This window comes from Salvia miltiorrhiza, chromosome 7, assembly GCF_028751815.1.
Source record: "Salvia miltiorrhiza cultivar Shanhuang (shh) chromosome 7, IMPLAD_Smil_shh, whole genome shotgun sequence".
Taxonomy (NCBI): domain Eukaryota; kingdom Viridiplantae; phylum Streptophyta; class Magnoliopsida; order Lamiales; family Lamiaceae; genus Salvia; species Salvia miltiorrhiza.
In genome coordinates, this window is record NC_080393.1 from 33,080,585 (window position 1) to 33,152,673 (window position 72,089).

Sequence of the window (72,089 nt, forward strand, 5' to 3'; positions counted from 1 at the left end):
TCTTTAATCAATTGTTTAATCGTAAAACCAATTTTCCAGACTATTACTTATTTAATTGGCTAATTTGTTGTGTGTACAAATTAATAAGGTAGCCATGTTTAACCATGAATGTTTCATGATTGCTTCACAAATCACAAAGGAACAAAATTATAATTAGTCCACTAGATTCCCACATCGAGTATGATGAGAAAGTTATCTTAGAAACACGAGGTATAAAAACTGAGGTCCGTAGAATTCAAAGCTCATACCTTTCTCGGCCTTTTGGCTAAGATCAAGTGTAGTATCTGTTCTTATCAGTTTAATATCTGATATGTGGGCCATCGGCTTACACGATATTAAATTAATTTCTTGAAGGGGAAGGCCCATCAAGGTAGCTCGCTATCTGGGTCTTCAAGCGTTGCCCGTGCGTTGCACCACTGCACGGGCCTGGCGCACCCCATCAATTCTAGTAAAATTTTAGTAATCCACATTTTGATACATTTGTTTGTATTTATGATCATTTGAATCAATTGAATTTCAAGTACTTAAATTTTAAAAAATTTAAAATTGAGAATTCAGTAATAAATTGAGAATTCAGTAATTTTTATTTGTTACTTCACTTGTTTGTTATAATCTCGCATGTATCTATTTATCGTTTTTGTGGAAATGTATTATGCTATCTAACATATGCTTGGCTAAAACACAGGTTTGCGTATTTATTGTCGAATGAACGAAAAGTTCGGGTGTGGAAGAATAACGTTGAAAAGAAGAGAGCAATTCCATTTGGTGGGTGTGAGGCACTCCAACATTCATGGAACACTTTGGTTGATTTTGCGCGTGCAGTGTCGGATGAAACCAAAGTTGTATTTTCGAAGCATGCTCAAATTCTGAGACCACGCTCCCAATTTAGGATCAACCCAAAGCCCATCGAAAAGTGGAATGGAGGATTTAGTTCGGTCCAAAAGAAGCTTATAATGAAATCCACATTTGCACCCTCTCCTATTTTCACTCCTCATTTCAAACTATTCTGCAACTCATCCTTATCTTCATGGTGATTCCTGAAAATGTTTTTATTCTTTTATTTGATTTTGTATTCGAAGAAAATTGCATTGTATTTGTTATTAGAAGCGCTTGCGTATTGAAGATACAATTAATTAATTAAAGACTATCGTTGAGATGACCTTCAAACTAGTAATATATTCATTCAAGAATTAGAGGAATTATTGTTTGGGATCCTTCACCCCTCCCCTCAGCCCATTGCTAACTCTCGTCTGTCCAGCTGCATCATCACTGCAGCAACGCGCACCATAACGGTCTCCACACAGCCCACCACACCCTGGACCCTTCTCCCGCGGCTACAGGATACGAATGGGAACAAGAACGACACACGAAGCTTCTTGTTGGACCCAGGCAGTGGCGGATCCAGGATTTTTAAATTGGGGGTACGAAAAAATAATCTCATAAATATAAATACAAAAGATACTTTAATATTAAAAATAGCACATCTTAAAAGACTGTTGAAAGATTATGTGTATTACATAATAGCTTTAATTAAAACTAAAGACATAATAATGCCTTAAAGTTGGATGAAATTCACACCCTAGGCTGCTGCATGAGTGAAATTTTCTCTGACTCATAATTCTATCTCGACTCTCACCTATTTATCTCTTTAGTTTAGTTTGTATCTTTTTAAATTAATTAACTTCTGCACATCACATCCGCCTTTTTTTGGGAATTAAGGAGCCCTCCGTTTATAAAATAAAATAAACTTTAAAGTTGGGCCCCAAGCCCAAATGAAATATAAGAATGGGGATAGGGAAGGTGACTCGCTTCTCACGTTCAGTTATTATTTAGGAGTACAAAATATATTAAACAATATATTTAATACACATTATAAGTATAATACTACTAAAAGATCAAATTTGGGGAACAGCTGTACCCCCATTGCCCCATGCTGCGTCCGCCACTGGACCCAGGGCCTGTCCTAATAAAAATGAGGCTTTGGGCGAAATTATAAAAATGAGGCTTCAATATATATCGTACACAGTACATTGAAAAACAAAAAAATGTCCATTATTTATAAAAATTAACTTCGTCGTCTAGCATTTTTACTTGTAAAATCATCTACAACATAGTTAAAATCTATGTTATCTAAAATCTTTTTTTCTCTCTAGGATATTGACGATCTCAATATGTTTTTAACAATTTTAATTTCGAGAAGCTCCTCTCAGCTGATGCTACAATAACTAATATTGTTAGCATAATTTTGTTTTCGAATACACTTTCAAGTTCCAATTTTCCAATCTTTTTGATAATATGCAAATTATAAAAATTATAAAAAAAACTTGCATCAAACCGACAAAACTATTTAATTGCATTGCACAGAAAATCTAGAAACAAAGTTTAATAAAATATGTGATTATATGAATTTACTTACCTATAAAGCTCTTGTCTCAATTATTAATTTGATATGTATATTGAATATTTTATTATTAATTAAAGTGCATGATTTTTAGGAAAAACAAAAGAAAAAGATCAGAAGAAAAAAGCTAAAGGGAAAAGTACAAAAAATTCTAGAATTTAGAAAAATTTTGTTAAAATTAAACAAAATAAACAGTTGAAAAGATTCATAATTTTTAAATATATAAATAACCCTCATTCATTGTTATAATTACAAAATCACCGTCGAAATTGATTTCAAATTAAACTTTGACCTTTTTATTATAATATTGATTTGATAATAAATTATGTTCTCTAATATTGTTTTGGTATACATAAAGTCTATGGCTAATGGAATATATTAAAAAAATTTAGGCCCTCAAATTTTCGGGACCTTGGGCCGTCACCCACCCCCGCCCGCCCTCAGGGTCGGCCTGATTCGATCGACATGAAGATGGCGAAGAATGAGATAGAAGACACGGGCTTGCTCGATCACACAAGATTCAAGAACAACAACCAACTTTGGTCTTCTCTATTTCACTCCCACAGCGCCACTCTAATCCCAATAATTAAACCATCGACGACTCTCTCTATTTCTCGACTAAGAGGGAGCAAAACATGAATGGGCCTCCCTAGGGGTTGCGCTTAGGTGTGTGGGCATTGAGCCCCCATGGAGTTGGGCCAAATAAGATTACAATTATGCCACAAAATCATAAAGAACTAGACCCGTCGATCGGTTTAGTTATCTGAATCGATAATTTCGATTACTCAAAACCTGGTCCAAATTTATTAATCAATCCCGAACCGAAATGGTTGTTTAGTTAACCAATAACCGAATCGATTAATTCAATCGATTGTTTAGGGTAACAAAACACTCATTTAAAAAATAAAATTCACTTAAATTGCTATTTGGAGGATTTGAACATGGATCTCCAATATATACAAAGCTCTACTTATCCATTGCACAATAAATTTTTCTATATTTTTAGGACAAGATAATTTTATTTTAACTAAATACTACTCCCGTAGTCCACCAATTCGTGCCATAATTTTCATTTTGGTCCGTTCACCAATTCGTGTGCTACCCATTTTTATTAACTATTTCATTAACAAATAAATCATTTTTTCTTACAAGTCGTGCCCATTTCTCCACTCAACAAATAAATAATATATTTTTTCTTAAACCCATGCCCCTCCCCCTAGGACACGATTTGGTGGACAGAGGGAGTATCAATTTTTATTAAATAATAATAATTATAATTAAAATATACTATTAAATTATAAATTTAATAAAAATCGGTCGGGTTAACCGATACCCGAACTTTTTAGAAATTTAAAAATCGAAAAAATTGGTTATCTTAATCGAACCCGAATGGTTCAGTTCAATTATCAGGTTATCCAATACTCAATTAATCGTTTAGGCAACCGTATAAAGAACTATATGGAACATTTATATGAGGCACATTGATAGAATTAAGGGTTATTGGCGCCTAAATACATGAACTTCGGGCCCATTTTATTTTTTTCCACGAACTTTTAAAATTGTCAAAAAAATATACGAATGATTTGGCGTATTTTATACGCATATTTTGAGTGTTTTTTGATTGATTTTAATGCATAGTTCCTGCTTATTATTATCTTTTGGAGTTAATTATGGAACTAATGAATTCTTTTAATGGTTTTGATAGATTATGAAGAAGAAAGCTCAATGTTAGAAGATGTCCGAAGTAATGAAAATTCGTGAAGAAAAAGCTGTTGCGCGTGTGCTGAGCGATATGCCCATACCGCACGAACATCCGAACTGATTTTGATTTTTTTCTAGAATGACAAGAGATTGGGCTGCTAATGTCCCATTGACTTTTATTAGTGGATCAGTTTTATTTTGTTTTGGGCTGGAACTTAGTTTGTTGATTGGAGGGCTTAGCGCCACTTTTCCTTCCATCATTAGAATTAGGTTTGTTTAGTTTATATATATACTTATGTTGTGAGAGAATACACGTGCACACAACTTTTCGAACAGGAGGGAGACGCATTCTTCAGCAATTATTCAAGTTTTATCTTTCTTTTATTCTTTCTCGCAATTCTTATTTGTTTTTCTTGATTTATTTTATTTATGTGTTCTAGCTAACTTCTTTTATTCCGGCAACGATTAGGGAAGCACTAGCAAGATTATTCTGTGAGATCTAGTTTGTTCATATACTTTATTTTATGCTTGTATTTGTGATTCTCTGTGTTTATCGATATTAATTATTTTAATCCATTAGGTAGTGCGCAATATTTAGTGGGTTAGAATTAATTATACAGCCAATTAAATCGGCCATACGTAATCGTGGTTTAGGTTTGATTAGTGGTAAATTGACACATCAGGGTCAAGGGAAAAGCAGTCTTAATTCAATAATCCTGCGTCAGAGTTTATTGGTTTTGAATCGGGTTTCTCTAGAAATTAATGCTGTCGACTCATTAAATCTATAGAGCGTCTCTTACGGTTGTCAGTCGATTAGGGTAGTAACTAGTGAAGCGTCTTCCTGGTTACCGAATAATTAAGGAGAAATAAGATCACGTCAGAAGCGTCTTCGGTGGTTATAACTGGTTTGCTTGCATGAATTAAAGTTATATTTGCATCAATGATCAGAATAATTAAGCTAGGGTTGACTTAATTGATTGCTGGAATTCTTTATTAATTTTTGGATTTTCTATTTATTTATTTAATATTAGAACCTTTGCAATTCTTATAGGTTTTATTTATTTATTTCTATTTTAGTATTTTTCATATTTTCCCCATAAATATCGTTTGTGGAGTTACTTTGCAAGTTGAATTTTAGGAGAATTCTCGCCGATCCCTTGGGAGACGATTTTGCTTACTGCTGTCTGCGCAGTGTAGGCATACCGGCTGACTGCCGGATATTTTTGGTGTAAAACGACGCATCAAATTTTGGCGCCGTTGCCGTGGATCGGTTTTTAAGTAGTAATTTTCCTATTTTTTGATTTGCTTTATTTTATTTTATTTATTTTTGTTTGTTCTTGATCTTAAGCTGAAGTTGAGATGTCTGAAGATGGGGACGATGACCGTGATGATATTCTGCCACCACCACCATTGATAAGAGAGTTGGGCCGCCATAGGAGAAATCATCCTCTATGCATTGTGTTGCCCACAATTAATCAAAATGCTGAAATCAAGCCCGATTTCATTCAAGTGCTACCCAAGTTTGGTGATCTACCTGGAGAGAGTGCACACAAGCATCTGGCTGAATTTGATTTAGTTTGCACTACGTTACGTCCTCAAGGTTTTACAGAAGATCATTTAATTTTACTGATTACTAACTTTTCCTCATACATTGCAGGGTAGAGCTCGAGATTGGTTGTTTGATCTATCATCTCACTCAATCAGAACTTGGAACGACTTAGAGGAGCAGTTCTTACGTAAATTCTTTCCAGAATCAAAGGCTGCAAATCTAAGAATTTCTATTAGTAGCATCAAGCAGAGGCAGCAAGAGTGTTTGCCTGATTATTGGGAGAGATTTCAACAATTGTGTCATAGATGTCCTAACCACGGATTTTCTGATTATCAGTTGCTCATTAATTATTTTTATGGTGGTATGTCTTCTTTTGACAGGAGGATTGTTGATGCTGCTTGTGGAGGAAGTTTGACCAACACGACCTTGGATGAAGCAAAGCAATTGATTTTTGATATGGTCTCCAATGGTCAACAATATGAGGATGAGGATGATGATAGGTATAGGTCAGTCAACATAGTAGAAGATGCAGGTGTGAATGAGAAACTCGATGCTCTAACTTCCTTAGTTAGAGGCTTTGTTGGAGCTCAAATTCAGAAGGATAATCATCCAAATTTCAGCTGGAATCATTCGCTTGAATTTTTCACCAGTGCACAGCCGCAGGCTGGGCGGTATGCCCATACCGACCGCCCAGAACCCAGTATGAGCGATATTCTTCAGAGTCTGGCACAGAGTAGCCAAATTATTAATAATTTGGTACAAAGTCAGCAAGCTTTCCAGCAAGAGACGCAAGCTGCGTTGGGTAGTATGGGCACACAGATCACTCAACTCACCACTCAAGTGAACAAGTTGCAAGCCAATCATGAAAAACCTCCATCTCAAGAAGAAGTACATCACAAGGAATATGTTTATGCTATGAATTTAATGAGTGAGGAAGATTTCTTTGATCCAAAGCCCATGGAAGATGAAAAGGAGACGGAAGAGCAAGAAAGTGCTCAAAACGATGAAGTTGTCGAAGAGGCACAACAATATGAAAATATCTCTTCTTCCGAGGTAAGTGTTGAATCTAAAATTTCTAATTCTAAAGCACTAATTCATTTCGCTTTTCCTTTCAGGTTGGCCCAAAACAAGGAAAAAGAATGTGGTAGGGAGATTCTGGAAATATTCACGATGAATAAAGAACCACCAGAATGTTATGATGAAATTCAAGGGTGTAAAGTGCAGTCGAACTCCACCAATGAAGTTCACACTTGGCATCTGTCGTGCGGTATGCCCATACCGACCAACACTGGACAGATTGTGCCTTCAATTGTGAAACTGCCAAAGCGGAAATTGAAACCACCTGATGATTGATCCAGTTTCAGAGAAGTTTTTGTTATTTTGCTTTCGTTTTTATTTTTTTTTATTTTTTTTTCTTTTTCTTGTCTTTTATGCTTTCTTTGTTTTGTGTCTTTGTTCTTAGTATTTCCCCACACAATGAGGACATTGTGTTGTTTAAGTGTGGGGGAGTTTTTATGTCTTTTGTCTTGAGTCTGTGTGCATGTTTTGTTTTGGTTATTATTATTATTTTTGTTTATGGCAACTTTTCATGCGGGCATTTTGATTTGTTAGGATGAACATATTGATATGGATTGTTTGGTTGTTTTCTTAGATGATACAGAAATGTGTTGAAATCCATGTGTGTTTGAGGATGACGAACGTGCAAATTGATCAATTTTTGTTGAAAGCCACTCATATAGTGAGGATTGAACCTTTAGAGCAATAATTTGAATGCTCCTTATTTGTTTTTGATGAGTGTTATGCATGATGGACTTCTTGATATTCGGTTTGCCATGTTGCCATAATCAAATTTTTTTGAAATTGGACTCATTTGTGAAGATGATTTAGGCATTAGGAATAAACCTCATTGGCCTTAAAAATTTCATGCCTTGCAATATCCATTAGTGAGCCATTTTGAAGCCTTGACCCTTTTTATTGTTATATATGATTGAAGCCTCGAAAATTTTAGCCATTAGCCTTCTTTTAGCCTTGCTTTGTCCCTTTCCAACAAGATGCAAGTGGTTTCGTTTTGTGATATTACTTTGTTGGAAGAATAAGGTTGATTGAAATTTAGTGCTTGGTTGGAATGATTGAGGATTGAAATTAAAAAAAATGAGGTTCTGGGTTGTTTAAGAATGAGGTGATGTTATGATGTTAGTTCAAAAAAAAATCGTGAAAAGTATCATCTGCAAAAAAAAAAGGAAGAAGAAAAAAAAAATGAAAAAATAGAAGAGAAGGAGAAGAAAATATTGGAGTTTGAATGCCTATGTATTGGGAATAAGGGTTGATTTGATTGAGTTTGATTTTGGGATTCGAATGTGGTGAACTACTTGCATTTTATTGGTTTTATTAGCCTTGTTTATCCACTTTTGTTTATCCTACCTATGCACCCTAGCCCCATTACAACCTTGTGGAAAGACCTATTGATTCATGGATAAGTTTAGTTTTCAAATGAAAGATATTGACATAGTGGCAAACTTATAATGGATAGAGTCGAGTTGCATGTGTGTGAATTTACCTTACCTTTTGATATTGAGAGATTTGAGCGAACTTGGTGAGGCTGGATTGATTTGCACACTTTTGATTCGAATGAAGGGTGAATGCACATATTTGTTGATTCCAAAAATGGGTTTGAGGAAAAGGATGATTGTATCTTGTCCTAACTTTGAGATTTACTTGTTGTGATTGTTGCCATGGCTAATCGTTGTTAGTTGAGTCTTGTCTTGTCTTGTTTGTGTCTTGAGTTTTGTTCTTCCTTTTGTTTTGTTTTTCTTATGCTCGAGGGCGATCATTGTCTAAGTGTGAGGGAGTTTGATTGGGCGTATTTTATACGCATATTTTGAGTGTTTTTGATTGATTTTAATGCATAGTTCCTGCTTATTATTATCTTTTGGAGTTAATTATGGAACTAATGAATTCTTTTAATGGTTTTGATAGATTATGAAGAAGAAAGCTCAATGTTAGAAGATGTCCGAAGTAATGAAAATTCGTGAAGAAAAAGCTGTTGCGCGTGTGCTGAGCGATATGCCCATACCGCACGAACGTCCGAACTGATTTTGATTTTTTTCTAGAATGACGAGAGATTAGGCTGCTAATGTCCCATTGACTTTTATTAGTGGATCAGTTTTATTTTGTTTTGGGCTGGAACTTAGTTTGTTGATTGGAGGGCCTAGAGCCACTTTTCCTTCCATCATTAGAATTAGGTTTGTTTAGTTTATATATATACTTATGTTTTGAGAGAATACATGCGCACACAACTTTTGGAACAGGAGGGAGACGCATTCTTCAGCAATTATTCAAGTTTTATCTTTCTTTTATTCTTTCTCGCAATTCTTATTTGTTTTTCTTGATTTATTTTATTTATGTGTTCTAGCTAATTTCTTTTATTCGGGCAACGATTAGGGAAGCACTATCAAGATTATTCTGTGAGATCTAATTTGTTCTTATACTTTATTTTATGCTTGTATCTGTGATTCTCTGTGTTTATCGATATTAATTATTTTAATCCATTAGGTAGTGCGCAATATTTAGTGGGTTAGAATTAATTATACAGCCAATTAAATCGACCATACGTAATCGTGGTTTAGGTTTGATTAGTGGTAAATTGACACATCAGGGTCAAGGGAAAAGCAGTCTTAATTCAATAATCCTGCGTCAGAGTTTATTGGTTTTGAATCGGGTTTCTCTAGAAATTAATGCTGTCGACTCATTAAATCTATAGAGCGTCTCTTACGGTTGTCAGTCGATTAGGATAGTAATTAGTGAAGCGTCTTCCTGGTTACCGAATAATTAAGGAGAAATAAGATCACGTCAGAAGCGTCTTCGGTGGTTATAACTGGTTTGCTTGCATGAATTAAAGTTATATTTGCATCAATGATCAGAATAATTAAGCTAGGGTTGACTTAATTGATTGCTGGAATTCTTTATTAATTTTTGGATTTTCTATTTATTTATTTAATATTAGAACCTTTGCAATTCTTATAGGTTTTATTTATTTATTTTTATTTTAGTATTTTTCATATTTTCCCCATAAATATCATTTGTTAAGTTACTTTGCAAGTCGAATTTTAGGAGAATTCTCGCCGATCTCTTCGGAGACGATTTTCTTTACTGCTTGTTAGGTCCTGAGGGTCTCGAATAGGTGTATGGGGGGGGGGGGGGGGAATACACCTATGAGCTATTTTTACAATTTCCTCAATCAGAGGGATCTCAGTCAGAGATCAAAACGAAACTTTACACGCAAACACAGACTCCTGTTTTACTGAAAACAGTTTTGACCAAACAGGGTTGACGACTGATACTGAAAGCTCTTCAGTAAAGAGTTATCAGTTAAGTTACTGGAACTTAACTGATGCAAATAAAGAGTTATCCGAGGCAAGAAGGGCGTGCCCTAATTTCTCCCTGACATGGCAATCGCCGCTGCCGCCGCTGCAACTCCTAGCGAACAGTCGGGGTCTCGTTCGTTCTCCTGCGTCGGGCTCTTCTTCTCAATCCGATGAAGGGACAGCAGAAGCCCTAATTTCCCCCTTTGATTTTGAACCGTCTCTCTCTCTCTGCTCGGCGCCGCGGCGTTCTATAAACCCGACGATTTACAGTTGCCGTCCAGTTCTCTGTCCATCAATCGGCGAACCGATGTCGTCTCATCCACTTCTCTGAGCCATTCAGGTCCCGACTCAGAAGTCAAGGTGGGCAGGGAGTCGAGCCCTGATTCCTTTCTACCTCCGCCACCATGGTTCTGCCGCCATCTCCACCGTTTGTGGAAGACCGGTGATTCAGCGTCATTGCTCCATTCGCGACGCTGCTACTGTTGTCACACGATTTACTCCAAGGCAGCAGGAGCTGCTGCCGTCGTCGTCGTTGTCTTGGCTCGACCGAACAGGCAGCCGGCCCTATTCCTTAAAGCTAAGTTCTCTAGCCTCATTTGTTTTCTATTCCGTGATGGAGTGTCGATGAGTATGCAATATGAATATTGAAACAACAATGTTGGGACTAAGTCTGTGTTCGATTATGAGCTAAGGTGTATCCCTTCTTATTATCAGCGAAGTCACTAATGCAATAGAGTAGTATGTGAATGGTTGATCATGCTCTGAGGATGCGAGATGTGTATGTTGAGAGGGTGGACTGAGATAGCATAAATACCTTGAAGTATAAATGTTGGTTGGTGATTTGTTGCTGAGTTAGACGAACTGGAAGCTGTTAGAATCTGAAATAGAGTCATAAGATGTTTCTCTTAACAAATGCAGGGGAAGCTTACGGCAGGAGGTGGAAGGAGTAAAGCCCAAGCTTACCTTAAGGTTTTGGCAGGAAACAATGAAGGTATGCTCCCTCCTACTTCTTCGATTTCTTTAGGTATTAAATGGGTTGAAACTGAAACTGAAGTGGATGTTCTTTGTATCAATGCAGGTGGAATCTTGGGGGAGTTGAAGAGAGTTAAGTAAGTTTACCTCGTGGCAGAGAATGAATGAAGGCCCCTGCTGTCCTGAAACTTTCGAAGTGCGGAATGGGAATGAAATGAGAAGGTTGCTGCTGATAAACTGAATTGAAAAAGTGTAGTGGCAACTGCTCTTGAGTAACCTATGAGATTGATGGCAGTAGGGTGGCTGATGTATGGGTTAGATGGGATGGGGGCAGCCATAGGGGTGGCTGAATGACTCCTGCTGTACTTGGCAGCAGAGGGGAAAGGTGGAGAGAGGCTGCCGTCATGCAGCTCACGTTCCCCACTCCCCTTTTCCCTTTTTTTTCTTTTCTTGTGTACTTGCCAGATTATGGTGTAATTAGAAAGATATGAATGAAATTTGATTGTGAGCAAAAGGTTGCAAAGTTTGAGAATGAGATTGTGGTGAATAAACGCAGTATATTCTTATGTCTCGGTGCTTCTGTAATTGTATTATGAATCTAGATTAAATCCGTAGATTTAATTCGTTCGTTGTTCTAATATCTAAATTAAATCCGCAGATTTAATTAACTCACGAGTCGGAAATAATCCACGACTTAAGTAATTATAACTAATAGAATCGATAGTCCCATCTCGTTTAATAAACATCATGACTTCGCTAAGTCAGTTATAACTTTTGAAATAATAACATCGACTGCTTTAACAATATAAATTCAGGATCATAAGCTGAATTCATATCGGGATAATAACCGGGTTTCATTCGCTGATGATAAATAATAATCACGCATTACTGGATCTAATATATATATATAAAAGAGCGGGTCATTTCAAGGGTGCTCAAAAGTCAGAGATGGCATGTCAAGCTCCAAACGAGATTATTCTCATAACTTAACTATAGTTTCACAAACTCTAGACAAAATGATACTCACAAGTTATAATCTTCAAAGCTCCATACAAGATGATGCTCAAAATTCAGATGTGGTATTTCAAACTCCAAAGAATATGATTTTCAAAATTTTGACGTTCAAATGTCATATGCGGTCTTTAGAGCTTCACATGATTATTTGGTCTTATTAGGTCCATATGAGATGATACTCAGATGACATATGTTTAATTAATTCTTATCCATCAAATTTAAAGAATTTGAACAAACTTAATACTCCCTCCGTCCCCCAAACATCTTCCTAATAGAGGATGACACGAGTTTTAATAAAAGTTAGTTATGTATTTGATAAGTGGAGAATGAGTCCCACAAAAAGTGAAATTGTAAGAGTGATCGTTAGTGAAAGTGGAGAACGAGTCCCACAAAAAGTGAAATTGTAAGAATAATAATTAGTGAATTTGTTTCGAAAAATAGGTTAGGAAGATGTTTTGGGGACAAACCAAAATAGAAAAACAAATATTTTAGGGACGGAGAGAGTAAATATTATCGATATGTGATTAATAGCAGATGCGACACATCAATCGTACATCATATCATACGTCAGATTTACATATTCTTTTCTTCTAAAATATTCAATCCCACACCAACTTTTTATAAACTTCATCAAATGAATATTTATATAAAAATATATTTCTATTATCACAAACTACATTTAATTGGCGAAAGTGATTAAGATTAATATTATTTCAAATATTGTACTACTAATTTAATTTGAACATATCAAATTAATTAAAGAAATAATTTATATATAAACTATTTCATATGCTATAGTAATAAAAATAACATAAAATAATTATAAATGATGAATGAACGGATAAATTAGGTACTCCCTCCGTCCCAGATGTGATCCTCTGTCCCAGAATATTGTGTGTACCACATGTACCACTCTTCATTTCTTTGTTTCATAAATTATTTTTTATAAAAATAAAAATTATTATTATATTATAAACTCTAATTAGTATTTGTCATTGAAAAATTCATATTTAAAAAATTATTTACCCTAACTTTGAATTAATGAACCCAAATAATCTATTATTAATTCAAATAAATATAAAAAAATAATTATAAACCCTAAATGGATGAGTGAACCCTTGTTAATTATCTTTATATTATATAAAAGCTTAATAAATTAAAATTGAATAAAAAATAATTTAAAAATATAAAGAAATAAAGAGTGGTACACGTGGTACACACTATATTTTAGGACAGAGAGGATCTCATTTGCCCTCCGTCCCATTCCAATAGGCTCACTTATTTTGGGCACGGAGATTAAGAAAACTTATTTTTTTAGTAGGAAAGTGGTGTGACCCACATCAATTAAATACAATTTTTTTATTTAAAAAGAAAAATGAGCCTATTAAATGGGACGGAAGGAGTAATTATTACGGGCTATGATTCAAAATCTTTAACATTCTCCTCCATTAAGGAAATTGGGTAACTTTTTACTGAAATTTGCATAAATGCTCGTGAGTTTGAATTGTTCTCGACCAATTTTCTATGGATAGACTTTTCTATTTGTAGGTTAATTAAAATCCGTTACGAAAATATATCTTAGTCAGAATCATAAAATATAAAGATCTGCAATCATGGGCACGCCAAGACATCACTTCAAATTTTGATGATCTGAAAAATGAAATCAAATATATAATTCTATAAGCAGAGGAGTTGGTGCGCTAGCTTTCACATTAATTTTAAAAAGGAGAAATAAAGACCAGCTCATCCATAAGGATCATACTTCAGAATAATAATAATGTTTAATTATTTTTAACACGATTATTAAGAAAAAGAGTGATTAAAGAATAAGGTTGTGTTTGATTTGTAAATTGGGTTAAGCCCAATTAAACAAACCTAGTTTAAAGTAACATGACTTGATCTGTTTCGGTAAATGGGCCTTGCGTTTGATTTACCATGTTAAAACTCTTGTTTTGGCCTACGCAGTGTTTGATATTCATTAGTAGTGTCAGATTTAATACACAAAATGACCGCTTTCTCCTCCCAAATCAATTGAAAATTTTAAATAAATGAAAATATATAGTTGGGTAGAAAAAAAAGTGATGCCCCCGATTTTGCTACAGATTTGTTTTGGTTTTCATCTCCAACCCCAGCGCCACCTCCCTCCCTTCACCGCCGCCCTGCCCCGCCCCACTACCAAAAGAATCGACACAGCGCCGCCTCCCTCCGTCCATCGGCGTAGCGCCGCGTCCCCCCTCTCCCCAACCCCCTTGGAAAAATTCATGCTTCCCGTCTAACGCCTCCCATCCCCAACACCCCACCAGCTCAGCGCCACCTCACCCCGCCCCACCCCCAAATTCATGGCTCCCGTCTTCACTAGAAAACAATTGTCGTAGCCCAATTGTTGAAGAGAGAAGGAAGTGGGTGAAGAGAAAAAGCGAAGAGAACAAGACCAAACAGTCCGATCCATTTCAACTTGGACTTGAAGAGGACCGCCTTCGCCTCCCCGTCGGCGCCACCGAGTTTGGTGGGGGAGACCCACTTCATGCTAGAGGGTTTGTCAAGCGCAGGAGCGGTGAGTGCGCTTGGGGAAAATAAAGTCAAAATGAATAGTATTAAGGAGCGATTGAAACGGTGCAGGGGGAGAAGGGGACGACCGGATTTAGAGGGAGAAGGGGACGATCGGTGGTTGCTCTGGCCGGGAAGGGGGCGTCGCCGCCTTTGCATGTGAGTGATACTGATTTGGTGTGTCTGCGTGATTCTCCAGAGAGAGAGGAATAAGAAACCAAGAAGAGGGAGAGATGAATTGGGGGCAATTTTGTGAAAGAAAATTAAACTTGACACTCCAGAAAAGCTAACCAGGGGGAGGCTCGGTTGTGCTTCCTCGGTGAAACAAGGATTTACGCCTGGGCCTAGCCTTTTACATGGGCTTCCTTGCTTATTTTACTTGGAAGTCAAACAGAAATATTAGCCCAGTAAAGGAAGTAATACAGCTATAACAGTAATAAAAAATAATGGAGCCCACAACTTTTAGTGAGAGAAGATTTTTTTTAAACAAACTATTATCAATCAAGAGAGACCAAAAAAGAAAGTTAGCCATTATCAATGGGACAAAAAGGAAGTAGAAAAATAATGTTAGCTGAGAATATTATTTTTGAGAAAATAATTTCATAGAAAATAAATCTTAATAGCATTCTCAAATGATGTAAGAGAGGATCGGTCTATCAAACTACACAAAACGTGTTGCACAAACTCGTCTTAAAAGCATTTACGATGTGAAATCATGAACAGAGAGATAAGGTGTGTTAGAATAAAGAAATGGTGCAGCATGAATCATGCATGTAGTATATACAAGCATAACTGCATAAGTATAATATAGTATTTGAATAAATCCAACTTAATTAATCTTCCATCGGAAAGGACCAATTAAGAGCGACGCGTTGCCCAGTCCCCAAAAAGGGATCACATGGATCACCCTTGAAACTTGCGTATGTAGATTAATATTCTTTTACTAATTTCACTTTTCTTTTTCTTTTTCTTTTTACCCTTGAAATTTTATTACAATTATTCAAACTATAATAAATACTAAGGGAGTACGTAGTTTTTATGAGGGGTTTTGACCTATAAATATTTGAACTTTTCTTATGTTCTGATTACCTGAAAACTAGAAAATGAAAAAAGTTTGAATATTTATATATGCCAATATCATTTTTCAAAATTTAAGTCAGTATGGTGGATTTATGGTGCCCACGGGTGCACTATTATTGTGATGAAATGTCCAAGATGGTACACCCATGTGGGTGTCTCTGCTTTCTGTGCATGTGTAACATACTTATATAACATAATTATTAATTATATACATATATATATATATATATATATATATATATATATATAGTGGTGTTTGCAGTCTGCATTATATATTTAAATGAGCAAAGAAAGCGACAAGAGGGTGCCTCCAATCACTGTTGAATTAACCAAAGATAACAACAAATTCATTTATTCATTTGATGATAGTAAACACGCACCGATACAAATGTTCGATATTTGGCTTTGGCCTGACCTCGCTTGTGTTGCTTGTAAACTTCGCAATCCATGAATTTATGATTATTAGTTTTACTCTCAAAATGAATTATTAAGTCGTACGTAGAGATAGTGAAATGGAGTCACTACTATAAAATGGCCGAACACGACAAACTCAAATTGCTCGAGGACACTAGAGTAGACTTGATTAGTATTATTAATTATAGTCGTGAAACTGCGACGGCCAGCTTGGACTAATAATAATTATAATTTTGAATTGAAAATATGAAATTTGGAAATACAAACTTATTACGTTAGGTGGGAAACGTTGTTGATAGGAATAGCCACATTCCTCATGTGGCCCTATTGATTAATACTCATATATGTACGCCCCACCTAACCCTTTTACGCCATTTTTGTGTACAACATATATCACCCCATACACTTGTACATAATAGAGCTAGCTCCATCACTTTACTAAACTACATTAACTATCTCTCTAATTAGCATTTGTGTTTGTGAAATCAAAATCAATTAATGGAGGAAATCCCATGCTTCCGTCAGACCGATCAGCCCCCGGATTTCAAGCGGTACATCACCGTTCTTAGCATTGACGGCGGCGGAATCAAAGGGATTCTCCCCGCCGTCATCCTCGATTTCCTCGAATCGCAACTACAGGTGATCATAACGAATATATACTGTCTTGATGATTACATATAGTTAAAACTTGATATTTTACAGAATAAATAAATGTGACAGGAGTTGGATGGAGAGCAAGCAAGAATCGCCGACTACTTCGACGTGATAGCCGGAACGAGCACCGGCGGCCTCGTCACGGCCATGCTCACAGCTCCCAGCCAAATCAACCGCCCCCTCTATTCCGGCAAGGGCATCAAGCCTTTCTACTTAGAAAACTGCCCCAAGATTTTCCCGCAGACACAGTTACGTTCTTAATTATTCATCTCTTGATCATACATATGCACACTCTAACCAACTGAGCTAATAAATTTGCGACGTGCAGCTCGATTTTTCCGTTTGGGAGATTATTGAAGTCGCTGATGGGGCCGTTGTACGACGGGAAGCACCTCCACAGCGTACTGAAAGAGGAGTTGCAGAACATCAAGCTCAGCCAAGCCATCACAGATGTAATCATCCCTGCCTTCGACATCAAACGGATGCAGCCTGTCATATTCTCCACATACGAGGTAAATTAATCATCTCATTAAATCATATGAGTGTGTGTAAGAAATTATGTAAATTAAATAACGCAGGCGAAGAGAAACCCGTTGTTGGATGCTAATTTCGCGGACATCTGCATCAGTACTTCGGCGGCTCCCACGTTCCTCCCCGGCCACGAGTTCACCACCACCGATGCCCACGGCAACTTCACAGAGTATAATCTCATCGATGGCGGCGTCGCTGCAAATAATCCCGTACATATATCTATATTTATATAAAATCTAATACTTTTTATTTATTTAAGGATGTATATTGATATTGATGAATAATGTTTCAGACTCTAATCGCCATAACAGAAGTGATAAGACAGATGTTCGACAGCGGCGTTGACTACTTCCGAATGAGGCCCGTTGACTATCCTCGTCTTCTGACAATATCAATCGGCACGGGAGCTGCGAGGGTTGACGAGAAATTCGACATAAAACGTGCTTCAAAATGGGGGATGGTGGATTGGCTGCTGCACGGCGGCATGGCGCCCTTACTCGAGATATTCAGTCAAGCAAGCGCGGATATGGTCGATATTCACACCTCTCTCATATTCCAAGCTCTTCAGTCCCAACACAATTACCTCAGGATCCAGGTTATATATTTCTACATGCGCCCTTTAATTATTTCATTTGTGTCAAATTAATAATCAATTAATTGTGTATATATTTGTAGGATGATGAGCTAAGTGGAATTGAAAATTCAGTTGATATTGCGACCAAGGACAACTTGGAAAGACTCGTGGCAATTGGCGAAAGGCTGCTCAAAAGTCCAGTTACCAGAGTCGATTTGATTTCTGGCCTAACTGAGCCGGTCAAGGATGGAGGCACTAATGACCAAGCTCTCAAGAGGTAAATTTTATAGTCAACTTCATAGTCAACTTTATTTTTTCACACACATTAAAAAAGTGCCATTAATATTATTTGAAAATCTAATTTATATGTAATTGTTCAATTCTGCCCTTAATTATTAATTGAAAGACAAAAATATAAAATTGTGAATTTTATAAATTTTGAATAAGATTATTTTAGTAAGAAAAAATTAAACAAATTTAATTTAGAAAATAGATTATATATTGGGATATCCAAAAAAGTTATAGAGGATTATATATATATATAAATTAAACGTTGTCAATTGGATTGAAAATTTTGTGCAGATTTGCTGGTATGTTGTCGAGTGAAAGGAAACTTCGATTGGCGGGGAAGATCAGTAATGAAATCCGCAGAGAAGTTCCGAAGGCGAGGATGAGGGCTTCGTATCCCAAATCTGGAAAGGGATTCAACATTATGAATAATTATAATAGGGGCAGATTGGCTTCGTATCCTATTCCCATGTGTTCCAGCAATGCATTCACTACACCTCTTAAAGTCTTCCTATGAAACATTTATTTTATGTCAATTTTCTGTTCAATTTTATAAATTTGTTTTATATGTTTGTCGGTGGGAATGAATACTAATATTTGTAATATATTGACTAGTACTCCCTCCATCTCTTTTAAATGTTCTACTAGCGTCTAATTCATCGAATTTCGACGGGAATTTTTTATGTCATCATTTATAATTATTTTTATTACTATAACAAATGAAATAGTTTATATATAAATTATTTTTTTAATTAATTTGATATGATCAAATTAAATTAGTAATACAATATTTGAAATAATATTAATCTTAATCACTTTTGTCAATTAAATGTAGATGTGATAATAGAAATACATTTTTATATAAATATTCATTTGATGAAGTTTATAAAAAGTTGATGTGGGATTGAATATTTTAGAAGAAAAAAATATGTAAATTTGAAGTATGATATGATGTACGATTGATGTGTCGCATTTACTGTTAATCGTATATCGATAATATTTACTCTCTCCGTCCCTCAAACATTTTTTTTTTTTTTTCTATTTTGGTTCGTCCCCAAAACATCTTCCTAACCTATTTTTTAAAACAATTTCACTAATTATTATTCTTACAATTTCACTTTTTGTGGGACTCGTTCTCTACTTTCACTAACTATATATCACTCTTACAATTTCACTTTTTGTGTGACCCATTCTTCACTTATCAAATGCATAACTAACTTTTATTAGAACCCGTGTCATCATCTCTTAGGAAGATATTTGGGGGACGGAGCCGGAGGAAGTATTAAGTTTGTTCAAATTCTTTAAATTTGACGGATAAGAAATAATTTAATTAAACATATGTCATTTGAGTATCATCTCATATGGACCTAATAAGACCAGATAATAATATGAAGCTCTAAAGACCACATACGACATTTGAACATCAAAATTTTGAAAATCATATTCTTTGGAGTTTGAAATACCACATCTGAATTTTGAGCATCATCTTTTATGGAGCTTGAAGATTATAACTTACTTGTAAGTATCATTTTGTCTAGAATTTGTGAAACTATAATTAAGTTATGAGAATAATCTCGTCTCAAACTTTAAACAACATCGTTAAATTTGAAATTATATTCAATCATATATATAGGGTTGCATTCTACAGAAACACAATATTAGATGGAGAATGGAGTCGCAATCTGGTTCGTCAGATCAATCTTAATCAAAGGCTGAGATTAGAAGTTAATATAATTAAAATTGGTAAGATTCATAATATCCCTTAATTTACTCTCTTCTCTCTCCTCTCTCCTCTCTCCTCTCACGTCACCCCTCACCTCTCTCCTCTCTCTATCTCTCTCTCTCTCTCTTAAAATCAAAATACATAATTAAGTTCATGACAAGTTCAACACAAGTTCAGAAGTTCAGAAGTTCAACAAATTCAGAAGTTCAGAAGTTCAAGACAGATTCAGAAGTTCAGAAATTCAAGACAAGTTCAACAAATTCAGAAGTTCAGAAGTTCAGAACTTGTTCAGAAGTTCAACAAGTTCAGAAGTTCAGAAGTTCAAGGCGGCGGTGGCTGAACTTGAGGGGGTTCGAAGGCGTCGGTGGCTCTGAACTTGAGGGCGGCGGTGGCTATGAACTTGTGGGCTGAACTTGGGCGGCGCCGAGTAAGGAGGTGGCGCCTTCACGCCGCCGAACTCGTCGCCGTACACCACCACCCCTCCGGCCACGTTCACCGCCAGCAGCGCCGTCGTGCACACCCCGCCCGTCAGCGATGTCGTCAGGAACACCATCCCCACGGCGAAGGAGATCCCCGCGCCTAGAATACCTGTTACAACCTTTTGTGTGTGTTCTGTGTGTGTGTGTGTGTTCTGTGTGAGAGACGAGAGAGAGAGAGGGAAAAAGGGAAGGGAGAGAGAGAGAAATGAGAGAGGAGAGAGGAAAGAGGGAAAAAGTGACGGAAGAGAGAGAGAGAGGAGAGAGGAGAGAGGAGAGAGGGATGTGAGTAATTTAAGGGATACTAATATTAGCTTTTAATCTCAGCCCTTGATTAAAATCGATCTAACGAACGAGATTATGACTCTAGACTTTGCAAATATTTATGTTCTTGTTGAACTCTTCCCTATATATATATATATATATATATATATATATATTTATATATATAGGGAGATGTTCAAGAAAGAACCATAAATAAAAAAGAACGGAGAACCATTTTCAGTCATTCGATTATCAAGATCTACGGTGGATGTATCATCTTGTTGGATGAATGCAGATCCTGGGTTCGAATCCTTTAGGGAGTAATTTTTTTTTATTTTTTTGAGTGCATTAATTTTAACAGCGAATGCATTAATTTTTACAGTGAATGCATTAGATTTGATGATTCTCACGTTCTCACAAATAATATAGTCTCTGTAGAACCACACCATATATATATATATATATATACATATTAATTTGTGAGTATGATGTGATAAACTTAAACTAATATTATATAATAAAATAAAATACAAGTATAAATCTTTTTTAGATATGGAAATTGATTAAAAATTTATAAAAAAATAAGAATGAATGAAAATTGAAGAAAATTAAAATAGAGTGATTATACGGCGCCACGTAGGATATGATTTATTTTGCTATTATAGATAGATAGATACATAGATAGATAGATAGATAGATAGATAGATAGATAGATAGATAGATAGATTGGGCATAGGCATGTATTTTATTTATTTATAACATTTAGTTGAAGAATATCTTTTCTAAAAAATGAATTGACATTTAAATTGATTGCTTTTCGTGGATTAATTTATTGGTATACTTTATTTAAGTTTTAGTCATACTTGGAACAATCTCAATTAAGTGGGTATAAGGATTCCTATTTTGGATGTCATCATTTTATTAAGTTAAATTTTTCAAGTGAATGAGAATTGAGGAAAATTAGAATGAAGTGAATATACGATGCCACGTCGGATAAGATTTATTTTGCTATAATATATGTAGGATTTATAATTAAATAGATATGTTGGATTTATCTAATAGTTTTATACAATTATTTAATAGAACAGATTTTATCTAATAGTTTTATACGATCATTTAATATTATAGAATTTATCTATAAATTTATATGATTATTTAATAGTTTTTAAATGTAAAAATTGATTAGAAATGTATAAATAAATAAGAATGAATGAGAATTGAGGAAAATTAGAATGAAGTGATTGTACGATGTCACGTAGGATATGATTTATTTTGATATAATGTAAAAATTGATTAGAAATATATAAATAAATAAGAATGAATTAGAATTGAGAAAAATTAGAATGAAGTGATTTTACGATGCCACGTAGGATAAGATTTATTTTGCTATAATATATATATAAATTTATAGATAAATAGGAATGAATGAGAATTGAGGAAAATTAGAATGAAGTCATTATACGATGCTACGTAGGATATAATTTATTTTGCTATAATGTAAAAATTGATTAGAAATATATAAATAAATAAGAATGAATGAGAATTGAAGAAAATTAGAATGGAGTGATAATAATTAAAATCAAGAGAAAGAGATAAAGATGATAGGTTGTAGTAAATAAAATAAGAACTCAAACGCGGATGCATGAGGCCGAAATTAGATATATGAGATTGGGATATAATCAATACATAAGAAATTAGATATATAAATTTGTTGATGATAGGTTCGAAATTAGATATATAGAAATTTGTTGATTAAAAATTTAGAAAAAATAAGAATGAATGAGAATTGAGGAAAATTAGAATAGAGTGATTCTACTACGCCACGTAGGATAGATATATATGATTGGGATATAATTAATACATAAGAAATTAGATATAGAAATTTGTTATGATTGGGATATAATTAATACATAAGAAATTAGATATAGAAATTTGTTGATGAGAGGTTCGAAATTAGATATATAGAAATTTGTTGATTAAAAATTTAGAAAAAATAAGAATGAATGAGAATTGAGGAAAATTAGAATAGAGTGATTCTACTACGCCATGTAGGATAGATATATATGATTGGGATATAATTAATACATAAGAAATTAGATATAGAAATTTGTTGATGATAGGTTTGAAATTAGATATATAGAAATTTGTTGATTAAAAATTTAGAAAAAATAAGAATGAATGAGAATTGAGGAAAATTAGAATAGAGTGATTCTACTACGCCACGTAGGATAGAACTTATTTTACTTTTATATATATATATAAATTAAGAATTTTTTTTTTTGTAAATTAACAATATAAAATAAAAAATTAAAAGGCGAGTAGTACTCCCTCCATCTCTTTTAAATGTTCTATTAAGAAATGATTTTTTTTTTATAAAGTAACAGTATTAAATAAAGAAATTAAAAGGCCGCGCCACAAGAGACTCGAACCCAAGACCTTTGGTCTTAGACATTAATCTCTTACCGCTTGAATAACACACATTAAGGAATGAATTTTATCTTTAAATAAGTGTTCTAATTTATAATTCCATGTTAAAATGAGGTATTACTATACATTTCGCTCTTTTATTAATGATAAATTATTTTTCTTTTTAATTTTTCATATAATAATTAGATATAAAAAGAGGAAAATTAAATTATTTTTTTGATCCTAGTAAAGAGTGTGTGAATGGCTCTCGCCTCTCGCCCTAGGGTTTCGCCGCCTCTCCCCTACCGCAGCCGCCGCCAGCTTGGTGTCTTTCCGGCGGCATGGCCTCCTCTACACATCCAGGAGTGGCTACGGAAGCCGTGAAGAATTTACCGCCCCTGACGAATAACCCTAAAGCGGCGCAGAACCCTAACGCCAACCCTAACATTGGTGGCGCTAAGACCTTCGCTGCTGCGACGATGAAAGCAGCTACCAAACCCCCCGACGTGCTCGCCCAGGATTTAAATCTTCTCAAGCCGCATGCCAACGGCGAGAAGCTGATTTTGGATGTGCCTGATCAACTTTACGCTCAACACATTCAAACTTTTCGCTTTGCGCTTCACTCTCGGCTTATTCTTCGAAAAGGAGATTCTCCCAAAACTGCTATTGAGATTAAACATGATCTCTTGCGTATTTGGTCTATTTCGGAACCTTGGCGTGTTGTTACTTTGGGAAAGGGCTTTTTCACGCTACAGTTCTCGTCTGAGGAGGATTTGAAAGTGGCGTCTTCAAAAACAGCATGGAAACTCAGCGCAGGTACGCTGCGCATTAGGGACTGGTCTCCTTTCTTCGACCCATACAAGGAGCCATCTTCTTTTACTCAAGTTTGGGTGCGGATTTTTTACTTGCCTCATGAGTTTTGGCATCCGGAAATTGTTTTCGGAATTGCACGTGCGGTTGGAACTCCTATAAAAATCGATGGTTTGACTTATACCGGAGATGTTGGGCATTTTGCTAGGGTCTTGGTCGAAATGGATCTCTCTAAACCAATTCCGGAAGCGCTCACGATTGGACGTGATGTCGGCTCCGGATGGAGTCAAGAATGCCGGAAACAAGTCGGATAAAGAGGTTGATCAGAATAGCCATCACGTTACGAATAGGGATCACATTACTACTGATGGTTTCACTCTTGTGCGCCGAACAAAGGGTAGGAAGAATCCAAAACCGGCTTGGGCGCAGCGGGCACAGTCGATTAACCCTTCTACCTCTAACAACAAGTTTACAGCGTTGGAAGATGCTCCGAGGGGTTCTGATTTTGGTGGCCCGAGCAGTTCTCCGGTTCAGAACTTGAATCAAACACCTGGCGGCCTAACTGGGACTAATGGTAAGAAGTCTCCCTCGGGGGTGGTTTTGGAGAAACAACTTCAGATTGCTGAGACTTTTTGTCAGTCGACTAATTCCAAATCAGGCCCCGATTTGCTGAATTAGGTTTTACGGCCGGTCGAGCATTCTAAATATGATAATCCCATCGATTATGGGGAGGAATCGGCTGGGCAAGCTCAAGCTTTCTCGCAAACATCTGGTGTGCAGGTGTCATATGCTTCTGGCGGAGATCAGATTGGCCAAGGAAGACCTTCTCCACCCTCTGCCACCAGCGGTGGGGCCACGACCTCTAATTCCTTCGCGATTCTTGCGGCTGAGGCAGAGGATATGGGCTTTGTGACTTCGGGTACCGCTAGTGATTTTGGTGATGATGATTCTCGTGCTTTGGTGGCCTTCTCTGGCAAGGTTGTGGCTCCCACGACAGCCAGGCCAAATCAACCTTCAGTTCCATCTGCTCCCACAAGATCTGGCGGCTCTGTTGCTGAGGGCCAACTTCTGGTAGTTCAGCCGCTTGCTGTTATGCCTGCCATCCCCAATCTTGCCGGCGCAGACCGTTCTCAGTTTGGTGAGGGGGTTGTGGAAGACGTGGATGAAGATGACGTCAACACGACGCATGGTAGCAGCACAGATCTAGCTTTGACTGCGACGCCAGGAAAAACGACGATCATATCTCGCAGCCGAGGGCGTCCGAAAGGGGCTACCACCAAGAAGGGGAGAGTTTCTGATTCTTCTATCAAGCACCGGCTCCGTCGTATAATAAAAAATGGCATGTCTTCAGATTTTCAAAATGCACCAGGTCGTGCTGCTGGTGCCGTTTTGCAGGGCGCAATTCTCGACACTCCATCGCCTGTGGAGTTCTTGAATAGAGTGCAGCATGCTCAGTCTGGAGGAGCGATTCTGCAAAAATTTGTGATTAATCCCTCTACCTCTACCGACGCAGCTCGATCTATGTCGGCTGTGGCCTCTACAAAAAAGAAAAAATGGGGAGATATGTTGTACGATGAAGATGAAGTTTTATTCATTGAGGACGACCCTCTAAAAATGTTCTCTTAGTCTTGGTTTCTTTTTCGGTTACCCGTGCTTTTTCGCGGGTGCTTTTGCTTGTTTTCGTTTTTTCTCTGGATCCTTTTTTCTTTAATAAAATTTCTATTTCAGCAGCATTTGCACATAATTTATGAACTTCACATTAATCAATTGTTAAAATTGAATAATGGTAAGAAATTTCATAATAATTATTCTTTTGATGGTTAGTATAAAATCGAAGATAAACTTCTAACTAATGTAACAATAGAAGATAAAATCATATAGATTTTCATTGTATATTTAATGAATATTGTATTTTTGATCGAGATCTAATACTTCATCTTTTAGTAAAAAAGTGAAGCGGAACTACAAATGTATTTTTTTAATGTAGCGATGAAAGATGAAATCAGGTATTATTTTTTGATAAATTTAATATAGTGATATATTCACGTAGGTTTTTCTTAAAAAAATTACAAATTAATATATTCTCTTAAATGTATAGAAATATAGAAGATGAAATCAGATAGATTTTTAATCTATATCTAATGAATAATATATATATATATATATATATATATATACATATTAATTCTTCTAAACATATTTTATCGAATAGAGATATTTATTTATAAGCTTTATGAAATGGCTAAATATATATATAGATTTAGTATAATATCTAATGAATTAATATATTTTTATAAATATATAATATATTATTTACAAAATTATTCATAAAATAAAATATGTAATAAGAATATATTAGAAAGTGAGAATGATTGTACATGTATATTTTGCATAATGTACTTCGATAGTAAAATGTACTTTCTCTGTCTCTAAAAATTATTGTCTTATTATTATATCGATACGTTCCTTAAAATTATGTTTTTTATATTTGAAAATGATCTTATAAATACTTTCATTCCCTATTTATGAAAAAGTGTGAGATACTATATATATATATATATATATATATATATATATCCTTTTAAAATTCATATATATCATTTTATTCATAATTTTTAGAGATGGAATTAAAGGAGTACTTAATTAGATATGGGAGGACCACGAGTACGCTGTCATTTTGATAGAAACATGTGTAAGAATCAGAGGTTCCTTTTTTTACAAATATGTAGTTTAGGGTCAGACAACAACTTTGGCAACTATGGTTATGATTGTTCTGATAAGGAAGTTATAATGTGCTTGAGTTATGACTCTTGGAATTCCGAATATGTATTTCAGATAAGGGTGAGATTTTTATCTAGCCCTTTGAATAAAATAAATAAGTTTTGTATCACACTCCATAAATAAATAAGTTTTGTAGCACATTCTTAATGGTCCCCACCAAATCTTTGATTTATTTAAAAATTTTGTTTTCTTTAAACAATAAAAAACGTGGCTGATAGAATCTTCTATCATTATCACGATTTGTCTTATTATGTCTCTCTCTCTCTCTCTCCAAAATCGTGATCTGATAGTATATCTTTTAGGGTTTAGGGTTTCTTTTCTTGCATGTACACGATTTGGTACACGATTTGGAAGCATGAATCGTGAGGATCGGCTGAAAAGTGGTCAAACAAGAATCTTGTTTCAAATCATTCCCAAAAAAAAAGAATCTTATGCAAATATTGAGAAGACCGTGCACTATACACGGCTCTCTCTCTCTCTCTTCTATTATTCAGCTTCCAAATTCAAAAAAAAGAGACACAAAAACCTTAAGGACCGTGCACTCCATACACTCCATACACGCCTCTCTCTCTCTCTAAGAAACTCAAGCCCACCGTGCACTCCATAAACTCAAGCCACTATGAGTTCAACGTAATCAGATTACGATGGGGAAGAGGCACAACGAGAAAGTCGCCGGAGTACATCAAGGAGGAGCGAACAATACCCGATGCCGAATCCGGTAAGTAACCGTGGCCTATATTTGTCAAAATTTGAGTTTATGTGTTTTGTATTGTTAAATTTGATTATTAGGTACACGGTTGTAGCATGTTTTAGATAATTATGTTGGTAATTTGCGAAATTTGGAATCTGGAAATTATTTTGAACAACCGTGTACAACCGTGTACGGTTCTTCAGTACACGGTTGTACACGGTTAGACAATTATGTTACACGGTTAGGATTAATTGATGTAATATGCCTTAATTGTGTATTTTTAACGTATAAAGGTATTTGTCGTACACGATTTAACCGTGTACAGCCGTACACGGTTTGCTCATCCATACACGGTTGTACACGGTTTCTCTAAAATCGTACACGGTTGATTTTAAATCATGTAATATGCTCTAATTGTGTATTTTAGACGTATAGAGGTATTTTTTGTACACGATTTAATCGTGTACAACAGTGTACAACCGTACACGGTTAGGGTATCCGTACACGGTTATACACGGTTGTACACGGTTGGTCTAGAATCTGTACACGGTTGATATTTTTTGATACTGATCATCATTTTGAATTAATTGCAGCCTCCGAGGCATGTTTGGTTACGTCCGTGCATGCAAGGTTATGCCGCACGTATCAATCACTACATCAAGGACAAGACACTGAAGGAAGTGGAGACATGTCTGACACATTACGGGTGTCTTGAACAATTTAAGAAAGGTCCGTTTGGGCATTTACTTCAGTTGAAGAGGCAGGATAGTGCGAATGCCGCACTGCACCATCTTCTTGCACGGGAGTTGTATGACCAAGCATTCGGACCGTGGGAGAAGTGGTTCCACATTGGTGGACACGACATTCGATTCGGTGCTATGGAGTATTGTCTGGTGACGGGGTTGTGCTTCGGGCCATCCCCGCAGCATTTTGATCCTAATGTGGATCACCGTGTTGGGAAGCAGAGTCTATGGCACCGAGTTTTTAAAGGCAAGAAGATGGAAGTGAAGGATCTGCGAAAGCGGTTCGTTAACCGCAGTATGGGCAATATTGCCGAGGATTATTTGAGGGTGGGCAATATTCTCGTGGCGTATGATCTCGTCTTCTGTCGGGATTATAAACACGTGCACGAGTTGGTGTGGGCACTGGTAGAGGACTATCAGAAATGGATCGACTTCCCGTGGGGCTCTTACTCATTCCAGATTTTATGCCATGGGATGAGTGTGTTGAAGAAGCATCCCTCGGAGATTACAGGTATTAGGAGGACGTACCACTTCTATGGGCCCATATGGGCATTACAGATTTGGTCGTACGAGGCCATTCCGAGGTTGGGCCGCGCGTGTGGGGCTCGTGACTCGAGCTTCCAGATGCCACGATTGGTCAACTGGACGACTTGGAAGTCGGCTTCTGACTTCACCCTCTTTTTTGATGTTGATGAGGTAATTATTGTTGTTTTTTTTACAGTTTCAATCCTTTTATTATGTTATGATTAACGAATAATGAAAAATGATCGATTCATCTTTGTGCAGGGCGAGTGTCACCAGACACTCGAACCGGTCGAGGAGGAGCATGATTCATGGTATTTGCAGACTCTGAGGCTTCCCGACCCTTTTTCTGTACGATTCCATCCTGGAGGGAAATATGTCGGCTTGACAGAGCCACTTGTACCGGAACCGCCTCCTCCTGTTAGGCCTCCTCCTGTGCAGAGGAGTAGCTCACAAGCAGATAGGGCTCGTGAGAAGCAGCCTGTCCCTGTCCCGAGGAGTAGCTCACGAGCAGAGAGGGCTCGTGAGAAGCAGCCTGTCCCTGTCCATGTCGAGCGTATTAGACAGACGTATGAGGACCCGGCTGGCAGCCCGTCGAAGCGGCGCAGGTCAGAGGAGTTTGATGATCGCGAGCCTCAGGCAGACCGAGATGAGGATTATTGGAGGCGACGCGATGATGACCTGATTGCCCGTATCACACAGGAGCAGATTCGGACCGTGGTCCCTGAGATGCGGCGCGAGATACGGCGTGAGCTTGTAGATGACGACTCTGAGCATGGACTGGTCGCTAAGATTACGAAGAAGGTCATAGCCGCTGTGAAGGACATCTTTGGGAGACGCTCTTCTTCGAGGAGGTATAGATCATCATCCAGCCATGCCAGTCGTCATAGACATGGGAGTGAGGAGTTCGACCAGCCGAGACCCAGTCACAGACGGTCTACATCTCACATTCCTAGTCCTAGGCGATCAGAGCGTGAGGATCCGCCTCATGTGAGCCATAGGCACTCAGTTGGAGACATGGATCCGCCTCGTGGCAGTCAGAGACGCTCAAAGCGTGGAGAGGATCCACCCCCTGCGAGTCAGCGGCGATCTGCCTCACGTCACAGTGAGAGAGAGGCATCTATGAGGAGATCAGCCTCACATCATGGTGAGAGGCAGACATCTTTGAGGCGATCCGCCTCACGTCACAGTGATCGCCCAGGGCCATCGGCTGGACACCATAGTCCAGAGACCCCTGCGCCTAAGGCGGGGGATGTAGATGATGATCTGAATGTTTCCTGGACTTCGTCAGAGGAGGAGGCGGGTGCTAGAGAGAGGCCTCAATTGGTTATTGACCCGGCCTTGCCGTATGGTAAGGGGCTGCTGAAGGCGAAGAAGCGGGGCTTCAAGGCGTTTATGAGATCGCCGCCGGGTACTTATGTCACAGTGATGGAGACGGGTTGGGTGATGTCCCAGGAGCTATTCCACAAGATTATGAATCCTCGCGAGGAGTTGGACGGGGAGGTATAATAATTTGATTTTACTGTGTTTCTTAAGATTTGCATTGTACATAATTAATCATGAATTTTTTAAGCAGATATTAGACCTCTGGAATCTGAAGGCTCTCCGACGGCTCCGTCAAAATCAGCAGTGGATAGATCGGGGGCATACGAGGCTCGTTGCAGGCGTGACACGGGCTAGAACGCCGATAGCTTTTTTGGATTTTTATGTAAGTTTTTGATAGAATAATTTATGTTTATGTATATACAACTACCTATAAATTAATCATGAATCTGTGATTGTAGGAGACCCTTTGGAGAGAGTTCAGGTCGTTGCATCCGAATGAGCCAGATTGGGACAACATTCGGGGTCGACACGGATACGAGGAGTGGGTGGTGCCCGACAAGCTGATCGCCGTGTGTGCGCGTTGACTTTTAGTAATTGAAGCGCAGAAAAATTCCTTTGAAAATCGTCTGATCGATAGGAATATGCCGCTGCTTTGAAGACTGCAGCTACATGCTGCCCATAATGCGCGAGATTCTTCTGGATATGGTAATAGCACAACCCGTGAGGGACGTTCGGGTAGACACACTCCACAGCATTTCTGATGCTCTTGTGCTGATCAGACACAATCAAGAGATCATCCGGCTGACCAAAGCAAGTCCGCAGTCGGTGGAAGAACCAAGTCCAAGACTCGTCGTTCTCGATAGGACCAAGCCCAACTGCGAGAGGAAATATTACTTCGTTCCCATCCTTTGTAACAGCGACGAACAAAATGCCGCCGTTCCTTCCCTTCAGATGGGTCCCGTCTACGACGATGACCGGCCTCAAGTAACCCTTCTTGTTGGATTTGTATACTGAAAGCAAGAACCTTATGCTTGTATACAATGATTCCTGTTATTCACTATTCTTATCTCCTATCTGATTGTGTTCATGATTGCATATGTATGTTCTTTATCTTTGTATAAGTAGATTATATGGTGTGTTGTAGATCACAGAAGACCATATTATTGGAATAACCTTAAGAGATATAATATGATCACAGCCGAAATAACTCTAGGACAAGTTATTGGTTTAGGCTGCAGTATAGATGGAAGTAGTTTGTCTTGGCTACTTGTCTATACTGGTACGTCATTACGTATTGATAGGACCAACAGTTGAGATGTATTCTTCTATCTGACTTAAGTGAAGAATCAAGATCTCGGTGACTCATAAATCTTAATACTAATAAGTATTCAGATATATATATGTTAATTCGTATATCACTTTGACTTACTATGGGCGAGAGTTAAATACTAACTCGAGTACTCTGTATCTTGGGTGATAGCGGTTAATATATGATATTTGATTATCTGTATTAGTACCCGTATCCGGTATAGGATAATGACATCCCCTTAAGGAGCTCAATAAGGTTTATTACGCTAAACCCTGCAGGTTGATTAAGTTCAGGCGTAATAATAAAGATTGAGTGGTACTGCTTAAGGAATTATTAAGAGATTAATTAATTTAAGCTGTCAGAGCTCTAATTAATTAATGGATGTCGGATATTTTAAATACGGAGATTTAATAAGTCTAAATACAAGCCCCGACTCATCACCGGCAATAAAGGGGTAAGCCAGTATCGGTTCTCTAGTGGAATGAACTGATATTTATAAATTAATTATGGTCTGGGCTGACCATAGATAAATTAATTTATTTGAGGCCCATCTTTATTCCTTGTATCTGGTCCCTGGGCTGGCCCAATGTCTCCTAGCCCAAGTAGGGCAGAAAAACGCCTACACCCTAAAACTGGCGCCCCACTCTTCTTTCTGTATTATTAAATACAGCTGTCAGCTCTCAGGAAAATACACTGATCAAAAATTAGGGTTTTGAGAGCAGAGAGGGGGCGCAGAACGTGATTGGCTTTTCTGTCTTGGGAGTTCTCATAGTTCGTTGTCCATCCAACGTTGGGAATTGAGCGGGATACAGTCGAGAAGATCAGAGCTGGAGTCTGAATCATTCGACGCGATCATCAACCATCTGTGCATCCGATTCTCAAGTAAGTTTTCCTAACACCTGTGTGCAGCTGTTAAATTCATAGGAGCATGTTAGGAATTAATCGTTGTATGATGAATTAATAATAATCCAAGAAACGATCATCGGGCAATCGAGTATTAATTCAATTTAATATTCCTACAATTGGTATCAGAGCCCAGGATTAATTTCTTGGCTCTATTATTAATTTGTGTACGATTAATAATGTGCGTTGTTTTTAACTGCTGTTGTTCTTCGTGGCTCGTTGATTCGTGGGATACGTCGGTTTGACGTTGTAATTGTTTTTCCACCACGAGAAAATCCGTGGTTAGATTAGATTTTCGAATTGTATTCATTTTTCTGTTGTAATCTGTAATTATGGAGAACAAACGAAGAACACGAAGAACGGGAATAAGGCTATTTGCCGATTCAAACTTTCCGGGCGACCAGCGGGAGCCCGACACCGGAATCAGGCTGTCGCTGCCGCGCCGCTGGTGGGCGCCGCCGTGTCTGGTGCTAGCAGAATCGTTCTCGGCGTCTGCGGTTGGGGGCGCTCCGGCGTTCCTTACTGGCTCGACTGCCAGAGCGTGCGGACGGAGGGTGCGGCGACAGAGGGAAGTCGCGGCGCTGCAACGCTGGTGTCGGGTGGAAGCTCACCGGAGCAGCAGCGATGGCTGAAGACGTCGCCGGCAAGAGAGCAGCTGCGATTTAATCGCGCTCCATCTCCACCCCAATCTCGCTGGCGGCTGTTTCCCAGGGCGGAGGCGGCGTGCGGCGGCGTCATTGCGTGTGGGTGATCTGAGAAGCTGCCAGCGGCGCCGCTCTTGGCAGCCGAAAAGCCTAGGCGGCGCGAAAGTTCTTCAAAAGCCCTAGCAGGTCGCGGGTCAGAAGGGTGAAGAACCGGATCCGAGGCGCGGATCCGGGTACTGTTCACGGGTAGGACCTGTTGACTGCGGGTCTGGGTTTGACCGCGAGTTTGGGCCTATTGCCCGGGCTGGGCCTGTGCGCTGGGTGTTTTTTTTTTGGCCCAATCACGGTTTTGGCAGCTGCTGGACGGGCCTGTGCGGCTGGGCCGCGTGTTTTGGGCCTAAGCAAGGGCTGGTTCGTTTTTTTTTTCAGCCTGTTTAGGCGGTTTTGGGCATTTTTTTGTCCATTTTTATTTATTTTATTTTCTTTTAAAATAGAATAGATGTTGGGTTTCCACGAATGGGTCACGAAGAATTTTTTAATTATTTAATTATGTTCTTTGCATGTCGTGGTTGTTAATCCCTTATGCTCTTTACCTGCTTTTGCCCGTCTTTGTTTATTAATATTTGTTTATTAATTGCGCTTAGACGAGCATGCTAGTAGGTTTGTCGTTTTCTTAAGCATGTTTTAGAATTCTGCGAGCATGATTTACATGTTGCGTTCTAGAGAAGCATGTTTAGGTTTATGTGCTTGAGCATGAACAAACCTTTTGAAAGAAAAAGACTAAACAGTTTTAATAATTTTTAAAGCATTTAAAAATTATTATAAGACCTCCACATGTGGCCTCAAGACAAAGTGATTGAGAATATGAGTAAACGTCCACACGAACGTGACTTACTTTGTATTTAATTTCACGAGTTTGTCAAGTTGAGGTTTCTATTAAAAATATTTAAATCCATTTAAGTAGTGGGAGCTATGCGGTAAACGTCCACACGAACGTGGCTTACTCGTATAATTCTCATGAGTACTTTAGAGGATGGAATTTAAATAAGATAACCAAGAGATTAAATTGAAAGCGGTATGGTCCTAGTGAGTATGCTAATTTCGAGAATTTAATTGTCAAGGTTAAATTGTGGTTATTGTTTAGATATCATTTCAAGTACAATGTACAACTCCCCAACGGAGTCCCTTCTTGAATATGATATGGTCTAGTTATAAGTCCAACTATTAATTTCTTTTGTCAAAAGGTTAAGTTGACATGGATAGAAATTAAACGACTAGGTAAATAGTCTGGTTGAGGAATTCATGTGTAAACGTCCACACGAACGTGGCTTACATGTGGAATTCTTTGAGCCGTTGGAGGTTTCACTAATATTGGTTTATCAAAAGGTTACAATATTATTGTTACGAACTATATGCGTTTCATGTTCTTACATGTTTATTTGTTTACTTTCAGATATGTCTATGTCTCCGATTATTAACATTCTAGCAAACAATCCTCTCATCGGTCCTAATTATACCGAATGGAAACGCCATATTATGTACATACTTGACGCTGACGAGCACAGTTTTGTGCTTACCACTCCACGTCCCGCGGCCTTAACTGATGAGTCGACTGATGCGGAACGTGAGGCGCATAAAAGGTGGCATAAGTCGAATAATATGGCCAAGTGCTATATTATGATGACTATGTCGCAAACTTTGCAACTCCAGCATCAGGTCATGGATGACGCGGCAACCATCATGTTAAACCTCAAGGAGGTTTATGGGGAGTCCGAGAGGTCTGCTCGCTTTAACTTGATGAGAGAAATCTTGTCTTGTAAGATGAGCGAGGGCAGTCCTGTGCACGATCATGTCATGCATATGACAAATTTGTTTGACAGGCTTGATCTGCTAGGAGGGGGTATCGAAGGCGAAGCCAAGGTCGATATCATCCTCAACACTCTCCCCAAATCCTATGAGAACTTCCGTCTCAACGTCGTTATGAGCAAGGCCAACTATACTCTTAATGAGTTATTGAATGCTCTAGTTACGGCAGAGGGAGTCATGGGCACGCGCAATGGGAAAGAGGTCCTTGTTGCTGCCAAGGGATCTGCTTCTTCGTCGAAAGGCGGGAAAAAGAAGTGGAAAGTTCCAAAGGGCAAGCATGACCATGAGGCTAGTGGGAGCGGTAAAGCCAAAACAGATGGCCCTACCGGCGGCGTGAAGAAGCCAACGGGCAAGGGAAAGTGCTTCAAATGCGGCAAGGTTGGGCATTGGAAGAAAGATTGTCCAGTGCTCAAGGCAAAGGGACAAGGTACGTCACAAGTTTTAGTAACTGAAACATGTTTAGCTTCGTTTTCTACTCATTCATGGGTAGTGGATACGGGGGCAACTGACCATGTTTGTTACACCTTGCAGGGCTTCAAGCCAACAAGGGAACTGGCAAGTGATGAGATCACCATCTCCATGGGCAATGCGTCGAAGGTCGCAGCTCTTGCTATTGGAGATTTATCTTTATGTTTTGGTGATGACATTTTAGTTTTGAGAGATATTTTATATGTGCCGGAGTTTCGGCGGAACATAATTTCTGTTTCAAAGTTGTTTTTGAATGGATATTCTGTTACTTTTGATGGGGGTGTCTCTATCATGAGAGATAACAAGATTATTTGTTCTGGAATTTTGAACAACTCTCTCTATACTATTACATGTCCAATGAATAACTCTGTCCATGTTGCATCTACATCACAAATTCTTCCAAATCCAAATAAGAGGAAGTATTATTCTCATGAACAATATACACATGCGTGGCACCTAAGGTTAGGCCACATCAATCTAAATAGGATCCAAAGGCTCGTTTCAAATGGAGTCTTGAAAGACTTTCAAGCTGTTCCATTTAGAACCTGCGAATCCTGTATAGAAGGAAAGATGACGGCAAGGCCTTTTAAGGCAAAGGGGAATAGGGCCTCGCATGTGTTAGAATTGATTCACTCTGACTTGTGTGGACCGATGTCCACAAAGGCTCGTGGAGGGTATGAGTACTTCGTCACTTTTATTGACGATTACTCAAGATATGGGTATATTTACCTACTTCAACGCAAGTCTGAATGCTTTGAGAAATTCAAAGAATTCAAGGCGGAAGTGGAGAAGAGATTGGGTAAATCTATCAAGTCATTGCGGTCTGATCGCGGTGGCGAATACCTCGGGAACGAGTTCTTGCAATACTTGTCAGATTCAGGGATTACATCCCAATTGACTGCACCGGGTACTCCCCAACAGAATGGTGTAGCAGAGAGAAGAAATAGAACTCTTTTGGAAATGGTAAGATCAATGATGAGTTATGCATCATTACCTATTTCGTTTTGGGGATATGCCTTGGAAACAGCGGCCTACTTGCTGAATCTAGTACCGTCCAAATCGGTTCCTAAAGCTCCTATCGAGTTATGGTCTGGGCGCCAGCCCAACTTAAGCCATATAAAGATATGGGGTTGTCCTGCATACGTGCTAGAGAAGGAGGCGAAGAAATTGGAACCTAGATGTGAAGTAATGCTGTTTGTAGGATATCCTAAGGGAACGAAAGGTGGTTATTTCTATAATCCTAAGGATCAGAAAGTGGTTGTTAGCACCAACGCACGATTCTTGGAACAGGATTATATAGATAAACACAAGTCTAAGTCCGAGATTGTCCTTCAAGAAATCGAAGGCAATGGACAGGCGATTCCATCACCCCAGCCAAGTGTGCAAGTGAATGCACCACAAGACACTGCACGAACCATTGTCACAGCTGTACCACCACCGCTTCGTCGTAGTGGGAGGGTTGTAGTTCAACCCGATCGATTTATGTTCTTGGGAGAATCTTCGGATCTACTCCCTGTTGATGAACAAAAGGATGTCGACCCTGATAACTATAGACAAGCGATGAAAGATCAAGATGTAGATTCTTGGTACGAGGCCATGGTTTCTGAGATAGAATCCATGGGTGCTATGGATGTATACGAGAAGACCGAACTACCAGATGGCTTTTTAGCTATAGGTAGTAGGTGGGTATACAAGAGAAAGAGAGATTCGGATGGCGAAGTCGCAGCTTTTAAAGCTAGACTGGTGGCGAAAGGTTATACCCAGGAACATGGTATAGATTATGATGAGACCTTTTCGCCGGTTGCCATGCTCAAGTCTATCCGAATACTCCTTGCCATAGCAGCCCACATGAACCTTGAGATTTGGCAAATGGATGTCAAGACCGCTTTCCTAAACGGTTTCCTTGAGGAAGGAAGGGACATCTATATGCAGCAACCTGAAGGGTTTGTGAAGAAGGGCGAAGAGCATCTTGTGTGGAAGCTTAAGAAGTCCATTTATGGGCTTAAGCAAGCTTCGAGGTCATGGAACAAACGTTTTGACGAGGTCATTAAATCCTATGGATTTACTCGTTGTGAGAACGAAAGTTGCGTGTACCGTTTAGATGCCAATGGTGACGTGGTTTTCCTTGCACTTTATGTAGATGATATCCTCCTCATTGGCAACAATGTTGAGCTATTATCGGACATAAAGAAGTGGTTATCCGAACAATTTCAAATGAAAGACTTAGGAGATGCAGCGTACATCCTGGGGATCAAGGTCGTTCGTGATCGCCAGAAAAGGATGTTGAGCTTATCTCAAGCGTCTTACATTGATACTGTGATTGCTCGTTTTAGCATGCAAAATGCCAAGAAAGGCTTGCTACCTTTTAGACATGGCATTCCTCTGTCTAAGGACATGTGTCCTAAGACGCCTAGTGAGGTTGAGGAGATGAGGAAGATACCCTATGCTTCCGCCGTAGGTAGCCTCATGTATGCGATGCTATGCACGAGACCTGATATTTGCTATGTCGTTGGCATGATTGCAAGATATCAGTCGAACCCTGGACCAGGACACTGGACTGCGGTAAAGCATATTCTCAAGTACCTGAAACGGACTCGAGATTATAGGCTAGTTTACCAGTCAGACAGTCTATTTCCTTTGGGTTACACCGATTCGGATTTCCAGGCTAACCGGGATGAGAAGAGATCTACCTCTGGTTATGTGTTTACCTTGGGAGGTGGAGCCGTATCATGGCGGAGTGCAAAGCAGAAGTGCATTGCAGACTCCACCATGGAAGCCGAGTATGTAGCTGCTTCGGAAGCTGCTAAGGAGGCTGTATGGTTCCGGAACTACCTCTTGGATCTAGGAGTGGTCCCTAATTTGCCTAAGAGTATCATAATTTATTGTGATAACTCGGGTGCAGTGGCAAATTCTAAGGAACCCAGGAGCCACAAGGCGTCAAAACACATAGAGAGAAAGTACCACATCATACGAGAAATCGTAAACAGAGGAGATGTGCTAGTAGAAAAGATTGATACATTGGAGAACCTAGCTGATCCTTTCACGAAAAGCTTACCGCAAAAGACCTATGAGAAGCATGCTCGAGGGATGGGATTGCGGTTGATGCCACCCACTTAGAGAAAAAACTTTCAGTATAAGTGGGAGAGATGAAGTGAAGTTTTGTAATAGCTAGTATTTAGACACATTGTATACTAAAAGTTTTGCTTTAGTATAAGTGGGAGATTGTTGGATTTGTATACTGAAAGCAAGAACCTTATGCTTGTATACAATGATTCCTGTTATTCACTATTCTTATCTCCTATCTGATTGTGTTCATGATTGCATATGTATGTTCTTTATCTCTGTATAAGTAGATTATATGGTGTGTTGTAGATCACAGAAGACCATATTATTGGAATAACCTTAAGAGATATAATATGATCACAGCCGAAATAACTCTAGGACAAGTTATTGGTTTAGGCTGCAGTATAGATGGAAGTAGTTTGTCTTGGCTACTTGTCTATACTGGTACGTCATTACGTATTGATAGGACCAACAGTTGAGATGTATTCTTCTATCTGACTTAAGTGAAGAATCAAGATCTCGGTGACTCATAAATCTTAATACTAATAAGTATTCAGATATATATATGTTAATTCGTATATCACTTTGACTTACTATGGGCGAGAGTTAAATACTAACTCGAGTACTCTGTATCTTGGGTGATAGCGGTTAATATATGATATTTGATTATCTGTATTAGTACCCGTATCCGGTATAGGATAATGACATCCCCTTAAGGAGCTCAATAAGGTTTATTACGCTAAACCCTGCAGGTTGATTAAGTTCAGGCGTAATAATAAAGATTGAGTGGTACTGCTTAAGGAATTATTAAGAGATTAATTAATTTAAGCTGTCAGAGCTCTAATTAATTAATGGATGTCGGATATTTTAAATACGGAGATTTAATAAGTCTAAATACAAGCCCCGACTCATCACCGGCAATAAAGGGGTAAGCCAGTATCGGTTCTCTAGTGGAATGAACTGATATTTATAAATTAATTATGGTCTGGGCTGACCATAGATAAATTAATTTATTTGAGGCCCATCTTTATTCCTTGTATCTGGTCCCTGGGCTGGCCCAATGTCTCCTAGCCCAAGTAGGGCAGAAAAACGCCTACACCCTAAAACTGGCGCCCCACTCTTCTTTCTGTATTATTAAATACAGCTGTCAGCTCTCAGGAAAATACACTGATCAAAAATTAGGGTTTTGAGAGCAGAGAGGGGGCGCAGAACGTGATTGGCTTTTCCGTCTTGGGAGTTCTCATAGTTCGTTGTCCATCCAACGTTGGGAATTGAGCGGGATACAGTCGAGAAGATCAGAGCTGGAGTCTGAATCATTCGACGCGATCATCAACCATCTGTGCATCCGATTCTCAAGTAAGTTTTCCTAACACCTGTGTGCAGCTGTTAAATTCATAGGAGCATGTTAGGAATTAATCGTTGTATGATGAATTAATAATAATCCAAGAAACGATCATCGGGCAATCGAGTATTAATTCAATTTAATATTCCTACACTTCTCAAAGGCAGTCACGCTCTGTCCAAGTGCAACAAACATATGATGGAACTTGCCATCATCCTTCATCTCAAGGTCGTATAATGTGCCGGGATTACTCATTCTCAGCATATACAAATACGATGGGAGCATCTGATACGAGTTCCCAAAATCACCATACGTCATCTCAATCGCGATGTTTCTTGCACGGAGAGCGAAGCTGTAATTGATCTCAATACCGAATAAGCGCTGCATCTCTGACATCATCTCCTTCGGCTTCAAAACGACACCCTCGCCTACCAATTTCCGTGCAAAATATCTTCCAACAACCCTCGCCGGAATCTGTCTCGGGGCAGTGCGATTCAAATCCGTGTGGCAGGTATGATCCATCACCACCTTGATCACTCTCCAGATCGATGCACTCTGAACGGCTCGCAGCATGAACGGACAACCGTTGCCATGCTTGCAAACAAACCACAAACGGGTCGTATTGGAACGATGCACGGCGTACTCCACGTGATTCTCCATATGGTACAGGCCAACAGCGATTGCCAAATCATCATTCGACCGGAATAGAGCCCCCACTGATAATATCCCGCTCTCCAATACGTTAGAATCCTCCCAACCTAATGCCGGCGCATCGTCAAAATCGAGGACTGGAATCCCCCAGTCACGTGCCTCAAGCTGCTGAACTCCAACACGAGGCTCGACATCGGGCTGATCATCCGATGTGAAATTCTGAGGCCCTGTCTGTCTCCACGCTTCCTGTTCAGTCGACACTGAATCCAATATCTCTCTGCGTCGTATCGCCTCTTTTTCCTCATCCGAAGACTCGGACTCGTCTTCCTCCTCCTGCGACGATGAATCGTCCCTACTATCATCGTGTGTAGGGATACTTCTTCCAATGTCCGTCTCAATAGGAAACATAGTAGACCGATGTCCCTCATAATATACCCGCTCTTGAGTCTGAGGAACCGGAGCCGCAGATTGTTTGCCCTTCTCGATCACGTAAACAACGGGATATTTCTTATGCTCGGAAATCAGCCGGTTCAAATCCGAATCAGTCTTCAAAGCCACTTTTATTTTTCGCCCTTCGTCCGTGGTCGATGTGTAGAAAAGCATATAAGTGGATCGACCATCCTCGTTTAATTGATCGTGCACCTCTTGCATCAACTTCGCATGACAAAGGTCTTCCTTAGACATGTACACGACAACCTCATCGCCTCCTTCATACTCGGTTAATTTCCACTGACCACTGTGCCGTATAACGATTGCTTGAAACGACATCTGCTTCAAAACGACAAAAATACAACATTTAAATACACAAACAGGAAACCGTGTACCCCAATACATCAACTGAATATACAAACATGCTAAAAATAACATCAAAATCATATTCAACCCAACCGTGTACAGCAAATTCGACCACCGTGTACAACCGTGTACACAACCGTGTACACGGAAACCCTAACCGTGTACAGCAGAACACTAAGGGTTCAAAAATAAGGTAATTTGCGTACAGAGTGTTTTTTTATGCCGTTTTTTTAGTCCAAAACATGTAATAAGTCATATATATAACATAATTATTGAAATAAACAACAAAAAATCACTAAAACTCAAACCGTGTACAACCGTGTACTCTAGAACACCAACCGTGTACAGTCGAAATTTAAAAAAAAAATATGTATTTCACATACCTTATGTAATACAAGCCTTTAGATGATTTTTTTTTGAATTTTTGAGCAACCGTGTATGAGTCGTGTATGTGTATTGAGAGGATTTTCTTCTTCTTTCTTGTTCAAATGTCTGATGAATGAACATTTGGTTGGTATCCTTCATTAACTACCCACAGCAACCGTGTACGGAGCATTTAATTTCGTGAATTTAAGGTTGTTTCCTTAACAAGTGTTTGAGTTGGTGTAAATGCACCCAACAACCATAATATCACATAAAATCACGCCATAAACGTGAATAGAGAGAGAGAATCAGATTTTGCTTATTTTTAAATCAGAGAGAGAGAGAGAGAGAATTGCATTTTCATTTGTTTGCTTATTTAATCTAGTTTATACTAGCTTTATTGTCGATTTGTAAGTAGGTTGATTAATTCGTTATAATATATATTGAGTTTGATGATATGATATTATATCTTGTATCTTTAATTTTAACGTGAATAGAGAGAGAATCAGATTTTGGTTTTATTTGGTTATTTTTAAAACAAAAATAAGTAATATGTCACTATCATTCACTTTATTGACTTGTACTTATGTACTTTAGGTCAAATGTGCTACAAAACTTATTTATTTATGGGGTGTGATACAAAACTTATTTATTTTATCAAAAATGCTACTACTATGTATTGTCACTTCAGATAATATATCACTTTTAGTACTGCTATGTTGTTTTGACAGTACGAAAACCCATCAAATTTATCCAAGTCAAGTGTTCACTAGTATTTGGGCTCGTCTTTTCTTACATGTTAGACATGAGACCAACTAATGAGATATGATAGCCATACATATATTATTATATATGTTAAGTTGACGAACTAATATAAAACTATATGGATCGGAGCTAATGATAAGATGATGATTAGGTTTGCCAACTGTTTAGGTTGTACTATTTTTTAATTCTTGGGCACCACTCCGTTTGATTTCTTTTAACTTAAGATGGTTACTTGTCATTAGCTGAGACTAATATAAGTCGTTATGATGTTTATGTAGATATGAGGCTTCCAAACTATTAAAATAATAATACAACTGGGAGCTGAGCTGGAAGTAATTAATTATTTATAATTATTGAATGTCACCGTCATATTTACGATTAATATTTTAGATGAGAGCGAGAAAGCTCGTTTGATTGAAACATCTAATAAAACAGAACAACTCATGATTCTCATGAATGAATGAGATTCATAATTGATTTATGTAGGAAATTGGTTATTAAATTGAATAATATTTGACTAATTTTTAAGTATCGAAAATATTTAATTTAGCGAAATTAAATGGTACATGATCGATTTACATTTTGAGTAGATGATTGTAGTATATTTACTTACTCAAAATCAATTTCCATTGAGTGAGAAATAATTACTCAAAGGATAAATCCCTACGAATCAAATTGATCCGGATCAGTAGGGGTACAAAAGTCATATTTTTTTTACTAAAAATATGTTGTACCTTAAGGCCGCGTTTGGTAGCTTGGTTTAAGGCGTATTAGTATAGGTATACTGGATTAAACGTGTGTTTGGTATTTGGGATACGCATCACGCCGAGCCCGGAAATGAGGCACGGCCTGGTCCAAAATCACTGTTTAATCACGCTTACACAACCGGCGCCCCCCCTCAGTTACCGTTTCCAAGGTTGAACAGTACTCTGGTTTTATTTTGGACTTGACTTAATTGCCCCTCTTGAAAATTAATTCAAAGCTCGAAATAAGGTCATTGCCCCTCCCATTTTCTTTTCCTTCTGTCTGCGCGTCGTCTCTGCGATGAAGAAAGTCTTAGGTAATGTTCGAATTGGGAGGAATAAAATGATATCCCCATTGATTTGCCACTCTGGTGCGTAAATTTTGTTTTTTCGAAAATTTTCATCTGAATCCAGCTTGTGTGTAATTTCATCTGATATCCCCATAGATCTAGAGTTTCGCATATATGTTGGTTTTTAATTTCGATTTCGTAGTTTCCATCGAATTTGTTCTTCAATCGGCTTCTTGGGGTTTCAAATATCTATCTGTTTTCAAAAAATATTCTTAGCGCAGAAGCGTGTTTTCGGACATCAATCTCTCAGCTGGGTTATATTCTTGAAACCTAGAAAATAAAAAGGGTATCTTTTTGTTGAATGTGAAAGGAAGATGAAGTGGAGGCGAAATGCAAGTTGTGGTAATTTTGTTGAATTTGGGAGGTTTTTTAGGACAGTTCTTGTGCCTCGTTCAGTCCACATAAGTAGCGCAATGGTGATGGGGTAGTTTTTTATTCCTACTGTGCTGAATGTTTGTGTGTTAAAACTGGAATTGGGAGGTGCCTTACGATCTTCTGCCAAGAGCAACCATTCAGGCATTAAAACAAACAGTTGGTGGGTTAAGAAACACTGCAACCGAAGCTGTAGACTAATGAAAATGATGAGGGTATTTCTGTCATTACAAAATTATTTTGGGGATATAATGGGTAAGATATATTGTTATCTAATTTTAACATTGAGTACCAAACAGAAAACTGGTTAAACGCGGTAATTAATTTTACGAGTCAAACACAAAATCAATACTAATTAATCTTTGTTTAACTAGCTTATCTAACTGGATCTAATCAATATTGCTATATCTAACCCAAGACACCAAACACGTCCTTCCCTTATTAAAGTTTATTATTTTAAAATACTAAATTTAATATATTATGAATATAAATTCAATGTCTTTTCATTTTTCTAGGCCATAAATTAAATACATGAACATAAAATTAAATGTTTCATCTCCTTAAATCTATGCAATTAAGTGAATTCATTGAACTTAGTAAACCTCTTATATTTCGTTTAATTATTTCATAATTATATATATAAAAAAAAATCGCCACTTTCACAATGTCTCACTTTATAACTTAGGTGACTCCTTGTTTTAGTGTTAGGATTGTTTTTAAGAATAAAATCATAGGAATTTTGATACTTATCATTAGGTGTGAAATGTGAAGATTAACGAGCTAATCATCAGGCATAATTGTAATATTATTTTATAAGATTTTTTTATTTAAACACCCCAGTCACTATAAAACATATTTCAATTTAAAAATCAACATACTTATATATTATTATCATGATATCCGTTAATTTTTCAATTTGGATTATGTATATATGTACATGTATATCACATACTTAATAAAATTTGAATATTTTCTATAAGTAAAACTTTTTTAATATGAGAAAAAATTTGTGTGAGATTGAGCCTATTGTAGTCTCCAAAGAAATTATGAATAATTACGAAGAATTTGAGTATATATAGGGAGAAGATCTGTAGAGAACTGCAAATTAAGTAGAGAACGGAGAACAAATATAAAGTTACGAATAAGTCTATAATTTCGATGAATAAATCAATGTATCTTATGAATAAGTTTTGGCTTGGGTTCGAATCATGACAGAGCGAGATTATATATTTTTTTCTGTATTTTTACTGAATACACATATTCATTAGTTATGCGATATATTCGTTACATTAAAAGATTTATTCATTGTTCTTCGTTCTCTACTTATTTATATATATATATATATATATATATAGGGAGGGGTTATAATAGAAACCAACCCTTATGTGTTAACTAGGAACCATTTTAGATCCTTGATTTATTTTAATTGGACGGATCAGATTAAGAAGTGATTTTCATGAATTATACCCTTTTAAATTGCTAAAAATCGGGAGAAAAGGACATCTACCAATAAAGGGAATAACGATTTGATTTTAGCAAATCAAATCTTCCAATTACCACGGGATTTCATATACTATCCCCATATAATTTACGAATGAAAATAATTAAATTAAAAGAGGTTGAAAATATTTAGCACTAAATTGGGATGTAATTCGCAATTAAAAATAAGGTAATTAGCATTTGGATTAATATATAATTAGCAATTAAAAATCAGGTAATTAGCATTTAGATTAATATGTAATTAGCAATTAAAAATCAGGTAATAAGCATTTAGATTAATATATAAATATCAAGCTGCTAGCAATAACCAACTTAAGATCTTAGAGTAAAATTTTATCTAATTTTAATTAGAGGATTAAAAAATTAATTTGGATGAGTTCATTCAATGTGAAGTTACATTCATTAGTGATGGAAATTAGACACGAATTCAATGATGGAAATTCATTAGTAATTGAAATTCCCAACTGCGTAAATATTGTAGTCGAGCTTTGGTAATTAGTCTCGAATTGAATAAGCGTCAACATCTACATCGGAAAATACAAGAAATTAGGATGGAGTTATAAATATCATTATTATTTTCTCAATTTAATGAATTAAAAAAATTTTGTAAGCTCTTGGGAGAGAGAGCTGAAATGCTTGTTTAACCATAGTATAACATTTTAGATTTCCATAAATACAATATTAAAATCTTACTATATAATTTAAAATTGTTAATAAGAATTAGAAAATATTTAGCACTAAATTGTAATGTAATTAACAATTAAAAAATAGATAATTAGCAATTAATTTAAAAGTAATTATTCATTTCTCTAAAGTGTCGAGGCTACCCGATGGAAATAGATCGTGCCCAACCAAAACCAAAGAAAAAACGTCATCTGAGTCCAAGAAGGTCAGTACCATACGAGCTCCACCACCAAAATCCGACGAAAAATAAATTACTTTTAAACTAATCTACACTTTGGAGCAATGAATAATTATTTTAAAACTAAATGCTAGTTATTGATTTTTAATTGCTAATTATGACACAATTCAGTGCTAAATACTTTCTAATTCTCTAGATAGTATTTATTTTTAAGTTCACATTGCCAAAAGCATAATCAAATGAAAGTAATGAGATTTAAACTAACAAAAATAACGTAAATATGAAACAAATTAGAGAGAGAGAATATGTTTAACATAATTAATATTATTAAACTAATATTAAGATATGATGGATCCCACTAAATAAGGGGTACGGTTAATTGGTTTCACAATATTTAATTGATTATTAACTTATAGACGTTAAAAATCAACAATTAATCTTGTTCGTAGATATTTAAAAATGAAGGGCTCATATTGGTTTCTAGTTAACACATAAGTTACAGTTTTCATTTGATCTTTCCTCTATATATATATATATATATATATATATATAGGGGAGGGCTATTCAGAAAACTCCTCTTAAACTATAAACTATAAACTAATTAAAATGTATGAATTATATGTAGAACACCCATGAATCCGCTGTGTAAATGTATGAATTACGAAAATTAATTTTTTTGCTACCTATGGGATTCGAACTCAGGACCATGAATTATTCCAACAAGGTGATGAATTAACCGTAGATCTTGATGATCCAAGGGCTGAAAATGATTCCTATTTTATAGTCTAACTTTGATTTTTATTTTAGCCTTCCCCTATATATATATATATATAGGGGAGGGCTACAGTAAAAACACTTCTTAAAATATAAATATAAACGTTTTTTAATGTACGAATTTTATCCAACAGGGTTACGAATTCATCCAACATGGTTACGAATTGTGAAAAAATAAATTTTTGCTACCTTTGGGATTCGAACCCAGGACCACGAATTCATCCAAAAAGGTTACGAATCAACCGTAGATCTTGATGATCTAAGGGCTGAAAATCATTTATATTTTATACACTTAAGAGTGTTTTTATTCTAGCCCTCCCATATATATATATATATATATATATATATATATATATATATATATATATATATATATAGTTGATGATGCATGAAATCAACCCTTAACTAATAAGCAATAGACGAGGCAGGATTTACGTGGTTCGGTCATTAAGACCTACATCCACGGGTGATCTTCGAGTGTTTTTACTATACTTTGAGAGTGATCTTCGGTCATTAAGACCTACACTCTCAAAGTATAGTTAAAACACTCGAAGATCACCCGTGGATAGTCTTAATGACCGAACTACGTAAATCATGCCTCGTCTATTGCTTATTAGTTAAGGGTTGATTTCATGCTTCATCAACTGGCGCCGTCTATGGGAAATCTGGGCTAAGGCGTGAGTTGGGGATATTTTCTGGGCACTGTTCTTCATAATTTCAACAAATATGCATGTTTTAGCGAGAATCTAGGCAAAAGGTTGGGTTTCAGACTAGATCTTTGAGTGTGCTTCCGCATCTGATCGTTCCAATCGTGTTATGTGATTCTTCTAGTTAATGTGTGAGATTTACATGATTTTGAGTGTGTTTCTATGCGATCTCTTATGTCCTAGTGTTCTTCATCTGGAGATTTTATTTTGATTTCAGGGAACCTGACCGATTTCCGACTGCTCTGCATGAAGAAATGATAGTTAAGGTGGCACATATCAGGCGATTGGGAAGAATCCACATGATTTTTGAAGTATTATTGGGACCTGTGCGATTTTGAATTTTTCTTGGGATCTGTGCGATTATGAATCTTGTTCTAATCATGGGAACAATTATATCCTGTTCTGCTTCAATAGTGTATATTCCCGACGTGAAATCCGAGGAAGGTAATATTTATGCATTTTCTTTCAATAGATTATTCTTCTTACTACAGTTAGTGCTAATTTTTGCTTCTGTTTTGTGGGATATTTTCTGGCAAGTCATATTCTCTTGGTTGAGATCATTTTTTTTGCCTATCTAAACCCGACGGGAACATTATTTGCTCTTCTGGGTTTATTTCCCAGAGGGGTGGGATACTCATCATTAGAAGGAGATTTCCCTGAGTTTCTTTCGCTTAAAAAAGTCCGTACATTTGATCCGAAATTACATTATGGGCCGAAGTTTGTGGGTTTTACTAGAGCTCTGGTCGAACATTTCCAGCTCTGACCGGGATGCTCCAGATGAACATTTCCAGCTCTAACCAGGATGCTCTGGACGTATATTTTCCAGCTCTGACCGGGATGCTCTGGATGTATATTTTCCAGCTCTGACCGGGCTGTTCCAGATCAAAATTTCCAGCTCTGACCGGGCTGGTCCAGATCAAATTTCCAGCTCTGACCAGACTGCTCTGGATGAATATTTCCAGCTTTGACCAGGATGCTCTGGACGGATATTTTTCAGCTCTGACCGGGCTGCTCTGAACGGATATTTTTCAGCTCTGACTGGGATGCTCTGGACGAATATTTTTCATCTCTGATCGGAATGCTCTGAACGAGTATTTTTCAGCTCTGACCGGGCTGCTCTGAAAGGGTATTTTTCAGCTCTGATCGGGCTGCTCTGGACGGATATTTTTGAGCTCTGATCGGAATGCTCTGAACGGGTATTTTTCAGCTCTGATCGGGCTGCTCTGAAAGGGTATTTTCAGCTCTGATCGGGATGCTCTGGGCGAATATTTTCAGCTCTGCATGTGACATTTTGCTACAACAAGACAGACCAGATAACTTGTCTTCTAATTTGATTCTCAATAATTGGTTTATAGCCCTGTTAAGAGGGGCTCTCATGTTTTACTAACATTGGTACTTGAGGATTCTTACAGCACAGGATAAACATATTTCGGGAAAACACTTGAACAAATATGGTAATCACCATAACACGAAAAGCTAATCCACTAACAAGTGGTGACTCAAGTACTTCGCAGAATGAAAACTTGTCGTTACATGATCTTAGTTATTTCATCGAAGCATGATTGGAATTTGGAAAATGTTACACATTAGCTTTTGGGCATAAGAATGACGTATATTATCTATGCTAGGATTTATGCAATAATAATTATGTCTTGGAAGTTGCACAACTTCTGCATATGTGCCTAGACTTGAAATATAAATTGACTAAGTACATGAAGCTGCATACCTTCTGCATATGTGCTAGGGCTTGAAACATAATTTGAACAACATACTTTGTGACCATAGTCATAACACCGCTGTCAATAGCATCATCACAAGTAAGGACACCAAGCACAAGTATACACATAACATGTTTAGTTGAATCATGCACATGTTACTAAGGGGGGGAGTGGAGTATATACCATACCATATGTATTTTCTCGAAGAACTTAGCAGGATATTTGAGCCTTAACGGCAACTCAGCCGCGTAGCAGATATTAAAACCTTAAATGGTAACTTAGCCATGATCTGAAACTATAAGCTTCGGAATTTATCTAAGCTTTCTCAGCGCAGTCAGGGTAGGTTATCTCAGCCTGCACAGCTATCTCAATTATTTCAGTTATCTCAGCCTGCGCAGCTGTCTCAGTTATTTCAGTTATCTTGGCTGGTGGAACTATCTCAGTTATCTCAGTACAATCAGTGCTTAAATTATCAGCGTAACTATCTCAGTCATCTCAGCCTATGCAGTCATCTTCGTCTAAGTCATCTGCAACGCAGATTGCATAAACTGTCTCTGCACTGTCAATGCGATTATCTCAACACAATAAGTGCGATTATCTGAGCGCAACCAGTGCGATTATATCAGCGCAGCCAGTGCGGCTATCTCAGCACAGTCAGTGCGACTATTTCATCGCAGACAGTGCGATTGTCTCGTCTAAGCTACCACAGATTACCTAAGTCATCTGCGGCGCAGATCGTCTAAGTTATCAAAACTAAGACATTAATTGCAAAATCTAGCCCTTATGGCTTCGCAGGCATTAATTGCAAAATCTAGCCCTTGTAGCTTCGCAGGCATTAATTGCAAAATCTAGCCCTTGTGGCTTCGCAAGCATTAATTGCAAAATCTAGCCCTTGTGGCTTCGCAGGCATTAATTGCTAAATCTAGCCTTTTGTGGCTTCGCAGGCATTAATTGCAAAACTTAGGCCTTCATGGTAGCGCAAACCTCCATGTCTACGCTCCGCGCAGAAATGTCGTAAGCCGCGAAAGTTAGATAGGGGATGAGTCTTAAGTGGCAACTCAGCCGCTCTATGGATATTTAAGCCTTAAGTTTGTCATCATTAATGATATTCAAAGAATCAAAAGGAAAAACTACTATATCTTTTATCTTAGTTCATTTGCAGCGCTGAAATACTTTATCACCATTGTTTTGTAAAGATTGACAATTTTTATATAATAAGTTGCAGGGAATTATATATGCTTAGTTGACTTGGGAGAACATCACAGCGCTGACTCTACACGACGCAACATTGGTTGAACATAAAAATGACACAGTTCAACCAGACTAGGGGGAGTAGCTGATGAGGACTGTAATACTCATCAGCGCTGTGCTTAGCAATACCAGAGACAACTCTGCCAGAGCCCGCCTCACCAGAGACAACCTTATCAGAGCCCGCTCCACCAGAGCCAACCCGCAGAGCCAGAGCTGGCCTTGCCATAGCGCAGAGCTGGCCTTGCCATAGCGCAGAGCTACCGCCCTGCTAGAACCAGAGCTGACTTACCAGAGCGCAGAGCTACCGCCCTCCTAGAACCAGAGCTGACTTACCAGAGAGCAGAGCTACTGCCCTGCTAGAACCAGAGCTGACTTACCAGAGCGCAGAGCTATCGCCCTGCTAGAACCAGAGCTGACTTACCATAGTGCAGAGCTACCACCTTGCTAGAACTAGAGCTGGTCTGCCAGAGCGCAGAGCTGCCCGCCTCTGCCGAGAGCCAGCTTCACCACCAAGTTGGGCTTCACGGGCTTTAGGGCTAGGCCCAATTAGTTATCTATAAATAGAAGGTTTAGCATTAGAGAGGATCAATTCATTCGAGCAACATACTTGTAATATGTAAACACTTTCAAAGTATAGTAAAAACACTCGAAGATCACCCGTGGATGTAGGTCTTAATGACCGAACCACGTAAATCCTGCCTCGTCTATTGCTTATTAGTTAAGGGTTTATTTCATGCATCATCAATAGGAGAGGGCTAAAATAAAAACACTTCTTAAAATATAAAATATAAACAATTTTCAGCCTTTAGATCATCAAGATTTACGGTTGATTCGTAACCCTGTTGGATGAATTCGTGGTTCTGAGTTCGAATCCCAAAGGTAGCAAAAATTTATTTTTCACAATTCGTAACCCTGTTGGATGAATTCATACATGTTCTACATAAAATTTGTATATTGAAAAACGTTGTTATTTTTATTTTAAGAAGTGTTTACGGTAGCCCTTCCCTATATGTATATACACACCTAGACGATGTACACAAGGTTCGACTAAGAATCAAGGCAAGTTCTAACATTACCCTAGTCAAGATGTCAATTTTCACACAAGAAAGAAAAAGCTGTTATGGGCATAAGACAACATATATCAAAGCTCAAAACCTCACACGGTATGCTCACAACCCTATCCATCTTTCTCAACTACTTACGGCATGCATTGAAATTCAAATCTCAGACTACTTGCACAACAAACTCATAATATAATCATGCTTATTTGATTTCAAATCAAAAGGCTAACCACAGGACAAAGAAATAACGCTCGGCCCACCCCACACACACACTTTGCCTTGGACAAAGTGGGTGTGTAGAGGGGGTCAAAAAACAGACTCAAAACGAAAACTAAAAAAGAAACTAAGACCTAGGGAGGGTTATGCCCAGAACAGAGTTCAGGTGGGCACCTGAATCCAGTGCTTGCAAAGTAGGCAAAGAGTGCTTTTCTGGTCTCCATCATCATGACTTCTGTTATGCCTATACGGGCGTCATTACTTGCTCTCAAAGGGGCAGGGTTCTCTGACTTTTCCTTGTTCTTACTTGCTGGGGCAGATGGCTGAAAGATTGTTGTGGGCGTAACCTCTTTAGGGGTGGTGAATCTAACTCTCTTGCCCTTGATGTGCACATCCTTCAGGAGAACCATGCTGAAACACAAACAAAACACATAAAAAACAGGTATTCCTCCCCACTCACACACTTTGCCTTAGGCAAAGGGTGTTAGAAGGAGGAATACCAACAACAAACGAAAATAAAAAAGGGTGACCCTTCCCACACACACACACTTTGCTTTGGGCAAAGTGGATGAGTAGAGGAGGTCGAAGAACAGACACTGCGAAAATAAAAACAAAAATAGAAAGGATCGGCCAAAGCTTTGGATGCCCTCACCATGTGTTTTGCTTTGGGCAAAACAAAGGTGAGGGCAAAGGGTTACCCCTCCCTTGACCATGGCCAAACAAGACAAAACAGAAACAAGAAAGAAGGTAGAGACGAAACAGACTCAAAACAAAATAAAATAAAAACAAAACCATAGGAGGGTTATGCTCAAGAGGAGGTTTCAAGGGTCTCTTCATTACCACATCTTTCACGGTTGGATTGAGCTTTCGTTGTGGGTCACGAACTGGAACGTCATCCTCCTCCATGAGAATATGATGCATGCACACAGTCTGGCTTATGCCCTTGATGTCCGCTAGGGTCCAACCGATTGTCTCCTCATATGTGCTCAAAATCTCTCGGACTTGCTCCTCCTCTGTTGGGCTTAACTTCGAACTGACGCTCAAGGGCATAGTCTCATTCTCGCCCAGATAGATGTACTTTAGGTGCTTGGGCAAATTCTTCAATCCGAGCTTGGGTGCTCTCTCGGGTGACGACACCAACTTGTCCTCTGGTCCGATGGTGGAAATATTAAGGGCTTCTGTGTATCCCTCTTCCTCCTTTAGGGTATCCATCATTCCAGCAGCTTCCTCCATATCCTCGTCTTGGGCATAGTCCTCTGTCAGGCTTTCTTGGATCATAACATCCATTTGGTCGAGAAGTGCTTTCTGGGGCAAGATATCTTCCCCACTCATCAGCATCACAGCATTCACCTCCTTAACCTCCACCTGGGCAGGAAGCTTACCCTGCTTCTTTTCCATCTTGAATTTCTCAAGCTCTTGCTGTGCCTTCATGTTTTCTTGTGCCATCGTGTGCACAAGTTCTGCCAAGGAAGGCCCTCTTGCCTGTGAAGGCTGTTGTGGGTACTGCTGTCTGTAGGGCTCAAAAGGCTTCTGGCCATATCCTCCATTGTTGCTTCCCAGTTGTCCCAAAGCATTTACTTCTTCTTCATCCTCAAAGAGTTGAGGGCATTCATCCGTTGCATGGGTGTATGCCATACAAAGTTGGCATGCTTTCACCGGCTTCTTGATCAAAGGAATCTGGTTGCTCATGAACTTCTCCAAGGCACTGCACAGCTTGTCAATCTTATCGTCTTGGGCAGACGATGGTTCTGGTGGTGGCATTCTCTCTATTGTGCCTTCTTCATCCCTTGACTCCTCCGCCATATTAGCTATAAGTTTGAATGCCTCTGCTGTCGATTTGTTCAAAATGGATCCTCCACATGCAGCATGCAGCCATTGCCTTTCTTGCCTTCGAAGTCCTCCTACAAAGTATCGAACAAGATCGTGGGCTGGTATTTGATGTTGTGGGCATTTGGCTAGCATTTGTGTGAATCTTCCCCAGTAGTCATATAAGATCTCTCCATTCCCCATCTTGATGTTGCTTATTCTGGTCCTTAGGCTCTGGATCCGGCTAACTGGGAAGTACCTTTTGTAAAAAATCCGCTGCAACTGCTGCCAGGTCGTAATGCTATTTTCGGGCAAAACGTACAACCACTCCCTCGCTCCCTCTTGAAGAGAGAACAAAAAAGTAAGGAGTCAGATGTACTCAGTAAGGGCAGGAGATACGGTGCGGATAGTTCCACAAGCCATCTCGAAATCTTGCAAGTGCCGCATAGGGTCCTCTACGGGCATATCACTGTATTTGGGCAATATCTGGATCAGGGTGTGCTTCAACTCCCAATTCCCAGTGATATTGGGCAACACTATGCCCGTAGGTCGGAGGTTCAGATTGTTTGGGAACGTCATATCCCGAAGGGTCTTATCAGCTGGATTGCCTTCTCCGACCATATCTCCCTCTTGGTTCCTGTTTAGCTGTGTCTCTTGCTCTGCCCGACGTCGTTCTCCATTATTTCGGTGTGCGGTCCTTTCAATCTCGGGATCAAACAATAATAGCTCCTTGTGACATGCACTCCTAGTACAACGCATACACAAACGTTAAGGCAAAACTCACACAAAATTTCGCAAAAGAAATTACTAGCGCACTCAGTTCCCCGGAAACGGCGCCAATTTGACGAAGCTGTCGTTTGAGCTTCGTGCAAATAAAATATCTTGTTCATAGCTTCGCAAAAGAAATTACTAGCGCACTCAGTTCCCCGGCAACAGCCCACAACTAGACTAGCTAGTGGTAAGTCCATAGTCGAATCCACATGGAACTGAGCAGTAACTCCTCCTGCAAGGGTGTCACTAAAAAGGGTTTGTATTCTGACGGGTTCTGACCACAACGTGCTTATGGGCAGAACAGGATTTTCAACTAAAACTGAAATAACAAAGGTAAATGAATCAAATAACAAAACAATCCTGACTTGGGTTCGAATCACTAAACATGAACTAGGCACTCGATTATTGGTGCAAAGATAAATTACTATATTCGCATACTAGTGGTTATAGGCATAAGAATTGTTGCGCCCCTATTGTCACTCGTCACGCACGCAAAAACCCCTTGCCCAATCTATCCTTTCAGTTTATGATCCCTAGAAGGTTCAGCTAATGAAAATCAACTACCCCGGCAACATCCACGCTCTCTGCGATGGCCTATCGCTAATTGTGCTTTGCCCAGAATGCTTTAAGATTTAGGTAGACCCACTTGACTCTTACGCAGATATTTCACCGCAGTCACGGCTCCAACACTCGTTGTACTATTTTGGAGGTCGATGGTGTTTCACCTTTTGCCCAAAGTTTACTTGTGGCCAAAACACCCTAGTTAACTAGTGATCAATTAATTAACCAAGTTGTTACAACCTTATTGGAATCAAACCTAGTGTATCGGGAATATGCTCATACAGTTGTTATGCCCAAATTAGACCTCTCAAGTTAAATGTTCATGCTTAGATCATCTTGCCCAAATCAGAATATAAAACTAACCAGACATAAAATAAATAACAAAGGCAAAAGACATAAAGGAAAACATAAAGTAAAAACTGAAATAGAAATTTACTTAAGGCAAAGGGTACTTACGGCCAAAAGTGCCGCAGAAAACATGAACAGAAAACTAAACTACTATGCCCATAAGGGGCGACTACTCATACCTAACTATGGAAAGTAAAACTACAGCAGTGGTCTCTCAAAATTCGTCCTCCCCTCTCTGCTCTACACTCTGAATGGTTCACAGCTATGTGATATTTATAGGCATAAGTTAGGGCTACGCAGGCTGGGCCCAAAAAGAGTGGGCTGGAATTAGGGCTCCTTCTGCCAGAGATTGCATCATGATCTGGAGGCTAATTCTTTCCTTATTCAAACCTCAAGGGATAAGGTTTTTGGATTTCTTTCCTTATCTACATCTTCTGCACTCTTCTTCTCTGCCCCGTCTGTACCTTCTGCCCACGATCATCTTCTGGTGCAACTGGGTCCCGAATGGTACTTATGGGTAAAGGGTCGGTTTTGCCTTGAACAACTCCAAACTTTATCTAAGCTTTTGTAACCTGCTGCTCCAAGCTCCAATCGGTTTTGTATTTGTGCTCACACTTCTTCCCCGAACCGAAGTCGCATTATGCCCAGAACCTTCTTCTGATGCAACTGGATCCCGCGCGGTACTTATGGGGAAAAGGGTCGGTTTGCCCAACATCCTGCTTCTCAGACTTTTGGTCTTCAAAACAAGCTTTTGAGTGTCCCGAACTCCTCTGCTTCAAACTCATGCCTTTTTTGCGGAATGCAGCAGCATTATGCCTTAAAAGCACGTTCTGCCCAAAGAATGAGCCTGCCCTGGAACTACGCCCTCCCAGGCGACTGACTCTAGCAAAACAAAGGAAAAAGACTCTATCTAGACCTAAAACAGACATGAAAAACGAGCACAAACATGGGCTCATCAAATGTGAACTTCAACTGATATAATTCACATGTTCGATGTTTAAATACTAATTTTCTGTATGTTTGACTATGATAGACAAAAATCGTAAACGAAGTTCATTGGAGGGCAGGGCACCTTTTGCTTATCTTCGTTACCCTTTTGTGTCGTGTGCGTGTGTGTGGGTGGGGTGGTGTGGGGTAGAGTGGGTGTTAGGTTGTGGAAATGAGCAGACAACCATCATGTGATGCTGGGAAACTCTTGCTTTGCACTTTTAGCCTTTAGTATCTACATTTGATATTGTTCCTGGCTAAATATTCTCAAAACTTCAGATGATATTTTGTCTGAACATATTGCAGAGTGGTAGCCTTGGCCTTGGCCTTTACTTACTCTGGCTTATCATGCATCTGATTGTGAGCGCACGGTACTTTGCCGTGGATTTGATGAACTCACTTGAGAGCTACCTTATCTCCAGTGGTTTCCTGAAGCAGTATAAAGATCTTGACATCAGTAAAGTTAAGTACATGGTTGTTGTTCTGGACAGTGAAGAAGCTCGTGACACTCGGAATGTTCTTGAGCTACTGCGGTGGCTGGCGGCTATGGGTTTGAGAAATGTATGCCTCTATGATCATTTTTTTTTTCCGAGATATGATAGTAATTATATACACATATATAGAATGCAATATATGTATATATCCACTCCATGCGTACAGGTTGAATTCTTTCCTAAAATTTATGGAATCAAAAGAGTCGATATTTTCCAATGCAGAATTTTAGTCGGCTACAATATTAAAAAAGATATTGATGTATCAAACAAAAATCTACCATTTTTTTAGGTACAAAACTTAATATTGGAAACTTTTTAGCCATAAAATCATCTATCATAAACTCTCATTCAAAGTGTAATAGATTTTTGAATATATTCGAACTTAATTTTGTCTCCTTATTATAGGGCAATATTTCACCCATTAATTTGCCGATCGAGGTAATCAGATTTCCTTTAATTTATTTATTTTTCGTGTTTGTGTGTGTGGATATTTAATGGCTAATTAAAGTTATAGTTAATGTGTCATTTATTTCTATCCTACTTCAATGTTTCTTGAACATATTTATATTAATTCATTATCATTTGGTTGTTCAATTACTTATTGCGATTAATTTTTTAGAATCAAGTGGGTCATTCATTTTATTTAATTCGTGATAATCATGAAGCATAATAATCTATGTCATCTTTCTCTTAATATGGTTAAAAGTTGACCATATAATTGTAATTAATTTTGATACCGTAAGTTTTATACAAAATCCAAAACAATGATACAAAGTCGTGGATTTATTGAGAAGAATTAATCATATGATTGTGATTAATTTTGACAGTGCAATTAAAAGGATAGAATAAAGGATTATTTTATTTATTTATTTTAATAGTACAAAGGATTAATTATTTTTTATTTTGTTGATGTATAGATCTTCTAAACTAATTTCCGCAGCGTCCCTACCTCTCAAGTCTTGGCGGATATCCGACGGGTAGCGGGTTGGCGGATACCCGACGGATGGCGGGTATCCACGGGTCGTGGGTATGGGTGGCAAATAGTAGTGTATAAGAAATTAAAATTTTCTCCAAAATTTGCTACAATTTCATGGTTATTTATTTGTTGGGTGGTTTATTGCATTTGTTGGGTGGTTGATTGCAGGATGTCAATGCTAAGAAGCAACAGAGCCCCTACCTCTCAACTCTCAAGCCTCGGCGGATATCCGACGGGTAGCGGGTGGTGGATACTCGACGGGTGGCGGGCATCCACGGGTCACGGGTATGGGTGGCAAATAGTAGTGGGTGACAAATAATTTTTTTTAATATACGTTTCGCTAAGTCATGTTTGGGATGAGAGTTCTCTTTAATTTATTTTTTTATTTTAGTTTGATGTGTAACGTAGACCTATGCTATATTAACAATTTTTTAGTGGATAATCTCCATAATTTATAAATATATTAAAAAATAATTTCTACGCTTTTTTTATATAATTATAACACCAAATGATACCCGTCGAAATTCGACGGGTTACACACTAGTATATTCTGACCCACACTTGAGCTAATGAAGACAACTCCTTGTAAGGATTAAAATAACGTATCCAATCCCGCAAGCGAAGAGTACCTGTCGGGAGTTCCCAATGTAAATGAGCCTTAGCAATTACTTTATCCTCTTGAGAAAGAAATTTCAACGTATAATAGCCTTTACCCATCGGCATGAAATGCCATGGGGATTTAATAGACCATAGGGATTGAAGCTCTGCTTTTAATCACGCGTCGTGCAAGGTTTCTCTCCTTTGTTCAGCATCAAACGACCAATCAGCGCAAATTGAAACTTTGTTGCTTGAAGCACTTGTAGATCATGTGGAACCATGAGTGTTCCATTCTCTCCCTTACGAATCGGACAAAGAGGTTGAAATTTGTGTGCTGGCAGATTCGGTTTCTTGATTCTGTGAGGAGCCGTAGCCCTCGCGTAGGAAGCCTTAGGTTCAACCATCGGAGCCCTTCGACTTTTTTGCGGAGTGGACATCCCCGGCTTGCAACATGAATCTTTGGCATTCACGAAGCACTTTCCAAGCTTTGACGTAGGAGAATTGCTTCTTAAAATTCGCCTCAAAAATCGTCTGGGCTTGTTGGAAGATTTGATCGTCGCTCATACCACTCCCCCAATTGTCCTTGCAAGTGTTGTAGAAGCCCTCGAAGAATTTCATCTCCTTTTGGACACGGGCGAAGTGGGACTTGAGATGATCCGGCTTTCGTGGCGGCGCTCCCGACTCATTGAGCGCGTTGAACTTCTCCGTGATTGCTCCCTAATATTGGAGCAACTTTTGGGAGGTCCCCAAAATAGGATTGTGGGTTGCCTCTGCCCACAAGATTGCCACGAGCTCGGACTCCTCGCTAGAATATGCAGCGCGGGTGCCCTTGGCTTTCGGCTTCACCGCCTCCGACTCTTCTTGGACGTTGGCGAACATTTCCCGTAGCCAAGACATTGGAGGCTTGTGAAAATGGAGCAAACCCCATCATTGGAAGCCTCGAACGGCCTTGTTGCTCGAGGTATTCATCGAATTCACGATCCATTTAAAAATGTAGAAGAGAGAATTGTTGTTGGGAAAATTTTTAAAGAGAGAATTGTAGTTGAGAATGTGGTGAATTTGAAAGAGTGGAAGAGTGGTATTTATAGAAGGAAAAAAAGAAAAAAAATCAAAATAGCCGTTCAAAAAGCAACGGTGTTTAAAAAATAAATAAATAAAATAGTTTTTTATTAAAAAAATATTAAAAATATATATTAACTACCGAATTTTCGGTCGTTAAAAAATTTTAAAAAAAATTCATTAAATTTTTTATAAAAAAATCAAAAAAATCAAAAAAAAAAATATTTTTAATGATCGAAAATTTGGTCGTTAGTAAAAATAAAATATTAAAAAAAACTAATTAGAGACTGAATTTTCGGTCGTTAATTTTTTTTAAAATATTAAAAAAAGATCTGTCGTTAAGGCCGCAAATTTAACGACCGAAATTTTCGGACGTTAAACGCGTGTTTTCTTGTAGTGTCCACTCACAATACAATAACTATTTTTATTAAAATACGTGTCGTCCTTACTGTGGATGGAGGGGAGTATAAAATAGTGGTCAAATAGCGTCAAAATCCATGAAGTTTGGTGCGATTCTCATTTTCCCCTGACCTAAAAATCTCTCATTAAAATCCATGACCCTTGCTCTGATTCTCGTCTTTCCCTTAGTGACGTTTTTCCGGCTATTAATTAGATGACGTGTCACCAACGTGGCACACTTATGCTGAGTAGATTAATTAGAAGCTAACCAGCGTCGTTTTGCATTTGATGATGGGTCCATTGTCCTCAACACGCCGCCCTCTCTTTCCAGTCATCTCTCAGCCGCCGAACTTGCACCGCTCCTCCTATCTGTACGATATGCTCATCTTCCGCCCTTCCGATTCCATTGCCAACGCACCTTCGGCTGTTGTCAGCTTCGAGGCAGAGTGTTTTGGCAATTCTTCGTATTTAAATCTGAGAGTGTTTTGAGTATTTTTTTTTTTTTTGGTGAGGAATCCTAATTTGAAGAGGGGTTTCAGTTCAGTTTTATTTAATCCCCAAATAAAATATAAAACTACAACGTTTAATGTTATGACTTAAACACAATCGTTCAATTCGTCGAAAAATTAAGAATACGTGAATTTCCGATTGCCATGTCAGCATAAGTTTGGGGGAAAAATGATAATCGGCATCAAGTTCATGTATTTTAAAGCGAGATTTTTAGGTCAGGGGAAAAACGAGAATCATGCCAAACTTCATATTTATTCAAGTTACTTGGCACATGCATATTCACTCACAACTCACCGATAGAACTATTGTTATCATCATTTTAATAAAATTGAAATCCAACTTAAATAATGCAACATTATTTCAATGTTATATTTTTATAGAACCAATGTTATTAAATTAAACTTAATGAAATGAGAATATATAGAAATAATGAGTGTACTAGTTTCTCATATAGTATTTTGTTGCATGAAAAAATGGTCGAATTTAATAATTTATGTAAGGTTAGTATTATAATTTAATAGTCAACTTGTGAGATAGTCATATTGAGCAGTGGAATTCAATATTTGGTCACCCATCTAAAAAACACAAAATTTGATCATTTTTTACGTTTTAGAACTATTTTGCCCATAATTAGAGCGGACCGAATTCAGGTTTGCGCGCAGGTTAGGTACACTTGGCACTATTAGTGCCAAAAGTACCAACAGAAAAAAAAAATCCAAGTAAATTGGTACTTTTATCACAAATGACAATATTATTGCCAAAAGTACAAACATAAAGCCAAAAAAAAAAAAACTAAGTAAATCGATACTTTTGGCACAAATAGTAATATTTGTGCCAAAAATATCATTCAATGATTAAATCCTGAATGAGGAATCTAAACCATAAATAGAGAATTTAAACCCTGCAGATAAGTGTTCAAAATGACCATATGACTGCATTTATCTATATAAAACAAGACAATGTATCAGCACAATTATATGGCACTATTGGCACTAATATGGTTATATGGTACTAATATGGTCACTAGTACCATTCGTACAACACAAATAGGCATGACTGACGAGTAAAAGAGTAGTTTGGACAGAACGCGTAAAATATGACCAAAATTTTGTGCTTTTCAAATCAGTGTCTAAAATTTGTGTTTTCTTCTTCAAAATGGTCACGCGGATGTATTTTTTCTATAATTTAATTTATATTTGATAAAGTTGAGTTTTTACAAAATTAAATTGGTTTCAACAATCATTAATTTGACCTCCATTAGTTTGATTTTTTATGGAATTCAAATTCATAATTTAAACATATTTATTATGTATTGTGCTCTTTTTCACTATTTATGACATCTTTTCCATTTTGATTTGTACCATTATTCCTGGCCCATTTCCATTAAAGATAACAATTAACTCTTAAAAATGTGTGATCCTATCAGTTTTATTTAATTTACACATTCTCTTAATTTTTCGTACCCAAAAGAATGAGCCATAAATAGCGGGACATAAGGAGTAATATTTTGATTTATTTCACACACACACACACACATATATATATATAGAAATTAATTATATGTAAATAGATGGTTTTGTCACACACACACACACACACACACACACATATATATATATATATATATATATATATATATATATAGAAATTATATGTAAATAGATGGTTTTGTACATATATGTGTTACATATTTGGTTATCATTTATTACTTACTTTTGTTTTTTGATGAATTTATGTACTTATACTCATTATAAAATTTAATTGGTACCGTATTTCAACTATTGAAAATACAAAGTTAAAAAATAATTTTAGTTTCAGGTTCTTCATTGAGTAATTGATATGGATTATTTTTTTAAATTAATTCGTATTTCTTGTATATTTTGATTTTGTTTAATAATTATATTTATTTATTTAAATCCTCGTTTAATTTTAATATTCTTATAAATTGGATGAAGTACTCCCTCCGTCCCAAACGAAATGTCCTGTTTTCCTTTTTGGGCTGTCCCAAACGAAATATCATGTTTCCTTTTTTGGCAATACACTCTTTTTCTACACTTAATATTTAAATAATTTCTACCAACCCACTTTATCTACTTTATACACATTTCTTAATCTACGTGCCGAAAAGAAATAAGCCATTTTGTTTGGGTCGGAGGGAGTAGTATATAACTACGAGTTTAAAATTATTTCAGGCCATTATCTTAGGGCGATTTGCAAAAATAGGCTACTATTTTTCAGACTTGCAAAAATAGGCCAATTATTTTAGTTTTTGGTATTTTTAGGCCACATGTGTACCCAATCAGGCTATTTTGGGCCACATTTTGACTCCAAAAAGTTGAAAAAGTCAGATGGGTTCTTACTCTAGGTCATTTTGTTCGACCTGGTAGATACTTCATTCTACCTTCTGGTCATTCATTTGAGTCTCTTGAACAATTTTGTTTGTAACAATTTGTTTTGATGTTATTCTAGGGTTGAACCCTTCCAACCTTTGAGTTATCCTAGTAGATTCTTTTGATGTATAAGACTAGTGAGAGGCACGTCAGAAGGCTCTGACACCCGAGTAACTGGTAAACTACACCTGAGAACATTTCAAGGCTACTCTTTTTGAGAAGTATGTACCGAGGAGTACCTTAAGTAAAGAGAGGCGCTGAATTTCGAAGTTGGATGCAAGGAAAGAAATTGGTTGTAGAGTATAACCGAGAATTCTGTGATCTATTTGCAAATCGGCCTAAAATAATGGCCTTCAATAATTTTAAACTCATATAACTACATATAGAATATATTAATGTAACTGCATGCAAATAACGCTATGAATTATAGACTCATAATACCAATTTAAAACTTAAAAGTACAGCAAATTACATAAAACGAAAAGGCAGAAAAAGAAAGAGTCCTCACAAACAGATGAGAGAAATTCTCTTATTTTAAATCACACACATCACACCAAACCCTTGAGCGACTGCTACACTCATACGTACGTTGTAGTAATCAGTCATTACTTGATTTAATTAATATTCTTAATGAAAAGAAGAGTAGATTTAGTTAACAGTGTCTGGTGCAGTAGCACCGGCGGCGGAAGCCCCGACAGTGGCCGCTGTGGAAACCCTCAGTCTGGCACACCGCCGCGCAATTGGCTTTTCTCACACAAATTCCCTTGAACCGGTGGCTCTTCGACTCGCACGTCCTCGCCTCCGCCACCATTCCTGATTAATTTCAGTTAATAGCATTAATTTACTAAGTATTGCATTAATGTGCAATGTTGATTTTCTAAACAATTTATTTAAATTAATTCGTGTGCGTTATATATCACTTGTCATTAATTTGACATGTGAGTTTGCACGTATAACTTAAGTATATTTTTTTTAAATAAAGAAAGAAGGAGATGCGTGAGATGGATACATACAAAAATCAATTTGAGGAATCTTGTGAAACTTTGTTATAATCTGATTTTAAATCTCATCATTTACGAAAAAACACAGTAACATATAAATGATAAAATAGCCATGAATATTTGAAACCAAACATGCGAAGAATAGAATCGTTCTGAAGAAATGTACCAGAGGAGAAGAGAAGCATCATCACAAGGAAAGCAGTAGCAAACAACCTCAAAAAGCTGCTCATTTTCTCTCAGCGATATGTGTGTATGTGATGTGTAAGAAAGACTTGGTAGTGAGGCCTATATATAGCCCAATACTTGCTAAATTTAAACTTGCTTGTTTTTTTTAGAGAGAGAACTAAGCTCCCATAGTTTTGATCTCTACTGAAACATAAAGTTTTGATAAGTTCATACTACGTGTCATTTCATATTCGCGAAGGATATCATTTTCAAAAATCCAATCAAACATTGAAAAGAAAAAAGAGGTGAGAACGTATGTCAACAATGAGTCATGACTACACAGAACCACTAGCATTTTTCTCACCTTTTTTTGCTTAACACAGCTAGGAGATGCACTTTAGTTTTTTTTATATATTTGCAGTTAGGTGTATTTGTGCAAATTTGCTCTCTTTTGCATCAAAGTATGATCTATTTGTGGCTACCCACTTACATGCACATACATTTAGCTTTTTTTCTTCTCCTTTTTCTTGGTTTCACTTTTGCCTTTTAGCAATGTCTAGCAGCTTCTGCAGGTAATTTTGAAATCAAATTCAAGTTTTGCCAAATCCCATCTTGAATTTTGCAAGATTTCTACAGTTTTAGATAACTTTGCAGGTGCATGGTTGTCAATTTATCTTCACTTATTAGTATTATTATTATTATCGTGTTGGTGGACTTTTTATCCCACAAGAAAGCACTATTACATTTCTAATAGCTGCACCGACTTAAAAAGGATAGGTATTTAAATATCACTTATTATTATTCATAATATTTTGAGGTAAAAAGAAATTTATTAAGTAGACAAACATGAATACTTGAAAGTGGGAAGACCATTCGGATGATCTCTATATATACTAGGTTTGTATCCTCATTTCAAGATTTTAGCACTTTGACCACAAGCTTGTGATTGATTCCAGACCTTAGAATTCCTCCATAACTGTCACAATAAAACATCCCCAACCGAAATAAGAATTCTTTAAGAGAATCCATCATTTCTGGCTGCTTCCCAACTGTCTTGATTTTTGAGAGAAATAAACTTTAAGGATAGAAATTATTTCCTCAACATCAACAGCCTGCAGTAACACCGAATTCACGTCGGGATGAGGAATATTGCGTCTTGTCTCAACCATGGATTGCTTCAAACTCTCATCCTGTCTCCTTTTACCACCTTCAACTCTTGATAATATCATGAGAGCCACAGATACATAGACATATTGCTCAAGATTACCTAATTGTATTTAGACCATTTTAATTAGCTTCCAAGTTGTATTTTCTGAAAGAATGACGAATCCATATAACATGTGGTGAGATGTGATTTAACAGTCAATGTGAGTGCATGTGCAGATACAGTAACACAAAATGTAACAGATAATGTAACACACGAAAACACCAAGAATGATAACCCAATTCGGTTAAACAACTTACGTCTGGAGTGCCTTGACCCACGAAAAATTATCCACTATACGAAGTTAAAATATACAAGGACTTACACAACAACTGAAAGCTAGACAACGACTAATTTCCTAGGCGCACCTAATCCCTTGAGAAACAAGAACCAACAATAAAGAAAAGTTTATAACTCTTTTACAAGGTACACTCAAGTGTATTCCTCACAAACACTCTTCTGCTAGAACAAACAAAAGTAGAGCATCAGTGACTGTATTACAGACGGTATAAGTCTGGGGGTACACCCAGCAGGAACAAGAACACCCAGCACGAAATCCCCCCAATAATCTTGAATGAAATATGGCCTCTTTATATAGCCTTAACGTCTCCAATCTTCTCTTGTAGCCAAGTTAATCTTTTTTTGGTCGTAGATGGAAACAGGAGTTCTAGCTTGATGAGGACTCTGCTTGAATGATCTTGATCTGTCTATATTAGTAATCCAACAAGAATTTGTGCATACTTGAGATATAATGTGGAATATATCCAAAAACGTCGTGTTAGACACTAACTAGAATATGGTGCTAAAAATTCTCTCAAGACTGTGCTTCCCGTTGTACTGGACCCGCCAAGAACAATGACAGATACAGTGCTTCCCGCTATACCAGACCTGCTGAGAACATGTGCGGATACTATCACTTGTCTACATAATTGATGAGGAGTAAAATATGCATCAGCCCAGTCCGGAATATCCAGCGATGACCTTGGAACGGCGAGAACAAGTCAATTCAGAGGCTCCGGGTGAAAAGCACGTAATGAAGCTGTCAGGAACATAACCAACATGAGAGCAGCATTACAGCCAGGGAAGGGCTGAAACCAAAACGGCAGGGCTGGAACCAAAGTGGCAGGGCTGACATCGGCTGAGCTGAGGAACAACATCCACTACGAGGAATAAAGGGCAGGGAGCAGAGCTGTCTTTAGGCATGCTTAGGGTCTTTTATCACTCAAAGTAGGGTAGGGCTGCGACCCTAATTTTACCGTTTTGCCCCTGTTTATCTCTATAAATAGAACCATTGCACTCCCATGTAATTTACGTGATTCTCAATATAACAGTTCTTATTTTCTTTGCTAATTGCTCTCAAGTCATATTCAACGCACAACAGGTAAATCTCTCTGAAATAACCCACCAAATCCGAACTCATCAACTGGCGCCGTTTGTGGGAAACCAGAGTTTAAGACGTGAGGAATTTCATGGGGGAAAATATCCACTATCTATCGAGAGGAAGTGCATGGGAGAATTGGGATCGGGGGTTCTTATGAGCTATCTTCTTTGCTACTTTGTTCTTCTTGTGTGCGATTTGTTGTGTGTTTTATAGCTTTGCTTTTTTTGTGAATTTATGGTTTTTTGTTTGCCGATCTAACGTTTAACAGGGAAAATTGCCTCGCGCCGCTTTATTTGCGGCGAAGGTTGGATGGATCTATGAGTTTTTGACGGATCTGTGATTTTTCTTTGGTTGTCACCTTTTCATGGTTTCAATATTATGCGAAGCTGGGTTTTCTTGGGATTTCTGGAATTCTACGTCCTTTTCTGAGCTGATCGTCACAATTGGTAGGGCTAACTCCTTTTTACATGCTCGTAATTTGATTACTCCCTCCGTTCGCCAAAAGTAGACCACTTTTACTATATTGGGCATCCGCAAAGAGTAGACCACTTTCCTCTTATGAAAATGGTCCCACCACCCACTTTAATCTTTTATCCTTACAAACACTCTTTATTTACAAAAAAAACCCACCCCAAATTCAATCTCAACCACACATCTCATAAAGTGGTGAGACCTTTTCTCCACTACATCAAAATCATCACCAATTTTATTAAATCCCGTGCCCAACCAAAGTGGTCTACTTTTGGCGGACGGAGGGAGTATGATTTTTCACAACAGGTCATGGAAAGCACTAACATTCCTAAGAACTTGATGGGTGATCTCACTGGGGAAGGCCGGGATCCGGTTACTGTTGCGACAATTACCAACGAGGAAATTTGCTTGGGTGACTCTACACCCATTGGGCCAGTCAGATCGGTCTTTGCAGGGCTGCAGGCTACTTCAGTCATTCAGGGATCAGGAATTGCGAGAACAGGGATGATGAATGTTACTATGACTGAACAAATGCTGTTTTTTCTGAGCTATGCTTGCGCGAAACAAATGATGTGAACCTCTGCATCCTTCCCGAATCTGGGTTCAAGTGTTGTTCCAGAGGTAGGACTGGAAATTCCAGGACTTTCTCGCCCATCACAGCCTTTACCAGGGAGCGCCAGGGCTGAACATCCGATAGGGCTTATCAAGAGTACTGTGGTTATCCCCCCAGCGGAAACCAGGACAACTAGAACTGAAAATTTACCAAACACTCACCGTGTGGGACCCCAGTTTTCGGGGGATATGGAAGGAATTGAGGATTTGGAGGATACCTCCAGCCAGACCAGACCAGTCAGCAACCGACGTGGCAAGGAGGCAGAGCTGGAAAAGGGGGCAGAGCTGGCTAAATCAGCCCTGCTGCAGAAAAGTGTCTCGATTATGCAGAAACACATTCAGGACCTAGAGGAAGTTATTGTGGATAAAGAGAGGGAGAAGGGGAAGAGTAGAGTCACTGGGCACAGGAAGAGTCAGCGGGCAGCGTCTCCCCGTTCTAAGGGCAGAAGTTATCTGGATAAACACTCTCGTTGGACAGAAGATAAGAGATATGATTCTCGGGATGATGGAAGCGAGAGCTAGCACTGTTTCTTCCGTGATAGAGGGAGGGCTAGGATTAATGGCAGCCTATTTTCAGAAGACATCCTGGCAGATCCGTTGCCCAGGCACTACAGACCTATTACCATTGATTATGATGGATCTGATGACCCGGAAGCCCACATGGCTCGGTTTGAAACCTTGACTACTCTACATCAGTACACTGAAGGGATTAAGTGCATAATATTTTCCACCACGCTAATAGGGATGGCTCAGCAGTGGTTCCAAACTCTAGAACCAGATTCCATCCATTCGTTCGAGGAGCTACGTGATGCTTTCACTTGTCAATTTGCGAGTTCCAAACGAACTACCAAAACAGCTATGTTGCTGATGGAAATGAAACGCTAAGGGAGTTAGCTGCTCGGTTTACCAAAGCATCGCTGGAGGTGCCCAAGGCTGAGTCACAAATCAAAGGCTATGTCTTAGCGAGAGGGTTGAGACCTGGTGCCTTTTTTGATAACTTACAGATAAGACAGCCAAGGGATTTCGAGGATATCTTAACCCGTCTCCCGGGCTATATTCAGTTAGAGGAGGCCAGAGTTGCCCGTAAGGCAGAGCAAGAAAGTAACAAGCCCAAGAAGGCTGAGGGCAGGAATGAACAGGCAGAGAACCGCTTTTAGGGGCGAGCACCTTATAGAGGTTTGCCCCCAAGAGTGATGCAAGAGGAAGCGCAGCCCAGCTATCAATCTTCATACCAGGCTCAAGCCCCCAGGGCTGAACAAGGGGTAAGGGTGGTCAATAATGTGAATAGATTGACTGATCAAACACCGTTGAATAGGTCTCGGGAGGAGATTTTCCATCTGATAAAAAACGAGCCTTATTTCAGAGCTCCAAGGGACTATGTTGAGGGGGCCACAAAGCCCGGGCCTAACAACCTACTTTGTCAATACCATAACCATTACGGTCATCCCACAAAGTATTGTGGACACTTGAGGCATCAGCTGGAAGTGCTGGTGAGACAGGGAAAGCTGGATCAGTTCGCTAAGAAAACACCACCACCACAGCAACAAAACAATGCTTATCTTGACAGGGCTGCACAAAAAACAGGGAAATAGGGGTGGGGGTCGCGGGGCTACCCCACCCCGGGAAAACAAGAGGCAAGTGCACATGATCATTGGAGAGGAGTGGTGAAACATAAGAGGGTGGGTATCTCTCTAATCGGTGAATTGTGAATGGATCGTGAGTTATACCTAGTTTTGATTGATCGCAGAAGACAAAGAAAGTAATCGGAATGCTAGAAAGAGAGAAAAGCTTATGTTGTATTAAGAGTAAAAGATAGCGTAGGTTACAAAGGAGCACGTATGCCGCTATTTATAGATTACATATAGAGGGCAAAATAGTAAAATCAGCACTGAAGCATGCGTCTTGCGTGGTCAGGGGTATAACAGTAAAATCGCCTTCACGCGGGAGATTTCTTCGCGTTTCTGGTGGTTCCTCTGGTGAAGGCCATTCCTCTGGCGAGAGCGGTCTCTCTGGTGAAGGTGGTCCCTCTGACGAAGGTGATTACTCTGGCGAAGGTGATTACTCTGGCGAGTATGATTCCTCTGGCGAAAACCATCTCGCTGCTCCCCGTGATTCCCTTGGTAACGTCATTCCTCTGTTCCGCATTTATTACTCCTCATCAGCTACTCCCCCCTCTGGTCTGGCTAGTTCGCTCTGGAACGGTGCAACTAGTCAGAGTATTCGTCCGCGCGGATGACATCATCAGCATTAAATGCCTGCCCTTTCTACAGCGCTTTTCCGTATCCCCAGGTTACCTTTTTCAGCCCTCGCGTCCTTTCGCCTCCCCGCAGAAATCCTTGACCGTTGATTGCTTTTTTTAGGGCCACGTGTCGTTCATCCCGTATGTTGGTAGTTGCCCGCGTACACTTTACTTAGTCGATTCGAATTTTTTACTTCCCACTATTCATCTTCTCCAGTTTTTCCGAATTCCTTCGTCTGCGATTTCCGGCGATCACCTTCCTATTCCGGCGTATTTCCTGCGACCCTTCCGTTCCAATCTTTACCGTCGATCTTTCTTTGACTTAGGTAACTCGCGTATTCTCCTCTCCCGATATTTGTGTTTAGTATAAAGTGGTTTTGAGATTTGTTGGTGCTCTGATTGAGCGTGAAAAACCCTAGGTCTTTTTAGATAATGGCCTCCTCCTCCGCCCCTGTTGCCCAGCCCGACTTTTTCCCCTCCCCTTCTCCCTCTCCCGTACCCTCTCCGGTTGATTCTCCCCTTCCTTCGAACCCTAGTTCTCCCCGCACTTCTCCATCGGCCTCTGGATCCTCTCTCCCCACTTCCGCAACCCCTAAAACTTCTAAGGGCAAGAAGAACGCCCCTAGGTCGCCCAAATCCATACCTGAATCCCGATTGAGCGTAGCAAACATGCACAAGATGTATGACCTATGTAAGCGGCCTGCAGGTTTGGAATTCGAATCCCAATCCAAGGCTCGCTTTTGACAAATTGAACATGAATATGGTGGTCATCTGGCGAGCCCAGATAGATGCCGATCTGAGGCTTCCCCCTCCTCCACTTATAATAAATGTAGCCAATCACTTCAAAATCCCCTTCTATCAAATGGCCCCCTCCGCCATTCGGAGGTTATACTGTTTTCATATCCTTTGCACCGCCCATGGTGTTGTAGATACTTTCAAATTGTTTGCCCAGACCCAATCCCTAAGATTGCAGGGGGGGCCCCTGTATAGCTTTGCCGCGCGTAAGAAATATCCCGCCATTTTCCTGAGTCCCCTGAATTCCTTTGATAAAGACTTTCTCCACTCTTACTGTTATGTGAAGACCATTTCCGGTACTTGGCACCAGTATGGCACCCAAGAGCTGCGATGGCATACCTCCCGCACCAGACACCAGCCGGCCTCCCAAGAAATCCCCTCTGATCACGACCTGGGAGTGCTGAGCAACCTTAATGCCCTCCACAACCAAGAGCCATTCCCCTGCAAAGATCTCACTGAAAATCCCTCGACTTTGGCAGCCAATGGCCTGTTTCCCCTGTACCCTCCTGGATCCATAGGTAAAATAGGCCTTAGTATCGTATGTGAAAATTATTTGTTACCTTACCTTTGTTGATAAAGTTGTGTTTGTTTGCAGGGATGTCGTGGAGGAACAAATGTAGGTCCGATCTTTCCGCCGACCGTCCCTCTGGCGAAGAGGGCCAGGGCTCTGGGCAGCCCGTGGATGATGGGATGGATATCTCCAAGCTGATTCCTGTGGTCCCAGAGGAGACTATTCCGGCGCAACACTTCCCCCCTGGCAAGGGGAAGGACATGGATGTACTTCTTTCATTCAGCCCGGACAACCAAAAGACAAAGGGCTCTGGTTCGGGCCAGAGTGGAGGGCAACCCATCATTCCTGTGGTGGATGTTGAGGATGCCGAGGACGTCGAGGATGATGTACCCCTTGTCCGATCACTCCGCAATATTCCTACTCCCGGGTCCCGAGTGGTCCAAAGGAAAAGGAAGTCTGCCACGGAAGACCTCGCGGAGAGGCGTCGCAAGGCGCGCCTCAAAAAAGGCAGCAAGCTCGTGGACCCAGAAGTTGGGCTGGCAAGTGAAGCGGAGGCTGCCTCCGTGGGTGCTAAAAGGGGTAAGACAGTGGCCTTGCCCGAGGAAGAATCGGAGGGCCCTGGCCTCAAACCAGTCTCGTCCCTAAAGTGGCGTGACTTCGTTAACACCATTCTCTCCCGGATCCATCCCAAGGATAGGGAGTCCACGTAGAAGATGGCGAAAGCTGCATTGGCGAATTCCCTTAGCCGCCTGGTGCTTCAGGTACCCTGCATCCATTAACAAGTTTGCATTTTTATATTTATGACCTTTTGATTTCCCTGCTTTAATTATTTCCCGTCAATTCCCTGCAGCTGGAATCCCAGGTCGGGGAAGTGGTCCATTGCATTGATGATTACGGTGCATTGGAGAAGGATTTGGAGGCAGAGAGAAAACGGACAGAAGAACGCGACGAGCAAGTTGCTGGTACTGTGCAGCAGTTCAACAAGGCAGAGGCGGAAGTGGCGGAGCTGCGGGCCAAGCTTGCACAGGCAGAAGTGGAGAAGGCCTCCTTGGCCTCTGAACTGGCGAGGGTGACGAAGGAGAGTCATGAGAGCCTTGCCAGATTCAAGGCGAGGTATGATGATGACTACAAGGAGGCCAGGCGTGGCTGGAGGAAAACCTGTGTGGAGGCTCAGAACTGTGGTTATGTCCTGGGAGCACGGGACCAGCGTCTGGAGTATTTCTTGTCTCCGCAAGGTCAGCACTTCCTGGGGATGATA

At 38.8% G+C, this 72,089-nt stretch overlaps 5 protein-coding genes, 1 long non-coding RNA gene and 1 other non-coding gene across 7 annotated transcripts in view; 5 read left to right on the forward strand and 2 right to left on the reverse strand.

Annotated features, from left to right (window-relative positions):
• Nucleotides 1-1,199, forward strand: part of LOC130996092 (uncharacterized) — a 1,562-nt gene extending 363 nt beyond the window's left edge. Inside the window, exon 3 of the mRNA XM_057921619.1 lies at nucleotides 686-1,199. Coding sequence (XP_057777602.1) covers nucleotides 686-1,034 — 349 coding nt within the window. The 3' untranslated portion in view covers nucleotides 1,035-1,199. The remainder of the gene's footprint in view (nucleotides 1-685) is intronic.
• LOC130996423 (U2 spliceosomal RNA) lies at nucleotides 245-440 on the forward strand. Its single transcript, XR_009092600.1, has one exon. It is a non-coding gene; the product is annotated as a U2 spliceosomal RNA (small nuclear RNA).
• Nucleotides 1,200-5,461: 4,262 nt separating the features above from the next.
• On the forward strand, nucleotides 5,462-7,004 carry LOC130994110 (uncharacterized). The gene is made up of 2 exons (XM_057919146.1): nucleotides 5,462-5,677; nucleotides 5,760-7,004. The coding sequence occupies exons 1-2, from the start codon at nucleotides 5,462-5,464 to the stop codon at nucleotides 7,002-7,004; spliced, it is 1,461 nt and encodes a 486-aa protein (XP_057775129.1).
• Nucleotides 7,005-16,406: 9,402 nt separating this feature from the next.
• Nucleotides 16,407-18,694, forward strand: LOC130996081 (patatin-like protein 2). Its single transcript, XM_057921598.1, has 7 exons — nucleotides 16,407-16,681; nucleotides 16,763-16,944; nucleotides 17,025-17,208; nucleotides 17,275-17,436; nucleotides 17,520-17,822; nucleotides 17,903-18,078; nucleotides 18,384-18,694. Exons 1-7 carry the CDS (start codon nucleotides 16,541-16,543, stop codon nucleotides 18,604-18,606), a joined length of 1,371 nt encoding a protein of 456 aa, XP_057777581.1. The 5' UTR covers nucleotides 16,407-16,540; the 3' UTR covers nucleotides 18,607-18,694.
• Nucleotides 18,695-39,555: 20,861 nt separating this feature from the next.
• On the reverse strand, nucleotides 39,556-41,416 carry LOC130994111 (uncharacterized). Its single transcript, XM_057919147.1, has 2 exons — nucleotides 41,256-41,416; nucleotides 39,556-40,845 (listed from the first exon to the last, which is right to left on the reverse strand). The coding sequence occupies exon 2, from the start codon at nucleotides 40,843-40,845 to the stop codon at nucleotides 39,556-39,558; it is 1,290 nt and encodes a 429-aa protein (XP_057775130.1). The 5' UTR covers nucleotides 41,256-41,416.
• A 15,945-nt stretch (nucleotides 41,417-57,361) lies between these two features.
• LOC130996112 (uncharacterized) lies at nucleotides 57,362-57,976 on the forward strand. Its single transcript, XR_009092392.1, has 2 exons — nucleotides 57,362-57,569; nucleotides 57,666-57,976. It is a non-coding gene; the product is annotated as an uncharacterized LOC130996112 (long non-coding RNA).
• A 4,900-nt stretch (nucleotides 57,977-62,876) lies between these two features.
• On the reverse strand, nucleotides 62,877-63,779 carry LOC130996099 (defensin J1-2-like). The gene is made up of 2 exons (XM_057921627.1): nucleotides 63,620-63,779; nucleotides 62,877-63,265 (listed from the first exon to the last, which is right to left on the reverse strand). The coding sequence occupies exons 1-2, from the start codon at nucleotides 63,681-63,683 to the stop codon at nucleotides 63,105-63,107; spliced, it is 225 nt and encodes a 74-aa protein (XP_057777610.1). The 5' UTR covers nucleotides 63,684-63,779; the 3' UTR covers nucleotides 62,877-63,104.
• Between the last annotated feature and the right edge of the window lie 8,310 nt (nucleotides 63,780-72,089).

Excerpts from the sequence above, each read along its gene's own strand:
- LOC130994110 (XM_057919146.1), top strand. The coding sequence starts at position 5,462 with ATGTCTGAAGATGGGGACGATGACCGTGATGATATTCTGCCACCACCA. Across the intron at positions 5,678-5,759 it reads ATCTGGCTGAATTTGATTTA|GGTAGAGCTCGAGATTGGTT; the intron begins GTTTGCACTACG and ends CATACATTGCAG.
- LOC130996081 (XM_057921598.1), top strand. The coding sequence starts at position 16,541 with ATGGAGGAAATCCCATGCTTCCGTCAGACCGATCAGCCCCCGGATTTC. Across the intron at positions 17,209-17,274 it reads TCATATTCTCCACATACGAG|GCGAAGAGAAACCCGTTGTT; the intron begins GTAAATTAATCA and ends TAAATAACGCAG. Across the intron at positions 17,823-17,902 it reads ACAATTACCTCAGGATCCAG|GATGATGAGCTAAGTGGAAT; the intron begins GTTATATATTTC and ends ATATATTTGTAG.
- LOC130994111 (XM_057919147.1), bottom strand. The coding sequence starts at position 40,845 with ATGTCGTTTCAAGCAATCGTTATACGGCACAGTGGTCAGTGGAAATTA.
- LOC130996099 (XM_057921627.1), bottom strand. The coding sequence starts at position 63,683 with ATGAGCAGCTTTTTGAGGTTGTTTGCTACTGCTTTCCTTGTGATGATG. Across the intron at positions 63,266-63,619 it reads GATGCTTCTCTTCTCCTCTG|GAATGGTGGCGGAGGCGAGG; the intron begins GTACATTTCTTC and ends GAAATTAATCAG.